We start from the raw sequence: 72,089 nt of genomic DNA, 5'->3' as shown, positions 1-72,089 counted from the left end.
CTTTTATGTATTTTTTTTATGTAAACCCACCCACGAAACCACGAAAAGTTCTAAACTCACAGTACTTTCTCTCTCTCTCTCTCTCTCTCTCTCTCTGATATGAAAAAGAATAGTTTTTATCAACTTCAACTACGAAAGTAGTTAAATCAAAAACAACCTGACATTGTCTGTGTCAGGTTGTTTCTGATGAGTCCACCACAGGCAATTGCAATATAATGCCAGTTTGCAGTTTGCTTGGATCTGCTAGCAGTTTAGAAGAATGTATATTCGAATTTCATTCCTAATTCTAACTAATGTCTCCGGAGTTTTCCATCTTAACAGAGCCTAAATATCGGCTCGTTATGTATGGTATGGTATGTAAAGAGCATAACGAGCCGATATTTAGGGATTTTTGATTCATCTTCATTCATGTTATTCTCATCATAGAATTGTTAAGAGGGGGTTTTGAGATGCGAATAAAGTTTGCCAGGTTAAACTTTGCAAAACGTAACTTACCAAACATTTTCAGAAATTGTTGCTCTCGTTAAGAAAAAAATCTTATTGGGAAAATGAGTTTTGGAATTAGATAATTCCTTTAATGAAATTTATAAGTTAGACTGGTGAATAATATGAATGACGGGTTGCTGTCTGGAAAATTCTTTTCGGAATTTCTGAAATGTAGACTGTAAAAGCAGCAATATTTTTAACTTTGTATGCTATATGGCTAGTAAATGCATTTAGAGATTTCTATCCTCTTTGCACCTTGGAAGAAAAGCTATCCCTGCAACATCTTTCGGAGAGTCAGTATAACAAGAATCATGAAGTTAGAAAAGCAGTTTTTGAGCACCGAAACTTTTAAAGTTTCGGTGCTAAAAGTTTACATAAACTTTAAACTCATATGTATTGAAAATTTCGGAAGTTTCATTACATACGAGTAGCATTCAAACAGGCACTGCTATGTAGTAGTCTTGGATTCCTTCCTTCCTATTATCTAATGAAAACCAACAGTATGAGAGCTGTCTGTTATTCCTAAGCACTCACTAACAGAAGGCAAATATATATTTTCTTTTATTATATTATGGAGAAGACTAATACATCGAGTCACAAGTCTTCAACCATGGGGAGGTTTACTATGAAGAAGAATTAAATACCACCTGAGTTATTATTTAAATAACTCAGGTGGGCAGCTTTATTTAAATACAAAGCTGCCCACCTGATTGCCATAAAAATTTGAGAATTTTACTTTACAGACATTGTTTATCTACTTAGTTTAAAATAATAATGGGCATTTATTATCCTTTGGTTAGTAATTACATATATATTTTTTTACTTTCACATGTACTCTTAAGCTGAACTATGACATTAAAATGGAATATAAATTTGATTCTAGATTTTAGGGAAAATAGTTATTATTTGTGTTATTTTACAGTATAATTATGCGTATTCTTTCTCATTATCCACGAATAAGTAATTTGTTAAAATATAATATCGATTGCATATAATATTAATTGATGGTTTACTACATCAGCCGACGTTAATGAGTTACTTTTTTTTGTATTTAAAAAAAAAACGGACTGTTCAGAAAAAATAGGGAAACAATTGCTAGTTGAGGAAACTATTTACTATTTGTTTATTAATTAATATCTTTTTACAGTACACTTATTCGTATTCTTGCTTATTATTCACTAATAAGTAAGGTTTTAAGGTATAATATTGATTTATGTTTCACTACGTCTTCTGACATTAATGAGATTAAAAATTACTTTTAATTAATTAATTAAAATACATTTTTTTATTTTTTTAAAAACGCACTTCACAGAAAACTTGGCGACACCTAACATATAGAATCTCATTCTTCGTCATGTAGAGATCCTGTTTGGAGCAATATCGTTTTTACATGATCGACTTCCGTCTGTCTTCGTTTATGTCCCCCTCCCCAAATATTTTCCTATTTTTTCTGATTATTCTTGTACGAGTTCGCAGACCTGTTTAATGTAATCACTGCTATATGTCATTTGAGAAAAATAGTTTCACAGATTTGTTCATGTGCACTCAGTAACCTAGACAAACTAATTAACCCAACCCTTGAGAGAAGATCAACTACTGTCCTGAATCCCTATCTGGTGTATAAATGAGATATACATGATTTCTAATAAAACATTAAAGGTAAAAAACTTATTATCTTGAAAAAATATGATTTTTTTGCTTTGAAGCATCCTTTCTCTCTCTCTCTCTCTCTCTCTCTCTCTCTTAGTATGTTATAGTTCAATTTTAAGATTGATATTACATTTCAGCGATATTTTTCTGTTTAAGAAAGCTGTCTTTATGTGAAGGGTATAAAAGTTTTTTATATTTAGGTCAAATTAAAATTTTTTTGGAAACACTATGTTTAAGCTGTCTTTCTACCGGTGAAAATAACTGAATCCTGAATCGTGTAATACATAACAGGATTCCAAACTCTTTGAATTTTGAAAGCTTCCAGCATTAGAGCTCCAAAGCAACTGGAGGAAAACTTTATAGTTCTCACAATCTCATCTTGATGTTTGCAGTTGTATGTACGAGTAGTAACTGTATAATGTTGCAGTTAGTTTGTGGTGAGTCACTGATAATTCTTGCTTTTGCGGCTAGTGTTTCCATTATCGGTGTCAAAACATGGCCAATAATATCAAAAACTAAACCATCACAATAACAGTTTTCATTAAAACAGCACAAATTCTCTCGATTATCAGATGTAACTATTGGTTCAATGATTTAATATCATTGAACCAATAGTTACATATAGTTACAAAAAATTGAAATAATAGTTACATAATTACAAAAAAATATTTTTTTTATTATGAACATAACAATCTTATATACGGGATTAACGGGATTTTGGTTCTCTGCAGTCAGGCAGAGAGGTTACATGCTCATACTCTTGTTTCATTAAAACAGTACAAATTCTCTCGATTACCAGATATAACTATATGTAACTATTGGTTCAATGATTTAATACCGGACGAGTAAACACTATTCTCTGTTCAGAAATTCAGTTTCTGTTTAGCAAACCAAATCATAGTGCATTTTATTAATATATTGTTTTATATATTGTTATATATATTTATCTATCTATATAGATAGATAGATATTTTTTATTGTAAACATAACAATCTTATGTACAGGATTAACCGGATTTTGGTTCTCTGCAGTCAGACAGACATGTTACATGCTCATACTCTTGTTGAGGTATGTTACATCGAAATATCAGTTATAAGGTGAATTACATTTTTTTTTTCAATTTAAGCCATTAACAATTATTTTGACATCATGCTGTATAAGAACATAAAATCTGACATGTATGTGGAAGAACATAACAGTTACTATAGGACAATATTATTTATTTACATGAGAGTGACAACTGATTAATATTCGCACTGTTAAGCACAAAAAAATCTTTCTCCCCACCTTTCTTTGGGGGGGGTTGATGTCACTTCTATGCTGGAAAGTGGACTATGAGGCTGAGCAGGATGACTGCATCATAGTCCACTTTCCAGTGGACTATGATGTGAATATAATATCCACTTTCCTGGTCCACTGGAAAGTGGATATAATCCACTTTCCAGTGGACCAGGTGACTGCATCATAGTGGAACTCAAGATGTTCATTAAAACACGCATTTTCATTGAAGATAATGTAACATTTGATTTGTTGCCCATTATATGTAATTAATGTCAGTTTTACCATAAAATCGTAAATGCCGTCGTGAAAATCTAAAGTATTCACTTCGCTGTTTCAACTGTCTGTGAAGCACATATGAGCTTATTAAAGTTGCCAATATTGAAAACATGCTGAATCGTTTCCAACAAATGTTTCTGACATTTGTTGGAAATGTCAGAAACATTTCCAACAAATGTTGTAGTTCTTAGGAGATACTTCATAAGCAAGAATGTTCCAGTGGATAGAGGTAGATGGAATAAAAGAGGAAAGGGGAGAATAAAGTTCTGTGTATTAGCAGTTGTACTCAAAAAAGATGTTCGGCAGCTGCTGCTCTTGTTTAAACAAACCCATTTGTTTAAATAATCAGAGTGTCTGATTCTTCACTCATCTGCAGTATGATCCATACTTTCGAGTTATGTAGTTTATGCAGTGACAAGTCTCCCCAAGTTTCTGCTTGCGTAGCGGAAGTCGCCTCACATGTTGCTACTATCCCTGAAATTTCTTGATATTCAAAAATCGGAAAAATCGCCAAATGAAAATATCATTTGATGACACTGGCGCAATGGACCATACAGAATTTTCCAGAGGCTCAATATTTGGAAATCACTTGTCACTTATAAACGACTTGCGGGACATAAATATTTGATAAATCACACAATTTAAATAAAATGCTGAGAGGAAGTACAAGAATTTAAAAGTTCCGAAAACTGTTTCAGAATTGAGTATATCAAATTGATATGTATATGAAAAAGGATCCTTCTTTACAGGAGAATAATCTCAAACGATGTAAAGTGTATTCTTTCGGATCCGAATAGTATCAGGAAGTTGAGCGTAATAACATTTTAATAGCAACATCTAAGTTTGGCTCACCTGCAGATCAACGAGAAACCGAGCACAGTACATCCTTTGAATAGCTTCGCTCACGATTACAGTATATGCTAGGGTTTCACTTTGGAAATAATTGTCCAATAAATCAAGTGATGGGTACCGTTGTTGAGGTGTTGCCTTGTATTAATATTTCTAGTTCCATAATGTTATTGTTATACGTTCTTCTAATTCCAACAAGAGGCACTTTTTCATATGCCTTTATTCCAGTGAATTCCCGAGTCAGTCGATTACTGGCGCAAGTGAAGATTTTTCCTAAAAAAATTCCTCAGTTCAGAAAAATCGACCACAAAGTGACACTCTTTCAGACTGGGTTTACTAATATATAGCGGCATTTATTTACCGTACTCCCTTTCCTCCCAAAGTCTTTAAAATCATTGCTTGATATCAGTGACAACTAGCAATGAGGACAAAGAATAAAAATCAGCAGCCTACAAATTTCCAAAATTTAGTTAAAGCTAAAAAGCTTTCCTCCTGTTTCCTTTTGGAAATAAAAGTGAGAGGATTTCTTCATTTATTTTATTTATCAAATGAACAGGTAAGAGCTGTATTCTCATCTCCATGAAAACAGCAATGCTGTCAGTTTTATTTCCGGAATCCTTTCGCAAAATGCATTAGAAGCTGTACGATTTGTACAACATTTCTAGTTCTGAAGTGAGTACAGGACACAAACTGGACTGATTTTATTGAAGTGTGGTATTTGAATCATCAAAAAAATGTATCAGGCCATGCCATTCCAGTATGTGTTTTAGTGTATACATTTGCAGGGACACAAAAAAAAAGCAAAGCATATGTCATATATGTATAATGTTGAAATTGTATATTATAATGGCTCTGTTCTGGTTGAATATCATTTTATATAATTTGAATTTACCATGTATGTAAGCAGATCTCTATGTGAGTCAATTTTGGTTTTAACAGGAGCATTTTATTAAAAAAAAAAAACAATTCGAACTGATATTAACAATTCCATGTCAACTGAATGAAATTTATTAAAATTTGGTGTTTATGACCTATGCTAAACATTTGCAGTACAGTTTTCAAATCAGTTTAAACCGGTAGTTTCAGTTAGACCGCTTATAGCATATCGAATAAAACTGTAGTCTAGCATAAAAAGTCAAGAACGAGCATAAGTTTAATAAAGCGTTTTCTAAATTTTGCCACTGATAACTGATAACCTACTATATAGTGCCATAATCCGGAAACTTCGATCTAGAGAGCATGCGTAGTTTTTCAAGTCACTTCATGCCTCCAATAAATATGGTGGTGGTGGTGATGGTAGTGGTCTCGTATCAAGCAGCATCTCGTATCAAGCAAAAATCGTTCTGCAACTGAAATCTTTCACAGATATCCATACCGTATTGGGATTCGAACCCAAGACTTATTTGTTGAAGAGTGGAACTGCAAAGACCGCGGCCATTTTCTTAATGACCAGATCAAGATGATGGATTTGAAAATCACGGGGCTAATTTATTAGTCTCTGAGGGCCTCCGATCTTACTTCACTAAAATTCTAGTGTAGGGGAAGGGATGTCAAAGAACGTTCTGCTTCACACAGTAACTAATAGAACTCGTTAAGCTATTATTGATGTGTGTGTGTGTGTGTGTGTGTGTGTGTTGCTTTTTTTTTTACTGAAAGTTGTGTAATCTTTTGCTGTATCTTTGGGATGTAAGCATTTATAATCAGCCAGATCTTTTTGAAACTTCTTGTAAATTAATTGCTATGGCTGCATACATTATATTAACTGAACTAGCTAACTCAACTGAACATTAGATAATCGGTCTCATATACTGATGTGGTAATATTTTCATCTGAGAAACTCGAATTTTTCATCTCCTAAAACAGACAAGTCGATCTGAGAATGTATATGTTTTGAAGCCATATCCGTTCATGTGGATAGGAATAATTGCCTTGTGAGAGAATTAATTAGGTTTATATGAAGCCAAGCGTTACTTAACACGTCTAAAGCAAAAGTGAAAGTGAAGGAAGGGGAAATTATTATTCCATTTAATAATATTAACATTATACTAAAACGTGTTTCTAATACCTGATATCGGAAACTTATAGAATAACGCTGAACCACTATTTGCGTATGCAGCTGAGATTGAACACAGAGGATGAAAATTAATTTTCTCTGAAGAGTTGGATGTCAAGGCATGTGTTAATTAAATTTATCTTTTAAGATTCTGAGGAATTCGAAATACAGATTCAGATGAAATATCGTTCTTGGAATGTTATCCACAGTAATAGTATATCCAGCAGTGGTATAAAGTAGAAACAGCTCCTGCGTGACAGGACGTGAAACCACACCTCTCGCTAATTCACTTATGAACTCTAGAGTTTGTAAGTGAATTAGCGAGAATTGGATTATTCATTGACCATCTGCTCATTTTGAACCGAATCGAGAATTAATTTCAAACAGGTTATACATGTTTATGAGTTATGAAGTTTATAAGCTAGTTTATGGCATATATGTATAAGATGGATAGCAGGAGATGAATTTGGCTGAACCAGATTCTACTAGAAAGCATAATAGCAAAAAAAAAAAAAAAAAAGAAGAAGAAGAAGAAGAAGAGAATCAGAACAAATATATTCGTTATTTACTGTTATTGTTGAAAACATGTCGAATGACCTTTATTAACAGGTATAAAAGCGGTGAATTTATTTCACTTTGGAATAAAAAAAATATATATATATATAGTTAGGACTCTAGTTAGGACCTAGTTAGGACTCTAATCTTTCGTCCACGTGTTTCACTTAGTTTTGTGTTGCTTTCGCGTCTCATATTGTACTCCCTGACGATGTCTCAGTGACTGATACGAATTATTGGAAGAATTAAATAATATTTTAATCCTTTTTCATGCTGCTTCACTCCATTTAGCTTCTAACATGAATATGGGAAAAATGTATGGAAAAAATGAATATAAAAATAAAAAATTAATAAAAGGGGTGAGAGAATGTTTGCATTTCTCACTCTTTTATTTTATTTTAAAAGAGAAAGAAGATGATCCGAAGGTAGCTAGCTAATTTTGTTGCACGCGTACTTGGTTTAGACTATAGTGTCAGTAAAGTTGACCTGTAGTTTTTTTGTTTTTCAATTTTAAGTTAGTCTTTCTTACAGTACAGCTTTTGGGTTTCCTTTTGGTCTCCTTCGGTTGCCCTAGTTTTCCTCTCACAAGCATAAAACCTATCTTGAACACATTTGGTTCAAGATAGGTTTCAACGTGTGCATCCTAATATTTAAGTAATTCGTAGAGTTCATGCCGTTGTCACCTTAGATGACCTTTCCTATCTTTCCTATTGGAAGGGTAATAATAATAATTTAAAATCATTGCTCCATACTTAAAAAAAGAAAAAAAAACTACTAAGTAAGGCAGTTATGGCATTTTGGCACAATAAATAAATGTTTAAGAGAGAGAGAATTTTATTTTCTTCTATATATGTATTTGTGTATGATACCTGTATAGGCTAATTGCTATTCAAAGAATTGCGCTGCATCCGACGAACAAAGTGCACGAACCCTCTGTCACGGATTTGTAAAACTTTTGGGATAAGTTAAAAAAAACTATGGGGGGGGGGGGGAGACAAAGAAATTCCAGTAAGCATGCTGGAGGAATGTGAAGCAGAATAAATCTCTGTTTGGTCGCGCATCAAGATTCTTCCGTTTATTCAATCTTCTGCTAAGCCAGGGTATTAGTATACTATACGTAGTGCGATTACTTTCAATATCTGAGCAACCCATGAAAAGCATTCCATAAGATTTTTAAAACGTTGAGAACAAATATTCTGAAGGTTTCGTTCAACCTTCATTGTGTATACCTCAACTTTTTTTTCCCAACATCAGATTTTCAGGATTCGCAGTATAATGTAACTACGAAAATTAATTAATAAATAAATAAAATAAAACACGCAGTTTCATAAAGAACCTCAGTTATGGAAATAAAATGTACGTGGAGGTTAAGAAATCTTGTCTCCTGAAGAGATAACAACTGAATTCCTTTTATAAGTAGGAAATCGCTCATGCGAGGCACAAGAAGTGTGGTTCACTGAATTCATCGATGGTAAAATGCTTCTAATATTCCAACAGAAAGTGCCCAGAGATGGCAGCACTTTCGTTATATGCAATAATGTTTACTACCGATGCTCTGACGCTTAGCGAACAGAATGAAATAAATTTATTTATTTTATTTTATAATTTTTATATGACTCACGTATATAAAATATATACGTTTAAAATTTTTATATATATATACCCACGAGAGGTTGAAACCTCAAGCGCATTAATACTGTAGGCGGGCTAAAGATTTGTAATATATATATATATATATGACTACGAGTTTATAAGGTAGAACAGCGGAATGAGATGATAATATTTATTTTAATTAACAACACGATGTTTAACCCTGATTTCACAGGATTTCTTTTGGTGTAAACATACAAACTAGTAGAAAAAAACAATATAAAGTAGACAAAACAATCAAATAGTTTTTATTGTTTTATCTACTAGTTTGTATGTTTATACCTGAACAAAAAAAAAAAAAAAAAACGTGCAATTAGGATGAAACATCGTGTTGTTAATTAAAATAAATGTTATCATCTTAGTTATATATATATAATCCAGAAACCCTGCTCTAGAAACCAAACATCGAACTTTTTTCACTTATCTTTATTTATTTTGTATTATTTTCATTATATGTTAATTATCTTAACATTATCTTTGAAAATAAATTCTGTTGCTTCTTAGACTGTATTCATTTATTTTGTTTGGCATTATACTGAGATAATTTTTTTAATATTATGTATATGGATTACTTTGTGACCAGTCGGTATCTCCAAAATATACATTTTGAACATTTTGGATATACCAAATCCGCATGACACTACTTTCTTTAAATCAAGCCCATATTCTAATGATTAATGGATTGGTTCAAAATATTGCGCTGCTTGTGTTTCACGGTTCTGATCTAATACTTCGTGCAGAATTAATTAGATCCAATACGAGTATATCCTGTAATAGTCTCGACACTAAAAATATACATTGCTTGGAAATAAAGTCAAAACACCATAGTGGAAGGAGCCATTGCTCTAACTTTAATAAAATGTAGGACCTCCCTTTCGCTGCAATGACTGCAGCCCTCGGTAGAGGGCGATGAATGGGAGTATTGGACTATTCTTCCTGTAGGCACGTAATGAGATCCTGGATTGTTGTAGGGCAGACGTCCCTTGACCTCGACGCTCCAGTTCATTGTAGAGATCAGGACTCTGTGGAGGGCAGTTGCACTGACTTCAGAGCATCATATTCCTCCAATTTCCTCCAATTTATACCGGCTACTAAAACGTGACTCGTTACATGTCACCATGCACCTTGCCTATGGGGCTGTGGTGTCCATTGACTTCTTTCCAAGCAGTGAATATTCTGCTTCCCAGTATCAGATTAAAAATGCCACGCTAATACAAACATGAAATAAAATTAAAGCACGCAAATATCCCTTTCTCTGTAGTTTCGGAGCAGGGAGAGGAGAGAAAACTTGAAAATATCGTGGCGATATAGCTATAGTTAAAATATTTATGTAGGAGAGTCGTAACTTTATTTATATAAGATGCCAATAGTTTTATTAAAAATACTCAAAATGCAGATTATTAAAAATATAATATTAAAAATATTATATTTTATATAATATTTATATAATGTAATATATAATATTTTTATATTAAAGATATATTAAAAATACCCTTTGCGGATCATCTTATGAATAATTTTTTTAGAAAATCTGTCACGAAATACTGCACTTAAAATAATATTTCTAAAGCATTTTGCAATAAATGCTAATAAGTTATTTTGCAATAAATGCTCAGAAATAACTAAGTATTTCTCAAGCATAACAGTTCAGAAACATTTGTTGGAAACGATTCAGCATGTTTTCAATATTGGCAACTTTAATAAGCTCATATGTGCTTCACAGACAGTTGAAACAGTGAAGTGAATACTTTAGATTTTCACGACGGCATTTACGATTTTATGGTAAAACTGACATTAATTACATATAGTGGGCAACAAATCAAATGTTACATTATCTTCAATGAAAATGCGTGTTTTAATGAACATCTTGAGTTCAAAAATGAGAATAAAAATTATTACCTATCTCTTTTCACGGAGCCTGAAAGTAATGTTCTAATATTGTACTCGTATTTATTAAATTATTTGATTGAAACACATGTTAACAATTTAAAAAATATTGATTGATGGAACATTTCGATTTCGTTAATATTTTGTATCATGTTTGCACACCCATGTCCAGAACGTCCCTGATTGGAGCCAGCAACAAATCTAGCGATAGCTTGATCCTACCCGATATCGGTTTTTTTTCCTACTTCATAAATTCAGTCGGAATCTTTCGCTGTACTCATCACTAATTGCATTCTGGTTTACTGTAATGAAGAAAAATAAGATTGACAGGGGAAAGGTATTTTAAGGTCACATTACAGTCTATTGTCTGGTAAGTTCCCAGAAAGTTTTCTATCAGTTCGTCAGAATATTAACAGTTTAATTTTTTTAAGAAATTTTAACATAATTATAAAAGCATTAAACGCTATTATCTCAATATACTCACAATGACCTTTTGAAATCATTATCTTTCATAAGTTTTCTGAGTCAGGAAGGATAAGAAAATTGTTTTGATTCTGGTACTGCTGAGCCTTGATATCTTATTTCTCAAATAAATCTTTTTCATCGATTTTTTAAAAATTTTATCTTAATGTGACATGCGATAAGAAAAAGTTTGGCTTCTAAACATTAATTTATAATCCTTTTGTAATTAATCAATCATATTTTGTCTTAATGGTTATTTTTAGCAATATAGCAACCGGTTTGGCTAGACGATCCGGTTCTTATTTCTTCTACAATTATACAAGCTCCTTTTACTTTAACCTACAATCTTTTGAACTTTAGTAGTTGATCTACAATAGAATACTTGAACTTAAATTCTCCATAGTTAAAAATACGCATCCTTCAATTCAACTCTTTCTAAAACTTCTCTTCTTGTATCCGGCTAATTGCTTTTGTTAAAATTCTACTTACTAAAGGTATACTGCATCTCATATTTTCTTAAAATTTTCTGTGAATGCCATACGATTAAGAATGTTGTATGGTAAAAATGGGTTACTTTGCAAATTACTTTTTTATTCTCTAAAATTAATAATAACGAAATCTTATTAATTACTTATTATTATTAGAAATGTTATTGACAGGTATGCAGCATTTCCGTCTGATACAAATGCAAATTTTAATGAAGCATCATCTCAGCATGTAAATGCAGACTGCGTGAAACAAATTAATGGCATAATCGTAAATACGCAAATTAGCATAGTATTTTTCAATAAGGTAACACTCAGCTTTATAAATATAAGACAAAAAAATATTTTTTTTGTGAATTAGTATCATTTTAATTTGACGCCTGGAATAAATTCTATGTGCCAGCTCTGGTTTTTTTTTTAATATAAAAAATACAATCAGTCTTTTCGGAGTATGGTTACAATCGGAGTAAGGTTTGCATTCGAATTCCTTAACTATGTTTATTATAATAATTTCAAAAACGGTATTCATTTTTTGGGGTCACGTAATAATTTTTTTAAACCATGTTTAAACAGAATGCTCTTTTTGACAAATTCTGTAATGTTTTCTCACTTTTTTTTACTTTCTTACTACCGCAGATATAACGAAATGTGTGCAGACTGCGTACACAAGCTCTTGATGACATAACAAGTAAAAAGAAGATGTACAAAAAGACAATGTGCGCAAAAACAAACAAAAAAATAACGCTCAGATCTTCACACGTTCAAGCGACGTTCATATAACATATCTCATGCACCACCTGTTGTTTTTATTTTATTTATTTATTTATTTTGCAAACTAGAGTGATCGCGGAAGCGCTAGACACTTTCATAATTATAATAATGAAATGTTAATAGGTGTTACTAATGAAGATAATGATAATAAGAATAATATGCTATTTTATTTAATATATAAAGCAATCTACAGAATGAGGAAAACATTCTTATGAATTGCTACACAATAACACCTATTAACATTTTCAGACCAAAGAAACCATTGTATAACAAGATATTTACGTGCATAGTCAAATATAATCGTGTTCAAAAATTCTATATGATAATCAAAATTATCATGTACTACTTTGATATTGAGGTTTTTCACAGGAACGTATTTAGATTTATCTTTCTACTCTGGATGGAGAAGGGGGGGAATTTCTCCAATTAACCAAAGATTCGCAAAACTGTAATCAAAAAGTAAAAAAAAAAAAAAAAACATATATTGCATTGTTTTTCATCTTTATAAAATTCCTGATATACTCTCAAGCGATGTACCGGACAGCATGACTTTCCGATTACGTTCACATTATTATTAATCTCCTATCAATATTTTTCTGCAGAAATTGGATGCTAGAAAAAATCACATATTAGATGGATTAGCAGAATTCAGGACGTCTTCTTAAAAAATGCTGTTTCCTTCTTTTTTTATGTTGCTTTTAAGGGAAGATGAGTCAGCTAGTCTAATGCAGAGGTGGTAGGGTTTCTTCCTCAAACCACACATACGAGCCTGAGAAAACAAGAATTTGTTAGGCCAGAATAATCCTGCCTTCCTTTTACCTTTCATTTGTTCGGAGTTATCATAAACAGCCCAAGAATATTAATTTTAAGATTATTAATTAAGCGAAAATTCTTAGTCAAGAGGACTATAGCATTCTACTCCTGATATCCATTCAAGTTTTTCTTTTCCTTTCTTTTTCTTTTTTCAAGTTTTTCTTTTCAGAACATTATATCGTTATATTTCAAAAAGTATAATAACTATCGCAAAAAAAAAAAAGCCTAAGTTGTGAAAAATTCTTATTCTTGGTACCGTCATATTTAAAAATAAATAAATAAAATAAAATAAATCATATACACTGCTGATTCAGCTCATTTAGAAAAAAAAATCGTGAAGACTGCTACAACTTCTAGTATTTCAATGTACATTCAAAAATCATGTATTTCGAAAACGAAAATTTTAGCCCCCCCCCCGCTCTCTCAATGAGAATAACTGTCCTAGTTTATAAGTTTAACCTTTCACCTAAGGACCTTGACCAAGGTCAAGGTCCCATACTTCTCCTCCACATTTCCTTGACCCCAGCTGCCCTCTATGGATTTTGTTTCCTTCGGCTAACCATTGGAGTGTTTATTCCTCACCCAGTTGGTATGCAGCAGTAACTTATGTTGCATTCCAAAATAAAACATAAAATATAATGAGGATAGTCATGAATTCATTTTTCGCCACAATCCTTTCTATACAGCTATCTAATTGTTGTATGTTTTTCTTTCTAAATACTTAGAAGTTCTTTCAGCAGCTCATTAACGACATACTAGTGGACCGTGTGTTGTTTTGTTTATTTATCACGATTATTTTATTAAAAAAACAACAACTATATTTTAATTTCTGAGTTTGTGTGTATGTCTGTGGAGAGAGAGAGAGAGAGAGAGTTGTCATGCGCTGATATTTTGCTTGGGTCGCTCACGATATACCCAACTTTGAAATTAAGGATAATATAATATGATTCTAATTTGATACAATTATATTTTTATAGAGTTACAATTTAGTTTTTATAATAGATGGCAAGGAGAAGCGCGTGGCGCCATCTTTCAATGTTGCTTTGAACTATTCATTTATCAGAGAATTTTTAATCTGAGTTAAACATGATAATAATAATAATCTCTAAAATCTACCTCTATTCGATCTACAGGTTCAGTTTGCAAAACATCGATTGATTTTATAGTTATCTTCAAATGCAGTTATTACATAACATGCAATTGTTTGTTCTGGCACAAGAAGATGCATTACGTAAGATACATTACGCCATGTTTACTTTAAAAATTATAAGGACCACCCGAATACTGCTTACTAGTGGTATAACGTCATGTATTGCAGACTAAATGACTGTTATATACAATACTAGAAATACAGAATAACTGAGTTCGAGTTAAATAGCAAACCGATTTCTAGTGACATGTTATTATAGCCCGCCATATTAGTAATCAATCAGTTCGTGAGATTGCAGCACAGTTAAGTATTTGCAGTCAACCAAACTTAACGTAATAAAAAACTGAAACATGATAGTGAAAGACAATCAAGAAACAGTCAGCATATAAGCTGATGCAAACGAATTTGAGAATGCTAAAAAGTAACGCTTGTGTTTCTCATCGTACAACTATGAATTCTTCAACAAAGAGTTTTCTTTTGTTTCTGGGAGGAGGGAGGAAGATAAACCAGATATTTGTTGCAAAATATTATAAACTCATTTTCATTACCCTGGTTTCCATAGAGGGATGTTACTCCATACAACACAAATATTACTCCTGTATTCTCGAGTTCGACTTGGATGATGCAGAGTTCTGATTAGATATTGGATATTAGTATCCTCTTTCTGTTTATCAATATTTAAGGGAAAGTTAACCCAGAGGGTGTTATCTCTAATCGCTGCCAAAAGTATATCAATGATGTATTATTTCGCTACCAGACTTGCCTCATTTTGGTTATGGACTAACTTAAGGGAAATCATATTACTTGAAAGTCTCCAAAGAAATTTCTTCCGACATTCTTTTTAGTCCTTTTTGGATGGAATCCCAGAGCTGTTACTAGAAACAGATAAATGAAAAAACCGGAGTTGACCACCTAGAATGTTCGGAGTATAGCAGACAAAGAAGAAGAGCTAGATGGAACTAAAAAAGTATATATTATGACCAAATAGTTGATTTGGCAATAACAAAGGAAAGAAAAAAAACAGAAATTAAAATGAACAAAATAATAAGAGCATTGTATACAAAGATATTGCAGGATTGGAAAAGAAGAGACAGCTAGCGAAGAATTAATAATATGAATAAAGAAAGACTAGAATGAAAATATCCAAAGTTTTAACTGTAAGAATAAAAGATTATGAGAATCAAAACTAAAAACGGAAAGAAGCCTTTTGACAATTATAAGAACATATTCCCCAGTAGAAGGCGAACAATTTTATAAGTTTCTATAAGATACATTAGATAAAATAAATCTAAACGATTTTATATTAATATCTGGTGATTTAAATGCAAGAATAGGAAATGAAACAGTACAGTCTCTGAGGGGAAATCTGTCTTAACGAAAATGGAAAAAAATATTAATGGACTTTACTTACAAGAGATAAAAAATAATGAGTTACTCATTTTCCCTAGGAAGTTAGAAATAAAAAAAATCAGTAATCCGACTACTTGATAGTTAATAATGAAATGTTCTAAGAGTTTTCAGAGGTTACACTATTGATTCATTTCATCAATTTGCAATAAAAAAAAATATTACAATATCACCAAATTGGATAAAGAAAAGAAATTCAAATGAAACGAACACTTACATAAAATAAATCAATTTTTACCAACAGAAAAAAATATTAACAAAACATTAATACGCATTCATACATTATTCATGAAATAATGAAATCAAGGATATAAACGAAGATAAAAAATAGTAGACATTATATGGCTTATCTCAGAAAAAAACTGGAAGACGAAATAGAATATAAGAGTTAAAGAGCAATTACGAAAGGAGAGACAAGTCACAGAAAAATTTGGGATAATTATATTAGTAAATTAGAAAAATAAATATATAGAAATAGATGTTCAAAATTACTCTACGGCCTATGAGGAAGTAGAAATAAGCATTAAAAAAGGCAAAGAACAAAACCAAAATATTTAAAGTAACAGGAGGACTTAATATATTCACTATCTTTATTTTGTAGTTGGAATACATATGAATGATTCAAAAACTGGATGATAAAAACAAAGAGGAATCCATATAGAAAATGCTTTTGTTTCAGATATTTTTGCAGATCACTAATTGATATTTGGAATAACTGATTATAAATCTGCAAAAAGATGTACACGAATTAATGGAGTAACTCAGAATGAGAAAGCTATATCTAAACTAAAATTAACAATAAACAATATAATATGTCAATTTTGCAAGAAAAAACTATGGCACTCAAAGAAAAAATGTCTGTCGGAATTCTATAGTTGTAGATAACAAAGTAATTTCACAAGCCGATATAAATAAATAAATCTCTGAAGTCAATGGGATAATAAATAATGAAAAAATAGAATAATAAAGAAAGAATTATTGTGGAAGAATTTGCTAAATGTAGATGGGATTGTTCTAATAATAATTGCTCACATCGATAAGATCTATCAACCTTTTTGTACGTAACAGCTCCAAAACCATGTACGTAACATGGTTTTGGAGCTGTTGCATAACCTCATAAGAATTTGGCAACAGGAACAGTTGGGATATCAGCACGTATGCTGAAGGAATGTTTAGCCGAACTACATAGGAACTTGACATGTTCCATTATTTGAGTTTCAGCTCATGAAAGATTCCATAGGAATTTGAAGAATCTATCAGAGTACCATTGTACAAGGATGGTGCAAAAAATGATGTGTCTAACTATCAACTTATCAGCATCTCTGGAGTAATGATGAAGATTTTAGAGAAGTTAGTAAGAACTTGCATACAGAAATTAGTTTACAAACAAGCTATACTTTACAAAGAATACTATGGGTTTATTAAATGGAGTCATGCCTGAGCAATTTGATACTATGATACTGTTGGAAATTGCTAAGGCAGTATAACCACATAAAACTCTGTTGAATCAATTAAGGATATGAAATTGGAATATAAACTGTTGCCTTGTATAAAGCAGATAATTGACGGACAGGTATCATAGTGGTATGTGAAGGAAAGAAATGAAACTACCAGATTTAATGTGATCAGTGGTGTTTATGGACTGATCACTGATCAGTCCATAAACTATTATTGAATCTATACATGAATGATATTTTGGGAAGAACCTGACAGGAGATGTTCAATTGTTCATGTTCATGATAATGGCTTGCAATTCAGTGTTAGTAAGTATCAAGTAATGAACTTTGGCATGGTGTCGTTTGCAACGGCATATTATATTCATTTGAAGAACTGATTAGGATAAGAATCTTGGAGTTAAGGTGAATAGGAATTTGAAGTTCAAAGGTCACGTTTCAAAAATTTCAAACACACTTCAGATGATAATTGCGGTGTTGAAATGAACATTAACGTATACAAATAAGGAATCATTTTGCCTTTTTTAAAAGACCTTGATACGACTACACCTGAACTACCGTGTGTCTCTGTTCTAAGGTGATAAAGAAACTGTTAAAATTGTTCAAAGAAGAGTTACAAAGCTGATATTGGGATTATGTAATGTGAATTATGAGGGAATGTGAATGTGGGATGTGGAATATTTGAATTATCACATACATTGAGAGTATGTGGACTGCAGAACTGGTAAGCATAACAAAGGGGAGGCGTAATATGACAGAGGCCTATAAACTTCTGAAAGGGCATAGGATATCTCAATAATGAATTTTTTCAGTATAATGAAGGTGGAAGAAAGGACAAGGAGGCATTCGTGGAAGTTAGGTTTGTGTGAACTTAAGAAAGGGGTGAGATCTAGATTTTTCTCTTACAGAGCAGTGAACGAATGGAACAGTTTGCCTATTGAATTGGTAAGTGTATCTAGTGCGATTGAATTTAAGAGAATGTGTGACATTTGTTGTGGGTGATGTATGGCCTTTCTTGATGAGTCATTGATTAATGGAAGGTCTCTGATAATAATCATAATAATAAACAAAACATCAGACTAGCAATAATATTTTATCAAACCAACGTTATTATATGGAACTGATGCATTGATAATAAAAGAACGTGATAAAAAAATCATTGCAACAGAAACGAAATATATTAGAAGAAAACGGCAAGCTATACAAGACTAGATAAAAATCGGAATGAAGACAAATTTGAAAGAACAGACGCTAAGACTAATAATGGAGTCAATAGCAAAATATAAAACTAAGTGGAAAGAACATCTGGAATGCATATAAAATAGCACCTAAGAATATGATGAATGATAAAACCAATGGACGAAGAAACAGAGACAGACCGATGAAACTGTTCACCGACACGAAAACAAGGCACTTGACCTAGATTCTGAAGGGATGCATGAAGAAGAATGTACAAAGTAATGTGATTAAATGCTAAATAATGTGCAGTAAAGTCTAACGCATTTTTATAAGCGGCGAAAATGGGAATGCCAGATGATGCAGTTATAAAGAAAACGAAGCTCCTCTCTCTCTCTCTCTCTCTCTCTAAAATCAACAACAGGCTGATTCGCACTTCGTCATTCTCTCGAGGGATCAAGCAAGGATGTCCTCTCTCTGGACAATTATACACACTGGCCATAGAACCCTTCTTAAAAAGAGTACACGACATCATCATCTCCAAACGAACCAGCATAACAGATCCACATCAAAAAATAACCCTATTAGCATATGCCGATGACGTCACTGTAATAATCCTAAATGAAGATGAAATGACAGTAATCGAGGAAGCACACAGACTATATGCACAAGCCTCAGGGGCCAAATTAAATTCTTCAAAATCTACTGGCTTGTGGTCAGGCAGATGGAAGGGTAGAAATGATTCTCCGATCGAATGTACCTGGTCAAGTGAAGGACAAAGATACTTAGGTGAGTACCTTGGCAACAGTAGAATATATAACACACTGAACTGGACACAGCTGCACAACTGTTTTAAACAGGTGCTAGGTAAATGGAACATCATTCATTCCATATCTTCACTTAGAGGAAGAGTGCCAATAGTTAACCAGATGGCTGCGAGTGTGTTATGGCATACCCTCAAAGTACTCACATCCCCTGAAGAATTTATCCATCACATTCAAAAGGCAATCAAACGTTTCTTCTGGAACAATACTAACTGGACAACATACTCTTGTTTTCAACATCTGAAAACAAGATTACATCCTTAAGGATAATCCTTCTCCTAAAGACACTTCAGTCCAGTCATGCTTACGTTTGAGGGACCTCCCTCAAAAGGGAGGTCATAGGGACCTCCTGACTCAGACCCTAAAGTGGAAAACACAAGCCTACCAATGAAGAACCCAAAAAATGAAAAGCAGAACCTCATCAGACACTGACAGGATCAACAGAGTCAGCTGTACTATCAGACCCACTGTTTTCGAACAGAAACATAGCAAGTCTCACAACTGGCCAGCCCTTTCTTTTCCCTACATGGAACTGGCAGGAATAAGAATCATAGGGACCTCCCGACTCAGACCCTAAAGTGGAAAACACAAGCCTACCAATGAAGAACCCAAAAAATGAAAAGCAATACCAACAGATGCAAGCTGCTATTTACAAAAGCCTATCCAGATATCGCTTTACCTCATGGAATCATTTCTTCTAGAAACTGCGGGGGAGGCTACCTTTCATTCTTGCATCATCTGAAACCTCACTTCCAATTATTCCCTCCAACTACAAGAAAATATACCACTTCCTCATATCAGTGCCTCCAACTTCGCCCTTCTTATATTCATCCTTAACCCTCTCATTTACTAAGCTGCACATGCCACCCAGTTTTCAGTGGGATCTTCCATATAAATTGAGGTGTGCCAAACCAGATTCCGACATACAGTTGAGGCTATGGCATAACATCTTGCCAACTCCTACTAAGCTCCACAAATTTCAGCTAAGACAATAGGATCAGTGTCTATTCTGCGAAGTTTCAGGCACCTTGGAACACACATATCTAACCTGTCCTGCAAAGAAAGCGATGATCATCTACGCCCTGAATACAGCCTCTAGCACCTGTAACTATGCACACAGCCAAGAAGACTACTGGAATTTAGTTCATATAAAAGAAAACAAACACCAAATATGCAATTTCCTCTTCATCTGCACCAAGGCCGTCATTTACAGTTTCTACCTTAAGCACACAAGAAATAACCAGCACCCATCCATCACTGAATTGGAACAAACCCTCATGTAGCCTATGGCGGAAACTATAAAGCAGGCTTTCACTGGAATTTGATTACTACAAAGAAACAGGAACTGTTACAAAATTCATAGAGGAATGGAATCCAACTGGTACCCTGTTCTGGATTGCCGACAACAATACACTTCAGCTGAATAATAACTAAAAGTGATGCTGAACTGTAATATTGACTATTACTGAAAAGACACATTCTGCCTACCAGTAACGTGCCTTTTCCCCCTTCATTTCTATTGTATATCTGAAATGAAAATTCCTTTTTTTCCTGTAATATACATTATAATATGTAAATAGTCCGTTTTAGTTATCTATCCTTCAATGTATATTTTATCAAGTTCAATAAAAAAAAATCTATCTCATATATATATGCTTGGTTATTTTAGCTCCTAATCCCAAGTATGAAAACAATTAAGTTTGCGCCTGAAACAAAGTTCAAGTCTAAAGATGGTACAACACCTGTGCAACTCATTGTAAAGGTGGGTAAAGCTCTGATCACTATTCTTAGTATTTTCCCATAATGTAAAGCACATCTCACTAGAAGATGTATACTGCAATGCATTATGGGTGGGGTCACTACCCAGACCGGTTTCAACCTTTTTTGAGGTCTCCTCAGTGAGTAGCTAGACCCTAAATACCAATACCAAGGTTTTAGTAATACAGAGCGTTATCAACTTTACCTATATAAGTTGCAATAAGGTGTATTAAGCTTTAATAAAAATCTCTGGAGGAGATATTGATGGGAATAAATTTTTAACTTGGGTATATTGTATATTAGGATAACCAAGCAATTTTATATGCTTGGTTATTTTAGCTCCTAATCCGAAGTATGCAAACAATTAAGTTTGCGCCTGAAACAAAGTTCAACTCTAAAGATGGTACAACACCTGTGCAACTCATTGTAAAGGTGGGTAAAGCTCTGATCACTATTCTTAGTATTTTCCCATAATGTAAAGCACATCTCACTAGAAGATGTATACTGCAATGCATTATGAGGAGACCTCAAAAAAGGTTGAAACCGGTCTGGGCAGTGACCCCACCCATAATGCATTGCAGTATACATCTTCTAGTGAGATGTGCTTTACATTATGGGAAAATACTAAGAATAGTGATCAGAGCTTTACCCACCTTTACAATGAGTTGCACAGGTGTTGTACCATCTTTAGACTTGAACTTTGTTTCAGGCGCAAACTTAATTTGTTTGCATACTTGGGATTAGGAGCTAAAATAACCAAGCATATAAAATTGCTTGGTTATCCTATATATGTGTGTGTGTGTGTGTGTGTGTGTGTGTGTGTGTGTGTTGAAGCTACCTCATCCTACAAATAAGTGTATTTTAGTTTTTAGAACAAAATAGGCGCGCTAAAACTCTTATACCTCACTGGAAACGTAAAAATTTTAAAACTAGGTTCTGCAGATAGATATTTAAATAAAATCTTCTTTAATAGCTTATATATTATAAATATCTTATGATCATAATATAAATTAACTTTTCCGATAACCATTTTTATGATCACATCTGATGCAGGTCTTTGGATATGAACAATAGAACATGGTGTCTGTGTTTTCCTTGCAATCCAGTCATGTGTTGATGGCATTCAACTTTTCCTATATGCATAAGCTGTATACAATATTAATTCTACAGTGACAGCAAGCTGCTTCACTAGGAAATTCTTCAGCATCGCAGTAAAATTATTTTAGTGCTATCCATCTTAGCGAAGTATCGCAGTAAAATTATTTTAGTGCTATCCATCTTAGCGAAGTATCGCAGTAAAATTATTTTAGTGCTATCCATCTTAGCGAAGTATCGCCATGTAAACTGACATACAGTGGAGAATATAACACTGTGTCCTTTCCTCTCCGCACATATCCTCAAACGAGCAGTGACACACTGGTCTCAGCCTTATTTGCTTCGGACGAAATTCCAACCAACTGAACCATTCCCATCACGTTACATAATTTATACGAGAGTTATCGGATAAATGGTTGTTGGTTGTTCTGTGATCAACAACTTTTTGGCATATCTGCACGAAATACCCGCTTATAAGTAAGTGATCCAGATTTCTATAGAAATATATGTGTAAATTATATAGTGTAATATATGTGTAAATTATATAGTGTAATATATGTGTAACTTATATAGTGTAATATATGTGTAAATTATATAGTGTAATATATGTGTAACTTATATAGTGTAATATATGTGTAACTTATATGTGTAACTTATATAGGGCTCGGGCGCTACTTCGTTTGTCCGAGCTGGGCCAGAGGAGATCACGGGTATCAAGTGTATTGTCGATCACTGCAGATGCTCAGTCATTACTCGTATGCAATGCGTAGTGTGTATTCTCAAATCGTCTACTCAACTCTCCCCCCCCCCAAAATTAAATCTTGAGTGCTCCCCCCCAAGAATAAATCTTGAGTGCTCGGCCCCCTCCAAGATTAAATCTTGAGTGCGCCACTGTCCACAACCCTGTACATCTAAACAACAACCTAAGCTACAACCTTTCAGATTGTCATTCTGCTGTGATTAAATACTGGCGTTCACGAGATGCTATACGCACGAACACATCTAACAATGTAGCCAATGACGGAACAGCTTTGAATACGTTGACTTCAACGTTTTAAATATATACATTTACTTTCCGTAATGTTTACAGTTTTTTTCCTCCTTGTTTAATGGTTATTTCTTTTATAATTGCACCTGACGAAGGCTGTTAAAAAGCTGAAACTAGTTGTGTTTTATTAGTACTACACAACTAGTTTCAGCTTTTTTTCCATTTCTCTCGGTTTAAGTCATTCAATTCTTTTTAAAATATGTATAACAACCGATAAAATCAATCTTCATATATATATATATATATATTCCAATTCATTTTCCAATACTCTCTCTCTCTCTTGTTCCTGATACTTCCAGAATTAATATATATATATATATATACTCTATACTATAAAATGATAAGCTGAAATTGGAAACGGATGGAGGCTGTAACGTTTTTTTGTAACTTTTTTGTAACGTTTTTGTCAAGTTATTTGAAACGTTTTGAAACTCAGAGGCTACCCTGGGTATCGAGTCTTCAAAATTCGAGTCATTGGAATTCAAGGAGAACCAGCCTACCAGTTTTCGGAACACGGGCGGTTGGGAGCCGCCGGAGCCCCCTAATATATATATATATATAAACTATAGCATCCCCTAAATCCCCAACCACCTTTATATCCTCAATTGACTACCCCATTAGACACGGTTGCGTGAGAAACTAGATTCTGCATTTGGCGGGGGGGGGAGAATCATTCTTGCACACAATTGCCTCGTGAGTGATTCATACACTCACCTCCATACATCCGTCATATATAAACTGTAAGTTACATGTTCACAGGATTTAGATTAGGAGAAGGGGAGATAGGTGTTAATGAAATAGCGTATGGATTCATGGAAAACTTTATTCGATAGCGCTGATCTATCATATCAAATGATCTAGCAAATCTAGCCAATTGTTTAACATTCAGGTTTGGAATTGTGGGACTGGATGATTTTTCACTCGACTACATTTCCTTTTTTTCAGCTGAATACAAGTTTCAACAGTTAATTGATTTTGGATAGTTATGTTTTAAACGTACCTTCTTAAAGGTATTAATTAACTGCTTGATTATCATAATAATAATATAATATATTTTATGTTGTTGTTTTTTATTTTGAATAATATTCTTAATACCTTAGTATAGTATTAATTTTCTTCTCCTACTAGTATGTTACAACAATAGTTTGAGTTTAAATTGAGTTAAAAATGGCCTGAACTGACCGTTCAGGCCATTTAAACTAAAACCGGAATCTCAACTGTCCTGTTATCGAAACCGACATAGAAATAGCTTAATAATAAAGAATCCAGAATCCAAATATCAAACTTGATGAAGTCGCGTTTACGACTATGACTATGAAAAACATAGTCAAACTATTCCTGACAAGTTAGTAATGCTCTGCTGCATTTAAATACATGTAATTACAAGCCTTAAAATCACAAAACCAAATTGTTCAGTTATTTTATGTCTTAAAAATCGCACATGGACATTTTCGAGAGCAAAGAAAGCATTGTCAGTTGAGTAAATTGCTATGATTAACTTTAATGAAGTCACTAATCAAATTAAGTAAAATCAAGTTGAACCCATAATTCAGTTATTCTCTATCACGAAAAAAAATTTACTGTCCTTAAATCATCAGCATGTCATTTTAAAACGTTCGACAAAACTATTTGTAATATGAAATCAAGTCAGAATGTATTCAAAATACGTGTTGAGATTTTTTTAGATTCCTTTCGCAAAATGCATAATAAACAATTAGGTCCATTTTGATTTTCCCTTCATTTATGTATGCAGATTATTCATGGACTTTAACTGAATGGATTTTATTGAAATTCGATAAAAGTTGTTATATTTGGAAATGTATTTTCAATCGGTACAAAAATGTCTTCATCCATATTCAGTTTTCATTTCGATCAGACCATTCACTAGGATGCAGAAAGGACAAAAGTGTCGAAATTAATTAATCGAAGTTTGATAAAATTTGATATTTAGAAGAATACAAAAATATATTTATGTAATTAGTTTTAGTTTCAATTGGATCATTTTCTTGATAAAAGTAAAACGATTTGAACTGACAATAATTCTGCTGGAATTATTATCATTTCGGATTAAATAAAATTTGGTATTTAGAATCTCTATTAAAATTTAACGAGTCATTTCAGTTTCGGCTCATTCGGGAATTACAAAACGCATTCTGCAATACAATTGTTTTTCAGTCTTATATTCAAGATTTTTTTTTATCTGTAGTAGGTTCAAGACTGATTGACAAACGAATATTTTTCTGCTATAACTGCATCTTTTTACGCAAAACGATTAGCAAAACGATTTGAAATATGAATAATAATCCTCTCTTGTTGGGTAGAAATTAATGAACTTATGTATTTAGAATTTCTGTTAAACTTTATCGACTAATTAATCGATATAGTTTGACTCAATACATTTTAAACCATTTCCTGTCGGTCTCGAAAGGAACGTAGTAATGGGAAAATTAAATAAAAATTCTGTCTTATATTTATTATTATTATTATTACTTCTTTACAAAAAATGCTATTACGAAAAGTACAATTTATAGGATTTTCTACGATTATTTCCTTACTTTTTTTTATTGCTCTGACTGTTGAATATGTATATAATCATAAAACCGAAAACTGATTGTTATTTAGTTCTGTTTTAATTTACTAATGAACTATATCTTTATGAATAATCAGAGAAAACACGTGCTTTCTATTAACTACATGTAATAAAAAAAATGAATAATTAAAAAAATCGATTTCTGTTGGCTGAAAAGTGGTGCAGAAAAGTATGATACAATTTTCGTGAATTTCTACATACCAGTGATTTGCTGAGCGAGGTACATACGATTTCATCGTATGTGCCTCGACTTTTCACATAATATGAAAAATCTCGAACAAGTCAGTGAAACGATTGGTCAGAGTTCCATCCATGCCAGTCATTCATGAAACTTTGAAAAAGCCGTAAATATATCCTGCACCAGAAGAATGATTATCTGTGAAGTAGCAAACCAACTGTAGATTAGCCACAACATTTATGCAAAATGCAATTCATGCCTGGGAATTCATATAAAATTCATTAGAAAATAGAACACTCGTTGGACATCTGGAACCTCTTTTTGAATCGATGTCGTGAAGAAAGTATTTTCATTGGTCACGAAAAATGAAAACACCACTAGTTTCAACAGGAAATGAAAAAAGTCACTACTTTCAAAAGGAGATCAATACAGAACTTGGAATGAAAATGCAAGGTCTGTCATGAATACTCGAAATTATATTCTTCATCAGGAAGAGTGATGCTAATGCTTACAGTTTTGGTGATTCACACCTACCGCTCCTTGAACATTTCGAGAAAGGGAATCAATGTGTACATTATTTGGTTTGGTTTGTTTAGGGTTCATTGGGGCAATGACAAAAGGTCATAGTTTGCCAATACAAGGTTTAGAGCAATAACAAGGTAATATTTCATAAGAATACGAATAATAAGGAGGAATAATAAAAGCGACTTCTTAATATTTAATGACAATTGAGCAAACCATGTATGCGCATGAAACTTGAAAAGTTTCGAAGATGGAGGAAAATTTCGAAGAAAGCTTATAAAATTATAAACTTTAAACTATGGATACTTCTTAAATATGTTTTTATAATGTCCATTGCAAAGTTTGAACTCTTTGAAGCTCCTTGCTTCATTAACTAGAAAAAACTAGATTGAGAAATTATGTCCATACTTTCTGCATTTTGTAAGTTAATTTTAAATTATATTGCAGATAATTTCGGACATTGGTATATGTTCATTCTTCTTCTTCTTCATGTAGCTCCTTCAATGCGAGGATGCATCACCATGTCCTTCCAGTACTCTCTAGTGGTAGCTTTTCTTTTTGTTTCAGCATAGTTACACGATCCTATCCATGATCTTATATCATCAAACCATGTCCTTCTTTGTTTACCTCTTGATTCTCTTTCCATAATCTTTCCTTCTGAAACTGTTAGTGTCCTCTGTCCTGTTGATCCCCTCAATACATGTCCTGCCACTCTCATCTTTCTCTGGATCATTTCCTGCAATATGTTCATTACAAAATAAAAATAAATAAACACGATAAACGGGTTGGATGCATTTGATTGTGTACAGAATTATTTTCTTCCGAACATTACGAATGTTCTGAAGAAGATTTTATTGTTATTATTGTTAAGTTTATCTTTCTTTTTTTTCATAGCTGTTTCAAGTTTATCATAGCTGCTTTAAAATTGACCAGATATTTACTGTAAAAGATGTAAAAACTGAAAAGAGGAAATCTATTTTATTAACCATGCTGAAATAGTTTATATCTCACCAAATGACACATGAAATCAGACATGTGGAATGACACTCATAGAATATATATAGCAAAGTACTGAGTATATATGAGAGGTTAAGGACAGCTTCGTGACTGAGAATATAATTAAGCCTATTTCAAATTCTGGGGATTCTTTCTCGTATCATCTGTAATTGATTCTCGCGTTACAGGTCGAGAACCACTTAGCTAGTGCATTTATCTGACAGGAACTTCAACTTTCTCTCTCTCTCTCTCTCTCTCTCTCTCTCTACTTTCGTCATTTGAACATGTAGTTTGTTACTTAGTCCTATACATACGATAGCAATGATTTTAATGGCTACCCTACTGGAAGAGGGGACCGTTATTCAGCTGCTCGAAACATCTAGTTTTACTTCGAAATAGAAAAAGAAACTGAAGTGCGAATATTCCCGAGGGATCTTAGGAAAATGTTTCCAGCTTGTGCATGCTTAATTTTCGTTTGGTGCTTTGTTTTCTTTTTTTTTTCACTTTTTTCTAACTAAATATGCGCTTGAATGAAATTACTTTAAACAAAGTGCTCGAAAAATGTTTATCTTGGCAACAACTGTACCTAAATATTTGGCTCATAAAGGATAAAAATACATATGTATAACTCAATTTTTATCTTTGATAATATTTATTATTTTTCAGGACGAAAAAACAAATGTATAAATAAATAATAAATTAATAACGAAGAAATAAAAATGAACCGCCAAGAAAGGTCAGCTGTTTAGGTCGTGCAAATAATCTGTAAAGTGTAACTAAAGTTTCTTGAACGTAATTATGAAAGGCGAAATACTGTTCCAAAGGGAATGTCATTCATATATAGCAACAAGGACAACATAAGACAAAAGTGGAACAGCTGCTGTGTGCTATCGCATACTTCGAACATGCTATCATATTCTCCTCTCACGGTTGGTGCAGCTCGATGAGGGATGCACAGACAACTCATTTGGTTATATGCGCTATTTAAATTCGTTTATGAACTGTTATATTAGGCAGAGTTTACATTCTTAAATATGTTAAAGACATTAATTCTTTAATACGACGTATTAATTCTTTCGGCACTGGTATGATTCTTACTGTAGTAAATTTCACTATTGAAATTTGTGAGCGAGCTTAATAGAGGTTTAAGAACACTTTTTTTTTACCTACTCTTATTAAAGAACTTACCATGTATAAATATCTCTAGATGACAATTTTGTTTTATTTTGAAAAGAAACAAATTCTCTATTTTCGTTCTGGATGTATTAGAGATTAACGTACCCACTGCCCAAACAACAGGCTGGGTTAGAATTCCGTCACGCACATAGATGTTTGTGATTGTTTTTAAGTGGAGATGTTTATTTATTAATCCTTTATACACTGACAAAATATTGTATTATACCCGTCCTCGTCTAATATGATGTTGAGCCACTTTTTGCATGTCAATCAATCCACTGAGAGTCTGTCGATTTACGTTTGTGATTTCTCACCAGGATATCTAACTAAATGAATCTTGGCGTCTGTGAATGGAGGAGAATGTAGCGTTTATGCATTTCTCAACGACTTCTGGAACGATTTCATTTTTTTCAACTTGAATTTTCAAAATCTAGTTGAATGTATGGATTTTTGCTTTTAACTTTTCTACGATGTCCCGTAAACGTTATATAGTGAGCGCTCCATACTATGCTTCATACATTTAACCCTCCATCCCTCAGACAATTAGATATGTACAGCGTCCTACATCTGCCATTATTCAAACTAAACTCCACTTCTTGTGGAATTTTGAGCAGATGAATCCTATTCATCTGCTCATAACTCGCATTTAGGAATTATCAATTAGAGTATCTTTATTCGTCATTAGAGATAGTTATTATGATATATCATGAGCTCATCCGTTCCAATACTTTTGTTGAAGTAAGTGAACATTTTATTATCCTCTATGGTGTTGACAAATTATCTATATAGTTCTGTTTTTATGGGGAGTAACAAAAAAGGAAAAAGAAAGTTGTTGAAATATTGGAGTTAAGATCCTTATCCAAAATATAATATACAAGTAATAAATAAATAAATAATATGAAACAAATATGATGGTTGGGCACAATAACTAGATGACAATTAAAGTTAATTTGACCCAGCGATTCAGGGGAAAAATAGCTGTATGCGACTTTTATTGTGCCACTGACAAGAGAGAACCGAAAAATATCATGTAACAGACTGTTCAACTAATGCATCTAAATTTTCTGTGCGAAACAAAAATTTAATACCATACCCAACTTAGAATCTGCTATAGGACAATACTTAACTCTAAATCCTCCTGCACATCTTCTCCGTTATCGCCGCCAGATATGTTGTACTGACGGATGAGGAACCTTCTGTTTACGGTGTGAACAGAAAGTCATCGTCATTCAGATGATTTGGGAAGCTGTCAACCAGCTTCACCTGACTGAACAGAAGGAATTAGACGATCCTGCTAGAGTCCGAATATATTTAAACAACAAACTGAACTGAAATCTTGTCTTCAACAATGGAGTTTATTACCTGCAGAAATGGAAATTTCTGATTTTAGAATGAAAAAAAAAAACATTCAAGCCTCCATATTTTTAAATAACGGCTGGAAATGGTTATACCTCCCGCTGCACCGACTTGTCCTGTTTAGAGAATGAAGTTGATGGATTGAAAGACTGGCTTTTGTTTATAGACTCTTCCAGTACACCTCAAAAGCAAGTTTGTTGCATGATAATAAATAGAAGCCTTCCATACCTCTCTCACATGCAATAAGTATGAAGGCCACTTTTGAAATGTATCCAAGTTGATGGAAGGAATAAGGTATATGGACTACCACTGGAATATATGTGGTGACTTCACAATATTTTCATGGCTTCTGGGTATGAAAAGAGGATTTACAGGACATTGAAGATTTTTATGCATATGGGACAGAGGCAGCGTCGAACATTATGTCAAACCTTACCGATGTTAAATCTCGAAAGATTTTAGATTTTACATCAGTAAGATAAATACATAGATCGATAGATAGATAGAGAGCATAAAGCACAAACCTCACGTTGACTGAACCTCATTTTTTTATCTCCTACTACTACATATTAAACTAGATCTCATAAAAGAGCATTGAACAAAAACGTACCTGCATTTTAGTAGCTGAAATGAAACATTTCTAAAAAACTTTCAGAAGACAACCTTAAGACAGGTATTTGTTATTTGTAAAACAACTAATTAGGTGAGTATTATAAAATGAAAATAAAGTATTCGAAAATACAAAACTAAAAAACAAAGATATTCGTCTATTGGCATATTTATTTATTTTTTGTCGATGAACTATGATTAGCTAAGAAATGCTTGGCGAGGAACCAGGATACAGTAGAAAAAAATAGTTCCATTTTTATTTTATTTTATTTTTAATTCTGTGTTATGAGATCATGAAATAACATATGTTACAGTTCTACTAGCCTATGAGACCAGATTAACGTATTTTTAGTTGAAAGTCTTTAGAAAATATTTCCTAGGATGTTAATTCCCCTCACTACTTCTCTTTTTCACTTATGTTTTCTTATAAAATTTCTTGTTATTTTTTATTTTTACAGAGAAACTTTTAACGACTTAACAAATGATAAGTTGATAATCTTACTCAGTTCTCTCTTTTGATACAAAAGTGTTTTACTTTTTGGTTTAAAAATAAACTTAAAATAAAATTAAAAATAAATAAGTGCATCCGCTGGAACTTCACTTACATGAACTCTAGCAACATAAAAATGAAAAAAAAAAGTCTTCGGAGATTATTTCCTAAATTGATTTTCCATTCATTTTAGGAAATGCATAAATAAAAAGATAAGCAATCATTGTTCAGAAAGTCAAATTAATTTATCAAAAAAAAAAGTGTCTATATTTAAATTATTTTAAAATAAAATATATAATTAAGTCGTTCAGTTCTTTCTTTTGATACAAAATTGTTTTACTTTTTGGTTTAAAAATAAACTTAAAATAAAATTAAAAATAAATAAGTGCATCCTCTGGACCTTCACTTACAAGAACTCTAGCAGCGTAAAAATGAAAAAAAAAAAAAGTCTTCGGAGATTATTTCCTAAATTGATTTTCCATTCATTTTAGGAAATGCATAAATAAAAAGATAAGCAATCACTGTTCAGAAATTCAAATTAATTTATCAAAAAAAAAGTGTCTATATTTAAATTATTTTAAAATAAAATATATAATTAAGTCACTCATCATTTTAATTATTAATAATTAAAGTCTAATGGTTATTGTTATTATTCAAATATATTCACCTAAAGTCGAGATATATTTCAGATCGTGACGTAGTTTACAATTTGCTTCGATTTTCGCAATATCATATGGGTAGTGCAAAAGAATAATCACTTAAAGCATTTATTTTACTTCAAGAATATTTTTTAAGAAAGAACGGATACTTTTGTGAAATACAGAGAATCAGAAGATATAATAAAAAGGTAAATAAATACTTCAGTTGTACTTAAATAAGTGTTTGTTTTGAAGTAACGTAATCAATGTTATCATATAATTTAGCACTAAACTTTCTACAAAATCCTTTCTTTCTGTGTTTCCGAAAACATTAAATTCCATTCCCGAATTTAAAAAATTCGTTATGACGAATTTTTTCCGGAGGCATCTCTAGCAGTAGTGATTAAGTATCAAACAAGTATGGGCTAAGTAGGTTTTGACAGATCACTACCAGGTCACGTCCTTGAACACAGCCTTCCCATCCTTGCCAGAGGTCATTGAAATACACAGAGGGCGAGGAAGTACCATCCCTCCTGCCTGTGTTTCACTTCTCGGTTGCATTCCTCATCGTTTCAAAACACACGCCCTTAGTTGGTTAATAGTGCAAAAACTCTTTCAGCTGGTGGTCATTTTCCTCGGCATTCCTACGGGGAAATGCCAATGGGCCACTCGTGAAGAATTTACTACAAAAACATGTGAGTAAGGGGAACAAGGAAGACAGAAATTGATTACTGTACGTGAGTCCGTAGAAACCTGAATTTTATCTGATTGTATTGACAGTGGTTGACTTTTCGCCCGGAGCACTTGAAGCTATTTTTATACCAGAAATACGTAAACAAATGCCTGCATTCCTTTATCCCTGAGCCGTGTTATGAAGCTTTTTTTTACATTAATTATTAGCATTTAACCCTGAAGTGGAGACATGTATCTTTAACTTTTCAAGAAGATAGAATTTCTAGGGAGGGAGCTCTTTCTTCCCTCCCTAGAAATTCATATTTAAACTATTGTAGGAAACATGAGAGCTCTATTCTTCCGCCTTTGTGCAACTTGATAAGTACCGATAACTAACGTGTGCCTCTCTCTTTTTGGTGACCTTGCTAAAGAAGGTCTTCATATATTTACACTATATAATACGCATAGAAAAAATATTTTTGTAATTTCGAAATTATGAGGATACTTATGAAATTATAAAGTTAAAATAATTCACGCTTAATAAAACCACATACGAATTCTCTCCGTCTCTAACCAGTTAGCAAATTTTCTTCTTAAATTCTTCTTTTGGATTTCCATAAATTCATAGGTACTATTATTCGCCATTAAATTAAACAGGTCGCTATAAAACATTGATTTTTTATTTTATTTTGGAAAATGCTTGTTTGTAATTTTGTTTTAGTATCGTTACTTAAGAATAACATGAACATATAATTCGAGAATGCATTTGCTATTACACAATTCCTGAAAATTTACTGTGCAAAAAAAAATCTTAAAACCTGGTAAAATTTAATGGAAATACTCAAATAATAGTGGATTTATATCTAAAATTTAGATAGTTCATCATGTAACTTAAATATCAAAACTTTCGTTTGGTTATATGACAATAAATTGTACTTATTAAACAATAAAATATTCATGGATTTAAAATATTACAATCTCGGCTTCCCAGAGGAATACAATACTGATGATATAAAAAATGCACCTTGATAATCAGATTGAAAGAAAGAATAGAAAAACTCTATTCAATATGTGTTCTTAAAAATGAGTGAATTATTGTTGACATAAACGCTAAAGCTGGTAAACATGAGTAAATAACAAGGTGTGTTGAAAATAAGCATCCTCTCACATTCCCAAAATTTGGTTTCACTATAAATAATGAATTGTTGGTTGCTTTAGCCTAGAACAAGATATGGGCCTCGTATCCAAAGCGTCTCATACGGAGGTAGAGGGTTTTTTCTCCCTGAAACTCGGGTTTTTCGTCCATCAGAACAGGCAAACCGGACATTAGAACATATGCCATTGACATACATAATAGACTGGCCTCATAGCCTGAGTTGCTTCGGCCGTAAATAAACCAAACCAAATCGTATCCAAAGTCATAAATAACCAAGGATTGGCATAACATAACGTTTTACAGAGACAACTCACACTCTTCATATAAATCAAAGCTATAATAAAAAAATACTCGCACTAATCGATCGATAACAAGGACAAACTTAATACTATAATGAATAGGGAAATATGGTCCTTGTTATGGATCGATGAGTGCGAGTATTTTTTATTATAGCTTCGCTTTATATGAATAGTGTGAGTTAAATAAAAAAAATAAATAAAAACACAAATATGTATATAAATTAATAAAATAAAAAGCATTAACTTATTTACGATACATTAGTACATTGCATGGTGTAAGTCACATAAAAATTAAAATTCGTAGTCATTGCACATCTAATAGAAAATGTCTTCATACATTGTATATAAAGTTTTGAACATTTATTCTATTAAGTTTAGTTGTTAAAATTTTCTGAGAATATTTCTTCTCAGAAAGTTTGTTTCTGTGGTTATTTATTTCGCCAGTATAACTTTACGAACTCAAACTATAGTGCAGTTCATTTTTATTCTCATTCATCAAAACTAATCTTGGTGAAGCTTCCTCAACCACTTCTTCACGATGTCGTCATTTTTAATGAAATTTCCGCCTACTAAATGTTATAAAGCTATAGCACATTGTTACTGTGAGTATTCAAGTACAGTACTCTAGAAATCTAGAAAACCATGATACTTTTTAAAAACTATTTCTTTCTCTTCATACCTGTAATAAGGAGGGTAGTCTGACTGAAAATCTTTTCGCCTACTTTCATACGACAATGAAGTTCAATCCCACAGACTTTATATATCAAAAAGTGAAGATGTTATCCACTTCTCTGCAATAAAGACAGAATATAATTTCCCCTACTGTTCCCTCGATAGCCAGGGAACAGTAGGGGAAATCTCCTATGTTTATCTTTTTTCAATCAAAATTTACTAGCATTAAATATCATTCATACTCTAACTGATTATTGTAATTATTTAGTGTAGAAAAAAATTCACGAACAGCCAACTTCCAAGCACCTTGAAGTTTTAACCTAATTAATGATTGGTAGTGGATTCCACCACAACAGTAGTTCAACGAGATCTTCCTTATGAAAAGTTCGGCGAAACTTATCATTGCCATCTAAAAAAAGACATTCGATGCAGTTTCACAGAAAGATATCCCGAACAAGCTCCCATCCTATGGACATCTTGCATTCAGCAAATGAGTGTCCGATATCCTCTCCAGACCCTTCAACTCTGTTCTTTCTCATAATCTGATTATTCTTCTTTATATCCAGGGTAACCTTTTTTCATTGACTGCATATTTCATTATGCAGTCAATGAAAAAGGTTGATGACAGCTCTATGCTCCATGCTTTCTTTTTTAGAAACATGGCGATGTGGTTACGAATCACCGACTATTACACGTTACCGTCTCTCCTCCCCACACATAAGCGAAATACCCCTCTGCACCATACTATTGTGTAAAAGTGTTACACATTTCCGAAAGCATGCTATCAGTTGAGATTTTACTCTCATCAACTATATTTTGCTGTGCCCGACACTTACTGGAATTATCTTCTAAGATACTTTAAAAAATGAGGGTAGTGTAGAAGTGAAACAAAGCTGCATAACTAAAGGACATACATTGCGCTAGAATCTAAGTTAATCACTACCGAGAAAATTAAAAATCTTCATTCATTTATCAACAGATATCTTTCTCTTGAACAACTATCTGGAATGTCCGTAGAAGCTCAATAAGAATGGAGCTCAATGAGCTCAATAAAATTTAAAGGGGTTTTTCATCTGATGAGTTAGCTGGTTTCATACGGAGGTCTAAAGTTTTTTTTGCCTCCCGGAAACTCCGATTTTCATCCCACAAAACAAACAAATCATGTAATCTGGCTTCATAGCCTAACTTCTTCGGCAATAATATCAAACAACATACGGATCAGATTGGCAACCATCGCCTATGGTGATCCAACGGTTACTGTATTTTGTAACAAGGCACGCGTCAGGTGCAGAAGCGCGCAACTGGCTTGATTAATTTTGAAACAGGGAAGATAGTATTTTGGAGGTAGACGTAATTATCAATGCACATGAATGGTAAATCAATATTACATTATTTCCATGAGTGGAAAGAATGTATGGTAATCCTATTGCACAAAGATGACCTAAAAGACTGGCCGACTTTCGATCTATTGGTAACTCTGGAATGGTGGTGATTTTGGAAAAGTTAGGCTCACATGCAGAAATGGGCTGACAACAAAGAATCTCTACTTTGTAATGAACAGCATGAGTTTACTAAGGAAAGGTCATATTTGAGCAACTTGCTCACATTCTGTAATAATGTTATCATTGAGTTAGACAAGGGGGGAATGGATACACTATTATACTTTTAGATTTTGCTTAGGTTTCTGACAGAATACAGCATGGAAGAGTGTTGCATAAATTGATGAATATGGGATTGGATTATAAAATATTGGCGTAAATAAGAGTTAATGAGGAATGCGACTAACATGAATTATGTGTTGCATGATTTAAATAGGTCATAAATATGGTCATGTGAAAATGGATTTCAGTTCCCTGTCAGTAAATGTGAAGTTATGTACTTTGGTGTAATGAGATACCCAATGACGCTTAATATGTTGGCGGATTATGCTAGAAGAAACTGGCCGGGATAGAGATCTTGGAGTTTTATGCAGACTACAGAAGTATTTGAAATAACCCATATATGTCAGCAAACATTGACATATAAGGGTAAGGAAGTAATTTTTGTCTCTTTACCAAGTGATATGATCTCATCTGAACTATTGTGCGCAGATCTGCTGTTCTGGTTTATGAGGTGATGCTGATACTCTGTAGTGAGTGCAAAGGAGACTGTTAAAGATGATATCTGAACTGTGGTTTGCAGATTATGAGAACAGTTTGTGAATTTTTGAACTTCAGACACTAGTAAACAGGATAAAGCGTGATGATATACATGACAGAAACCTACAGCCTTCTGAAAGAGTCATACAGGATACCAGGAAATAGATACTGTGGAAGTTGAGAATGAATGCAGTGAAGAAGGAGTGAGAATTAGATTTTTTCTCTCATAGAGCGGTGTGTGATTGGAATGAATTACCTTTCTGGGTTATGAGTGTAATGTGAATGAATTCAAGAATAAGTCTCATCTAGTATGGATGATATCTAACCTCCCTCAATGAGTCCTTTACTCTCTGGAGGTTTCTAATAATAATAATAATAATAATAATAATAATAATAATAATAATAATAATAATAATAAACTATAATTTATAAATTATGAATAAATTAAAATAATAATAAATCTTACGACTGTTGTAATCAGGCAAATAGTAAACTGCGTATTATCAAACACGTCTTATGCGACTTCACCATGTAATGAAAAAAAAAAAAAAAAAAAACTCCTGGCTCCAAGTTTTTTATTTTTTCAATTAGAAAAACTAGAAATGCAATCGTTTCTAGTAAATATCATTTGATTTTGGAAATGTATATGGTAACATTTATGAGAATGAATATTACTCTTTGTTAATTTATCAATATAGACCAAGCTTTGTTTGTTTGTCCACCATCGCAGTATTTTTAAATTAATGAATAAGCTAATTTTAATTATGTTAAATAGCAGTATATTTTAACATAGGATTTATTAATGATCAGTGAATAATCACCATCAGCTTCCTCTGCTTAATTATCGAAAAAAGTACAGAACATTAATTACCTTTTCTTATAATTAAATTAAAAAATTCCTTTAATCTTATCTACGAATCCACATACACATTGTGATGGATTCATTGAGAGAGAGAGAGAGAGAATTTTCAATCAAAAAGAATCTTTCTAACCACTGGTGTATATGGGTGATTAGTAAGATAGTAATAAATTCGTATCTTACCTCATATAATCGAACATTTAATTGACATTTCCAGATCATCTAACCATTTAATACTATTGTCATTTGAACTTCTCTGTTGATCTATTATTCATATTTCGCAGAAATTTAGGTTCGTTCTAAACTCTTAACCTTCCACGTTCCAATTCCCAATAGCTTTCGTAGAAATTGATTTCTATTTAAAGCCAGCTCGATATTGAGAATGTAGTGATTTGTTTTGCAAAAGGTTATTTCTTTATCTGAGGTTGTTGACCTCATCCACAACCAGATGATAATGTAACATTCAGTATTAATAAATTATCTGCATCATCAAATAGCTACCTTTCTAACGAAGATAGTCAACGTTTTTTACTCCATTGACGAGAAGAAAAACAAAGTATTTCAGTGAATTTTAAAATACATAAATGAGAATGAAATATTCATTTATTATTCCATTTATTTAATTATTATCTCTTTTGGAAAATAATTGCTACTTAAAAGGGATTACTTCAATGAAATATCACTGTAGAAGAAAATGTGAAGTCAGTTACTCTATCTTCTTTTTATAAGAATATGTAAAGTTTGATGCTATACAACAAAGTAGTTTTGGAGGTTTGTGTCTGCTTTGTTTGAGGACCACAGGGAATGCAAAGTAATAGTCTAAATACGTTTTTTTTTCAAGTGTGACAATATTTGCCTGTTATTCAAAGTTGTACTCTTTGAATAGCTAATTCAGCATTTTCGTCATTCTTGAAAATATTTGCAGAAATCTTACTTTGATGTCGCCCCAATTTTTTCTTTTATTTTTCACCAAAGAGTAAAAAAGTTAAGTGCTATATCTAGTGAGCCACCTCATTTTGAATTATGACTTCGGCCGTAATTCAGAATTATTGAACGAGACCCCAGCTACAGAACAACAGTAGCATGTATTGTTAAGAATTTCGTTCTGAATTCATTTTAGTTTGGAATTACATAAATACATTTCGAAATAATTATGTAGCCGATACGAAGAAAACTGAAAACAAGTGAAATACTTCTACATAATAACTTTATAATAGAATTATAAATAAGAAATGCGGAAAAGCAGCTGCTGTAGTAGATAATTAAGTTGTTATTGTAGTTATCATCATCCTATTACCTCTTATCTCATCGTAAAGGTCTCTTTTAGTTTATCTATGCATTTTTCTTGTAGACTATCCTCATCCAATCGTTTCCCAATGTTCCTATGATGATCTAGTTCCTTCATCCTCCTCTCTCTCTCTCTCTCTGGAAATTCCATCAATAGTAATCCATCTATCATCTCTCATCCTGCTTATGGACTAGTCCAGTTCCATTTGAATTGTTTGTTTGTTTGTTTGTTTGTGCGTGTATCATCAACATTTGTGATCTGTCTTCATTTTTATCTTCATGCTCTTTAATTCCAAAATACTTCTTTTTGTTGTTTTCGTTTCTCTTTGGAATTTTTATACCAGTCCCACACACACACACACACACACACGAGAGATCCCAAGAACTACAATAGTTTACTGTGTGAACAAGAGGACAGAAAGTAGGAAGACATTTGTTCGTGTGTTTCTTGAAGAATTTTGAATTGCTATCATTGGGAGAGGGGGGGGACAGTATGCAATATAGGAAATGAAGGCAGAGAATAAGAGGTTAGTTCGGTTAGTTCTATAAGTTGGAGCGGAGCTGTATATGATTGTTGACCAGTAGCTGCTCGTGTTCGTACATGATTCGAGTGAAGGGGATGGTAGTGGCCAGTTCATTGGAGGGGTAGCATCTATGGAAATAATTATAGAAAATGAACATGTAGCAATAGGGCGTCTGTGTGAAAGAGACTGGATGAGTCACTGACCGAGGAATAATTAGTTGAGTGAATTGTTCTCTTCTGAATACAATTAAGCATTCTGAGGGAAGCATTAGGTGCACTACCCCAAATGTGGAACCAGTATTCTAAGGTTGGGCGGATTTGAGTTTTTTAAACTGTCATGAGTTGAGCAGGAGAGAAGTACTGTTTGCAATAAAAAAGAGTACCAGGCATTTTGGAGGCCAAAAAAAAAAAAAAAACACCGAACTTGGTGGGCTTGTGCTGGGATAGGGAGAAATGAAAAAAAAAATAATTCAGGAAGAGAAAAGTTATTCTGGTTGGTAAGCAGAGTGTTGTCAAACGTTAGGGAAAGAGATAGATGGGGCTTTCCTCCCTTTAAATGAGAGAGGATTGCATTTTGGTGTCATTAGAAATCAGAAGGGTTGTACTCACCCCGCCTTGAGAAGTTCAGTGTTTAAGGCATTGATTAAAGAAGATGAATGAATTATCTGAGCACTACAAGGGTTTTGAAAATAAAATAAAAAAACAGGAGTGGAGAATAATGCCATCCGCACTATACAACAGGTCACTTGTATACGATAAATTAAATTATTGAACAATGTAATGAAAATATAAGCAATGTCTCTGGTTATAGTTTTCACTACGTATAACAAAATACTTGACAACATAACCCATGCTGTTCTTTTAGATACTCTACAAGAAAAATATGCAAAGTTCACATATATCAAAAGAATCCAAGCTATTTACAACCAAATTCAAGCCACCGTTGGAACCGAAAAGAAGGAAGGAAGGAAGCGAGATTATCAAAGCAGTTATTTATTTATTTAGTGTATGATGATATAACGGCCATTGGTCCCCTTTTTTATAGGGATGTACGACACCATCTCAACCCCTCATTTTATCCCGGCTCGAGGCCGCATATAACTGACGAATCAGGCCTATGGCTGGGTCTTAAGTATTCCTCCCTGTACCCCGTATGTGTTCTGGGGCAAGTTTGCCTATTCTGGGGGGACGAAAAAACCCGAGTTCCCGGATGAAAAAACCTACCTCCGTATGAGACCGGCTAAGCCACCTTTCGTCGAAAGAGACCAGATAAAGGTTCCTTCCTCATGACGGGAATCGAGCCCAGGTCTTTCCCACCAAAGGGCTCGTTTACACCGACTGAGCTACGGAGGCTCATCAAAGCAGTTAAACAGTGTGATCCAGTATCCCTAGACTTTTTACAGTTAAACATGAAAATTTCAGAAAATTTTATTAGTAAACCGTCTTCGATTTGCTGATGATAACCTCATATCATCAGCGGACGCCATTGAACTGATGGTGATCATAAATGAATGGAACAACACAAGTAAACGGGTGGTACTGGAAAGGAATTTTTACAAAAACAAAAAATAATGAGATAATAGCTGAAAAATTCCTGTTGTGCTGGATTTTATAATAGTACCACCACCTACCTTCGTACTGTTGAACAAAAGAGGACACAAAATTTTCTGCAGAATGAGTAGGCTATGGATGTGTTTATGCCAGGATGAGCAATACATGAAAGTAAATCAGCGAAAAGAAAATTGATCTTGATTGGAAATTGGAATATTATCAAAATAAAGTACGTGGTGCATAAACATTTCCCTTATGAGCAATGGACAGGAATATGTTTTAATTCCATTGAAATTCACTGCGATATCTTCATTCCACTTGATAATGGTGAAGAGATCTCTGTTTAAGTCATTGGTTATGAAAGATCTGAAAGCTTAAATCATTTGAGCGTTACAAGGTTTTTGAAATGAAGAAGATGGCAGAAATGCATTATCGGCAGCAAAACTGGATAAGATTTGAGGTAAAAGAGATTTGAAAGAAAGTCATTAATGTAGAGGATAAGATTGTGAATAAAATCACAAATTTCCTCTCATTACATTTCTTTGTCATTGTTGGGTTATTTCAACAATGACAGAGAAAGTGATGAGAGGAAATTTCTGACCACGACCGATAAGGAATTAGAAAACAAAGGGGGGGAAGTTGGTGACCCAGTCACAAAGGTGGAGATGTTAAGAGCGATCATATGAGTTTTTCATTTTCTATGGCTTCTGTCCAGTGTTGAGTAAGATTAGTTATGAGATCTGCTTTGGCGGAACAAACAGTGATAGAATCCATATTGGTAATCACTAATTGATTGGGGACTTCCAAGTAGTAAAAAAAGTTAACTATTAGATCTCATTATTTTTTCGAGTATCGAAGGAATGGAAATAGGAGTTTGGTGGTTGAATTTCATCTTTCTTTTAAGAGACAGACATTATACGCCTTAGCGCTAGATGCCAACTGAATAAGACAACTGCGGGAAATACAGAAGGGAATTAATTCTAGTTCGCAAGTTTTTAGCGCAATTGGAGTGAAACCTCTCGATTGATTAAGATTTTTTAGTGCATAATTATTGAGAACTTTTCTTATGTATTTCTAGGATAAATAATATCTAGGACAAATAATATGTATTTCTACGACAAATAATCGCCAATATTATCCTCTTGGCATGAATGAATAGCCTTGTCCATGTCTCCTTTTCTACAGATCTTCTACCATTCATGAGCAGCCCCGTATTCAGTGTGTGCGTGCGTGCGTGCGTGCTGGATGAGCACGCACGCACGCATTTTTATTCCCTGCTTTACTCTAAACCAGGGATTCTCAACCTATGGTACGTGTGCCACTGGTGGTACGTGAGCCACTGCCTTACTGCTACATCTAATATCTTGAATTAAATATAGTGGTAAGCTACTGGAAAAAGTTGAGAACCCATGCCCTAAACCATTTTATTCCCTACTCCACTCTAAGCCCTTTTATTTCCTACTCCACTCTAAACCCTTGAACCTTATCCAAACCCTGGTTCTTCAGCGATTCTGCCAAAGTGGTCTAGCATATACCCACTGGCTCAAGTCAACAACTCTAGCTTCTCACCCAGCGCACACTACATCTCGTAAACAACAAATGCAGAAAAATCATCAACAAGTCCAAATTAGACTTTGTAAGGCTGAAACACACTAAGCTTGTTTCCTGTTCAAATGCAGTCAACCTTTCCGGTCCCACGCTAAGGGTGCAAGACAACGTCTGTGCTTTCATGTTTTCACTTCTCTCACATTCTGTTGGTACAATGGTAACATCTCCTATAAATAAACCTCTTAGCATTAACTTTTCCTCCAGCACTTGTATAGACGACCAAAGCAGTTCTGCCACTATTCCACAATATATCCAATGGAAAACATTCAGTAGCCTTGACAAATAAATCTTCTGGCTTTGATGTATTCCTCTAGTTGTGCTAAAAACCTATACTCCAGAACTCACACTAATCTTGTATCATCGCCTTAAGCTATCATACTTATCTGGAATTTGTATTAAATTGTTAATTATGGAAGCAAGCTTTTATCCGTCCTATTCTCACAAGAAATGGAAATAAAAGTCAGCCATCAAACTATCGCCCTATCTCTTCTACCTCAATACTCTCGAAAATAATGGAAAAGATCATCAACTGCCAACTGTTTCACTGACCAATTACTCAGTTAAACTCTATTTCAGAGAAACTCATGTGGTCGCTCTTGATATTTTCAAGGCATTTGATGAAATCTGGGCATCATGGCCTTCTGACCAAGGTACCATTTTATGGTTCCTCTTTCCCTTTATGAATGGAACCGGCTTTTTCTCCAGTAGCTTCTATAAGTCGTGGTGGATGTTTCTTTTCATCAGATTTTTCAATCAATGCTGGTGTGTATCCCAGGACACTGTGCTTTCGCCTACACTCTTCCTCCGATACATTAGTTATCTTCTCTCTTTCTCTCTGAAATCCAGTTACTCTCTGGCAAGCCATTCCACGCATTCATCGTCCTCCAAGCAAAAAAGTCTACTCCTAACACCCTTGCTTACCACACTCTTATACAATTTCAGTGGATAACCCTCCACGTTCACTCTCTTCCTACAAGGTACAGAAAAAAAGTCTTCGTGTCAATCCTATAAAACCCCTGTAATAACTTATATACTTATATCATGTTTCTTTTCTGAGAGCGTTGGATCAAAAAATAAAATAAAATTGTTGATCAAAGAATATAGACAACAGATATGAGAGTTCTGAGAAAAATTACTGGAGGGATGGCCTAAATGGCTGTAAAGAATACGTGAACATAATTATCTCAGGTTGTATGGCGTCATCTGTTTTATTCACTGCAGGATGGTAGTCCAGACCTGGGGGAAAAAGATCTTGGTTGGCAGAAGCAATTAGTAATACTTTAAAAGACCGAAAAGATTTTAAAGCACCAAAAACATGACGAATAACAGAATAATTTAGAACATTATTGCCGATAAGAATTACCAGTCTACTCTTATCTAAGATAAGAGTAGACTGGTAATAAAGATAATGTATAATTAGTTTTGTAATTTTAAAAGGTTTAAAGGATTTAAAGGTGTAAAGTTTAAAGGATTATTGTATCCTTTAAATACCCTTAAGGGTACATAGCAGGAAATTACGATGAATAAATACATTCTCTCTTTATGTCTAATACTGTATATTAAAATACTATATATCTAAATACTAAATATTTATATTGAATAAAAAAACAATATGAAGATTGTTGTTTTTCGTTAATTTTCGCATTTAACTCATTAAAATATGACATATGAATTAAATATCTTTTCCCTTTCAAAAATGAGTCAAGCAACTAAGCAAATGTGTGCGTTGTCAGCTTCTTTTCTGGTGGTAGAATGATAACATTTTGTTTGACTTTTGCCAGAACCTAATCTTCATCTGTAACGATGATGTCGTTTGGTTGAAAGACATGGATTAGAATCCCATCTAGTACTCGAGCCTTTATAAGAGCATTTCAACTGAAGGTCAGTTAGTAGGCCTCATACGGAGATGGAAGAATTTTTCATCCCGGAAACTTGAAGGGCGTGGATTATCTTGCAAAACAGGCAGCCGACGAAAAGAACTCACGCAGTTAACAGGCATGATAAACCAGTCTCATAGTTCTAGTTGCGTCAGCCATAATTAAAAGCAACCATAACTTACCTTTTCCAGAAAGTATGCATTGTCGCAGGACATGACTCAAAGGACCACATTCTAAAAAAAGCTACGCGCTTTTGTTCGGTTTAGCATTATCATGAATTATAAATGTCCTATGATAGATTTCAAATATTCTTTTATTTGGGGTTTTTTGGGAAACATCGATTACAGGGCAAAAATTTTTTAAAGATCAGTCACTATGAAAACACCCCTTATCACGTGACCAGATTGAAATACGTGTGTGTGATAACATTTCTAAAGAATGAGTCAACGAAATGTTTGAAATTATTTTATTGTGAAATTTATTTCTTTAAGCTTGTGATGATAAAATTGAAAGTGATGACACCTTTCCGTGCCAATAAAATGAAAGAAATGCCATTAAAATATTGTGGCAATCGTACAAATGAGATCTCTGTACACAACGATTTCACTATCACAATAAAAGCGTGTATACTAAACAATAAAGAGCAATCACGTATCAAATTGTATCACAGATCATTATGATCGTCGTCAAGCGTTTCTTACTTGGCAACTTCTTGTAAAGGCACACTTGAGATCATTTGGTATCAGTCATAGGAAATTTACGATATGAATCACAGACTGGTTAGCAGTCCACCCACTTACGCTTAACTCAAGTTGGTCATTGTTCAAAATGATTGTTCAAACTGAAGTAAACAGCTATTTTCCCATGGAATGCAGTCACTACAACCACTTTGATTCCACCGACTTTCAGTCTCAATGAACACAGAAAGCAGCAGATATAAAACAACAACGGACAGACCTCTGGTTATGTCAAACATCTTCTTGAAGTTCTCTTGACTTTTTTTTTGTTATTGATGATGTAACTCACAAAGAAAAATTGAGATTTTTAGAAGGATAATTCACTTAATAAACTAGCATTTTAATATGCGGTACCAAAACGCTTAATCAAATCATGGCGTGTGCGTTTAACATTTAAATGGTAGTTATTTATATTATTAAATGCAGTTACTTTGTGTACAAATAAACATTTATGAAGTGTAAATAATTAGCAAGCCTGTGATGTTTAATTGAAAGTTAAACGGTAATGATCGGAAGATGTATTTCTTTTGAAATCCGTTTTCCATTTCACGTTCTCAAATCGCTGATGGATTTAAATGATTTTAAGTAATTCAAGGCCTGAAATCTTCGTGCTGTACCTGAGGAAACAATGCTAGTCAATGAATCACCTATGAACAGCCGCAGCGGTCAACTACCATTCCTGGAAGCATCCCATATATGATATTATAGTCTTCGTCAAAATATAGCATAGATATAGAAGACATTTTCCTTGGAGCACAACACGGCCCCGCTGAACCTTGAGGATTGGCTTGCTGAACCAGATGTGTGTGCGGATATTTTTGCAAGAATACATAAGGACATTCTCCGCTGCAGTAGTTTGCCTCATAACGTTTGGGCGCAATTATCCAGTCCCATCCAAATTCTTCAAAATCTACGGTTAAGGGATACCGACAGCAACGAACTTCATTGGAATTTTCTTCGCAGTTTAAGCCTATCATTCTTCTACTTCTGTGGTGTCGCTTTTTTTGAACCCTGACGTCAATGAATGGTGTCTGCAACCGAAAAGTAAAATTTCATATAAGACAGAAACAACTCACATATAAATAAATGCATACAGTATATACAGGGTGTTCGGGATAAATTTGACAGTTTCGTAAGGAAAAAGAAAATCTTCTTTGTATCTATTAAATTTAATGAATTGACAAAAAAACATTACAGGCAGAGTTAATTACAATACTATCAACAAGATTTACTCAAAATAACCACCATTAGCATCGATCACAGCTTCAATTCTGCTTCGGAACCTCGAATAAGCTGATGCTACAGTCTCCCTGGGAAGGGCCGCAAAAACTGTTTTAATTTTATCCATTAACTGGGCTTTTGTATTACTGGAAGTGCGATTGGTGTCTTTTTCAACTGCGCCCCATACAAAATAATCCATGGGGTTAAGGTCTGGGGAGTTTGGAGGCCAAACATTTGGACTGGTGAAGTCGTAGAAATTTTCAGACAACCATTTTTGACTTTTCCCAGAGGTGTGGCAAGGGGCCGAATCCTGCTGCCATACATACGGCCTACCATTGCCTACCCTTGTTATCCAGGGCTTGACTACAGTTAGCAACTCCACGAACAAAGCCCGAATTCCAATGCCAGGGTTCTTCAACACCTGTTCCTGCAGATTTGCGAGGAATTCTGCTGTACGAACGCAATCAGATCGTCTGCTAGATCTGATTGCGTTCTTCTTGCTACATCCTCGTAGTCACCATTGCAAGTCTCTAGTTCATGCCTGATTGTTTTTACTGTATTCAGGGAGCATTGGGCAGCAGTCGTAATATCCTTATTTTGATGGCGGGCACGAATCATCATGATACAAGTTATTCTCTTCCATGATTCAGGTGGGTTCCAGCTATCCATCCTTTCTGACATCTTGTATATGAATGAAGAAGGGTCCAAACTTTTAAATGAAGAGAAGTGTGTGTTAATACATGTAACTTACGGAAAAATATAATTAATTATAAATATGTCAAATTTATCCCGAACACCCTGTACTAGACAGTTTTAAAAACTCTAATATCATTATTTGAATCCTGTTCATTATTTTAATCTTGCTCAATGTGCAACGGAACTTTTTAAATTCTTAAATAGCTGCTTAGGAGTCGCGAACCATTTGCGTAAAATACAGTATATCGAATATTGGATATACAGAACCTCGCTTATTGGAGACCAACATGAAAAAGTTCCATCTTTGGTCTCTAGAGCAGGATTGCCATGGCACTCACCTAAATAAGCCATGGCACTCATCTTAATAAGATGCATGACTTCCATTCGCTGCGATGACTGCAGCAATCCTACGGGGCATAGTTTCCGAAAAGCGTACGATAGTAATCAATGGGAATTTTGGAATTTTGTAGGTATGTAATGAGGTTCTGGACTGTTGTGGGACGGACGTCCCTTGACCTCATCGACGGTCCAGTTCATTCCACAGATGTTCAGTGGGGGTTGAGATCAGGACTATATGGAGACCAGTCAAGTGTGGTGATGTTCATGTCACAAATCACGCTGTACATTGTCTTGCTGAAAGAGACAGTGTTCAATTCTGTAGAAGCGTCACGAAGCAGAATGTTCATTATCCAGAATGTTCAGATACCTCTCAGAATTCAGTGTTCATTGCACCACAAACAGAGGTCCGAGACCAAAGTAGGAAAAACGGGACCATAGCGTCACACAGGCACCTCTGAATTTCATAGTTGGGATTACGAACTCTGGTAAGAGACGTTCAACTGGCATCCACCACATCCATCTGCTAGGTAGAGAGAGAGTGTTGCGTAATTGGCGTGATTCGCTCCATAACCAGCTTTCCAAGCTTTCACATCTCATACATGCTGTTTGCACCACTGAAGACGACACTGCATGTTGGTTCGGGTACTGTGAGGATTGCATATTGTGGTCCTACCATGGAAACCAATGTTTTGAACCTCGGTTCCGAATGTTTTTGTGCAGATTCGTGTTCCTGTCTATGTCCGGAACTCCGCATTCAACATGTCGGACGACGAATGGCGGTTTTTAATCTTACTCTTTATTGCTTAAATTTAGACGTAATTTCATGCATCAATCAAATAGTATAAATGGGCAAACACTAATTCTATTTTTAGATTATGACACTGGCAATAAAGGGAGTCCCAAAACTCCGCTATATGATCCTCCATTTTATAGCTGTCCTTTGCTGCCTTTACCGGTTTTACAATTTAGACAACCATGCTGGCTGACTTATGTGATTATTTATCTCTGAAAGCTGATTTCATACAATCTGATTATTCACAGATCAAGCAGAAAGACAATGTTATTTGTTATCCCTAATAATCTAATACATTTTGTTAACCTGTTATTCAGAATATCAGATAATCCTCATTATTCTTCAAACATTCTGGATCTTTTCTTAATCTCTCGCACTCTCTTCTATAGTCTAATTACTCATGTAATTCTCCTGCCGGATCAAGTAAGTAAAATAATTGTTACTGGAAGGAAGGCCTTCATTCTTCACTCTATCTCTGAAAAGTCCTAACTTTTATCTAAATCTTACCTGTACCATTATTGTCCAAAGTAAAAATTCAGCATACATCCAATGATTCATGCCAAAAATCAAGCTTCTCATGCAACTTATACTACATCTCGAAAAAAAGTGTAATAAAATTATCAAGAAATTCAATGCAGACTTCGTAAGGGCCAACTTTAATAAGCTAACCTCCTGTTCAGATGGTCAAGCCCTCTGGTCCCCCTAACTAAGGCATTTGCCCTAACGTTTTCCTTTTTTTCCGTCTCTCTCTCTCTCTCTCTCTCTCTCTCTCTCTCTCTCTCTCTCTCTCTCTCTCTCTCTCATCCTGATGGTACCATGGTCACATCAATCAAAGGTAAGACTCTTAGTGTCATTTTTTTCCTCCAACTCTTATACAAGTGAACAAGGTAAATTACCCCCTACTATATCACGAGCAACACGCAAAATATAAGAAAAATCCATAGCAATCTTGATACAAATAAGTCTCCGAGTCCAGATATTATCCCTACATTTGTGCTAAACAATTTTAACAATTGTGATCCAGAATTAACACCTATCATATTTCTTATATAAGTTTCATATTCATATGACATCAACCGGACAGCATGGAGGCTTCTCTATCTAGCTTTTTCCCCCAAAATGTGAGATTAAATTCAGCCACAGACTTATCTTGTTCCATTGCTTCTGTCTCAGTATTATCGGAAGTTGTGAAGAAGCTCATCACCGACTAGCTTATTCACTACCTGGGGGCCAATCAGTTAATTATTTATCACCAAAGGATTCCTCCACTCTTGTTCTATAGCAGACATCCTTACTTATCTTAACTTTTGGACACAAGTCATGGAAAGATTTGAAGATATTCACGCAGTCGTTTGTGATATTTTCAACTCATGTGATTGTTTGATATCGAGTTTTTCTTACCAAGCCGTCATCTCATGTTCTCTCTCGCTTTCTTATTCTTTTTCACTGGATTTCCAATTTCATCTCTAATAGTTAATTTTGTGTCATAGTTTATGGCGTTCTCTAATCAGATTTCTTTATTAAGGGTGGTGTACCTCATTGTTCTGTACTCGTTCATGCTCTTCCCCTGTACGTTACTCTCTCTCTCTCTCTCTCTCTCTCTCTCTCTCTCTCTCTCTCTCTCTCTCTCTCTCTCTCTCCCTCTCTCTCTCTCTCTCTCTCTCTCACACACACACACACACCTCAAATTCTATCCATTTTTTTTTATGATGGCATGACGCTCTATTGTTCTTCTTCATTTCATTAACCTTATAACAATCAAAGAATTCAAGCTTCAAGATCTTCCATGATCATTGTCTTAAATACTGACCTCTTTATAATTTTCAAGTGGGGCGATGATAATTTAGTTAATTTTAATTTTTATCAAAACACAATCCTGTCTTATTACCGGAAGAAATACTCTAATTTATGGATTTACTTTTGATAATGTTCCGATCTCCAGTCAAGATCAGTTTCTGTTTTCGGAATAACTTTCACATCTCGCTAACTCTATAATAAGCATATCACATCTAACTTGTCGTAGTATAAACCTATCGCAACCATAGCCTCCTCAGCCTCTAAAAAACTTGATATTCTTTTTCGTTCGAAACACTATTCCTCTTCTTCTGAACTCCTAAATTTTATAAATCCGACTACTCTTAGATCATTGTTCTCATATTTAGGGTGATGCTTCTAAAATTTTCCTAAGAATTCTCATTTCCTGACTTAGAATTCTTCAGTAATTTAATTTATCGTAAGATAATTTCGGTTCATCAGCTATGTTTTTCTTTTTTTTAAAAAAAAAGAAAAACATACCTTTTTTTGGAAACGAACTGCAAGAGATAAACACTTTAATGATATTATAAATATCACCTAAATTTATTCGAATATACTGTACTTCATTTTCAGTTGTGCGTTAGATATTATTGTGTATCATATGCCTAAAGTATTAATGTGCTTATATTAAATCGCTTGTTTAATTGTAATTTCTACATTTTTACTGTGCATATCATTAAATGGTCGGAGATTATATATTGAAATAATATTTGAAATTCAATCTTTAAAAGTGTATCTACAAGCGTCGTAATCCGCCATTGGATACTATTTCATATATGAGAAAAAAAATATGTTTTCTATGGGTCTCTCTCTCTCTCTCTCTCTCTCTCTCTCTCTCACCCTCAAAAAATGTATAACCCGTAGTACATCAGTACCCTCGGCAGTAAAGATTTTTTCTTCATTTTAGACCACTTCAGACCTCCAACAAGCATGGTGATGATCTCATAGCTGGAAATGAAATTCATTTCCCACCTGAAGACAATTATAAAGTCATACTCCCGAAGATATTCAAACCAACAGCCTGTTAGTTGAAAAGTGGATATGCTAACCACTTGGCCAAGAAACAATTATGATTAAAGCTAAGAATTATACTTTAAGAAATTAAGACAAGAGTTCATGAGAATGTACAGTAGCAAACAAATTAATCCTAACAAGATGAATTTTCCTCAAGTTTTTGTTTTCAATTTGCAATAGTTTTGGTTTTAGTTTTTTCAATTCACAATAGTTTGGATTTTAGTTTTTTCAATTCACAATAATTTTGATTTTGGTTTCGGTTTGCTTTGGTTTTAGTTCACTATTTTGGTTAAGTTTTGTGTGTTTTAATTATCTCTACGATGTTTATTAATAGTGCTGTGCGTTTTTAATAGTGTAAATAAGTTCGTCGTGTTTTATACAGAATGTGTAACTATAAAATGGACAGAGTTCAAAATATGTACTCTTTCTCAGCTCACATCTATGACTCAAATACAAATTGTTATTGAGTGTGGTGTTGTTGGTTTGGGTATCGCTAATGTGATTTTAAAGAGGTTTAGGGAGGCAAGTACCTTTTATTTATCCTGAGAGAAAAGGAAAATGTGGACGAAAAAGAAAAACTACACTTACTCAAGATCGTTTACTAGTTAGGAAAAAGCAAAATGAATCCAAGATTGACTGCTGTAAACTAGACTTAAACAGAGACTTCGCAGCTAGTGGGATTAATGTTTCTGACATGACAGTCCATCGAAGATTGTTGGAAGCAGGGAGGACTACCCACAGACCATAAAAGAAACAAGTTTTGACGAAGGATATGCAGAAAAGAGACTTCGTTGGGCAAAAGTGTACAAAGATTGAATCGTTGAGAAGTGGAAGGAGGTCATATGCTCGGATGAGAGATATTTCATTGTCCAAGGAAAGCGAGTACCCTATCTTCGTAAATCAGCAGCTAAGACTTTTCCCATCCCTTCAACAAGCTCCTAAACATCCAGCTAAAATGCTCTGAGGTTGTTATACACATGACGGTCCAGGATCACTTGTGCCTGTTGACGGTATGTGAAAAGTGACCAATACATAGAAGTATTGGACAAACAAGTGATCCACAAATCTTAAAAGACAAAAAAAACTCATATTCCAACAGGATCTCGCTCCATAGCACACTTTCTAAAAAGTGAAAGAGTTCCTCAAAAATCACAACATTCAATTGCTTCAGTCGCCAGGTAGCTCTAGTGGACCATAGTGAAAAATAGGCTTGGAAAATTAAATTTTGATACAAAAGATAAAATACAATCCATTATAAACGTATGATTTCGAGATGCAGAAGTAAGAAAAATGTGTTTTGCGTTGGTTAGGAACAGAGGGGCACATGTAAATTATTAGGTAAAGTTGGAGTTTAATTTTTATACTAAAAATTAAACTCCAACTTTTGTTTTCTTGCGAAATTAAAATTTTCTTTAAAATGTGATTTCAGATTAATTTGTTTGCTACTGTAGATATGAAAATGCAGTTTTTTTGTTGTTTATATAATTTAAACAGTGCATATAGAAGACATGCGTAATGATTGAAATTTTTTTTAAAAAATTATGTATGAAGTGAATTTTATTCGTTTCATAATAACTAACAATTCCACCAAGTTGGTGTTATTTTCTGTTTTACGTTAAACGTCAGAATCAAAGTTTGATCATTAGGATATATATTCCTAAGACGTATTATTGTTATCAAACTCCTTTCACTGTTAAGTCTTAAACATGCAACCATAATGAGATACATGTACAATGTCATACCGATTGTATTATCTACTCAAAAGAGACATTACAGAAATATCGTTTTATCTTTCACAGATAATCATATATCTCAGTCTGTAAAGAAGAATATGAATTGTCTGTATATCAATATCTGGCGCAGTCTTTCCTGCAGCCATTCCTAGCCTTTAATATTATCCTTATCTATCTCGAGAAGGCCTAAATGAAATAGTGAGTAGACATCATGTGAACATCTCTTTATCTACTCACTATGAGAAATGCGACTGTCTCTGATCTATGATAATTGTTATGTATTGAATATTATCTTGTTTATATATTTTATTATTCAAATTCTTTAAAAGTTGATCTGATTCTGGGTTTAAGACAGACTTTTTCTCATGGAATTAGCTAATATATATTTATTCATTTTAGTATATGTTCAAGAGCCTCGGCAGCTCAATCGATATTAGCGATGCTCTTCGGTTGGAAAGACCTGGATTTGAATCGCGTTTAGGACGCAAAGAACCTTTATTGATGCTTTTCAAGTGAGAGTTAGCGGGTTTAATACGGCAAGGTTAATTCCGTGAAATGAACAAACCGGCCAGAATAATTCACGTTAATGCTGACGGGATTAACAGTTTTGTCACAAGAAGATTTGTAAGAGACAACTTACTTGACTGTGACGTGCCACTGGGCCTAATGAAGGGACAATGGAGTACATATTTATTAAATCTGTGCTAAAGATAGGAAAGATCTTTGATTTTGGTAGAGCACATTACTAAACAATGCTGAAATAAATTAAATAAAAGATTCCCTTTCCACACAGAGTTTGCAGGGCAATCACAAACGGGATTCGAACCCGCTGCGTCTTGACTGGAGAGCGGACATGCTGACCACTTGGCCAACCAGGTGACCAGGTGCTGCTAACAGTACTATATATTACCTTTGCTTTATTTAGCTTTGAGTGCCTTATAACCTTCGGGCGACGTTCCGCCAGAAGAATAAAACCTTATAGGTTCTGTTCTTGTCTCCGACTAAATGATTTTTTTTTTCTTAAGCCGGTTCTCGAATTTGTCATTCTTTGTTAGGCAAGTGGGAGTTACCCCCCCCTTCCTCTGAAATCCGGGGTTTTTAAACCTTGCGACTAAAAAATAAATATAAAAAATCAAATCAAATCCACTGTCTAACTCGCATTGTTTTTGACAATAGTATACCAATTATGGTTTCTAAATGCTAGAGTACGGCAGCTGTGTGCCATATTCTCTCGCTCCGAAGTCTTGAAATCGTTGTAGTCATGAATTCAATTCTAGACTAACAGGCTAGTATTTACTGCCCTATTACCTGGCTGTCTTCCTATTTCCAAAAGTTAGTAATGGCTTAAGGAATTCCGCTCACTTCCGTGGGAATAAACGTCTTTAGACTTTTTTTTATTTGGCTCAATGTTGGTATTAGTATGATATCTATTACATTGTTCGCATTCATATTCGTAGAAGTCATGGATTATGAATTATCAGTTATTTCGAAAACGAATTCTATTTTCCTATTCTACTCTTGCCAAAATAATAACCTTTCCTTTCTTCAGCTGTCTTCTGAAACTATTGATCCCGACAAGATGAAAACAAGAAGTTTATTACCTGTAAACTTGCAACTCTCGATTGCTGTAATAAGAAATCAACAGATAAATATATCTAACAGAAGATTATTTGGTCGCATATATGACTGTATAAATGCAAATAATATTTTAGGCGTTGCTTTTATAGCGAGAAGGCTCTAGGAACACATTAATGTCGACACGCTTATTTTTAGCTTTTCAGCGGCTATTTAGCATTAAATTAAATTTGGTATAGAAATCCTAAACCAAATTTAATTTTCAAACGGAAATCAAGTTTAAATGAAATTAAATTAGGTTAATGAGAATATACACATACCAGCCACTGAATTAAAAACTTTTATTTAATACCGTGTGGACCTTAGGCATGAGACTGCCAATACCGATCCTCTTCAATTTTCGGCACATAATTCTAGGAGATTTGAGTCGGGAACAGCTTTCATTAAATGCTTCAGCCAATGGCTGCACACAAGAAGTTCTGTTTATCCGTACAAGGCTTTCTCAGACGACTGCAATCTCCTTCCTGATAGACTCTTAGGACCACAGTTACGCCTCTTTTACAAACAATGTGGGTTATATTTCCACTGATTAAACACTCGGGATATCTCGCATTTTGAGAAACCAAATTTCTAATAAAGGGCATATTGTGGATGCCCGTCTGGCTGGAGCCACGATTTTTAAAACAGCTCTACTATTTTGAAAATCGTGGCTCCAGCAGGCACGCACAATAAGTCCTTTATCGAACTCCGAAATATCCTTTGTTTTCTCCATTGTGATCAACACTATTAACGATTACTTCTGGCAGCGTCTTAAATAGTTGCCTAGAATACACAGTTATGCAATTGACCAAGTATTTTGCATATATACGCTGATCGTGAGTGACGTTTATGTATATCTGCATAAAGGTTTCTAATTCAATGGCCGATATATATATAATACTCACACAAAAATTAGAATAATATTGGACTAACTTACCGCAGAATTATTCTCTTCGTTACCATGCCGTGTAATTAATACACCTTCACCTTTCACATCATAAACATCAGTTACAATTCCTAAATTCTCATCCGGATGAAGAAACCACTGGACGACTAATTTTTGAATGTCGAATAAAATCCAGTTTCCTCTCTGAGGCTTCATTAACTTCGTTGAGACCTAGCAAAGCAAAATGATATTTTTGTTTTCGAATACTTTTGAGAAAAATTAATTTAGCACTTATTTACAAAATATCGATATTGTACATTATTTCTTGTGTACTTTAATGTCAGCTAATAATTTATGTTGCAATTCATGATAAATAACCATACAGATGAGTAAATGTTACATGTTATTTACATACATGTGGAAAATTACAGGTGTTCTTTACAATGAAACTGTGCTCGCTACAACTGAAAAAAATATCTCTCTATATATAGGGTCATCATGATGGGTGAAAAACGTTGGGTTACTTCTTGGTGTTCTGGATCTCTCTCTCTCTCACTCTCTCGATGACCAGTATGACGCCGGCTACTTAGCCATATTTTTCATTAACATTGATGACCATGATAATACAGTTGAAACATTTCTTTTCTAAAAGTTCTTTCATTTTGTGGTTCTGGTCGAAGTTTACTCCAGAGTTTGCTCTTGACAACCCTCCTATATTAACCATTATTACATCAACCATGCATGAATGCAGTTCTCGTTACACTGGTTTTACTGAATATCGAATAAAATTTAGTAGTGTGCCCTACCACGATCAGTCCAAAGACTTTTTAGAAGTGTTCATTAATGATAATAATTTTTAAATAATAATAATAATAATAATAACTGAATAAAATTTCCTTCTTAAGATTTTAGACCACATACGAGTTTAATCAGAGTATGAGCAAGTTGCTTAAAACTTACGGCAGTTAGCCTAACCGATGCAAGCTAACTTAATTTAATTACTATCTAAAATATAACTTCAATTTTCGACGAAGCACTTTAGTTGGAAAAATCCTGGGTTCGAATACCATCTACGGACACAAGAAACTTTTATCATGACTTTTCAAATGAAGGTGACCCAAGCCAGTCTCATACGAAGGTGACAGGATTTTTCCTCCCGGAGATTCGAATGTTTCATCCCGCAACTAGCCAAATCGGCCGGATAACGCACATTTACACACAAAATATGTCCACCTTATCATAAAATTATTATTATTATTTAATATAACTTTACATACCCTATGCAAATAGACCTTAGTTATACATAAACTATCTTAGATCTATCAGAGTGAATACAACACATAACTGCCCTCTATTAGTTTTTTCGATAAAATTTTGCATTTCCGAACTATATTACGAAATATAAAAGCACATTATTGTATTTCAGAACATGAGAAATCCAAAAATATATGAATTTTCTTTTCCTTTTAACAATAAACTTTTAGCAGTATCAGCGAAAAGTAATAATGTACTTTAAAATGGTTAACAAAAATATAAAAAAAAGCTGGAAATAAGATTGACAACCATGTCTCTGATGTGATAAATATAAGCCGGTTTTTCTTACCTGGACTAGTTCCGGTGGATTATCTTTGCCTTTGAGATGTGCTATTTGATAGATAGTAACATAAAATGATTCTTCTTTTATCGTCTTGTTTCGTCGTACATTAAGCCAAATGTGAGCAGCAGCAACGTGTAAATTCAATATATTTGAAGAAAATTTGAAATAATGCGTTCTAAAAGTCTCGGGTATCTTTAAATGCACTGGAGCTGAAAAAAAAATTAAATAATTCATTTAAGTTATTTTAATAATTTACTAATCTGTACGATGCTTATTTATATAAAGTATTTGCTACAATAGGGAAAGCTTCTAAAACTGTTTAATCATAGTATATTTCTTGTTGTTTTTGTATAAATGAAGAAACAGAAATGAAAAGATTTTCTGATGAGAGTAATCCTAATAAGTAATGATATATTCAATTCTGAAATCATTGATTTTATCATTTTCATCTTTTATATTCATTCTGTTTTGTTTCTTCTGACTTTTTTAATTGTGTTTTAAAGAATTTCATATTCACGTCATTATTTTTTATTTTATATTCATAGAAACCTTTTTTGTGTTCTTATGCAGACTTGAAACTTTGTACATTGAATTTAGATATTTTTTATTTATTTTTTATATCATAATCCTTTGCAACTTTATAATTTCCATATATTAGAACATATTCTACAATCATCAGTTAAGCAGTTTTTTTTGTTATTTTTAGAAATAGCAAACTACATTATGAATAAGCAGGTTTCGAATCTTGATTGATTATAGCATAACATATTCACACACAAATTAAGAGTCATTAAATTGTATATATGCATAGTTAATAAAAAAACGTAAATTAAAAGTTCAAAACGTTTACTACACAAACTGAGTTTGGTTTATTTTCTTAGCAGTGAAGTGTGTTATCTTCAGAATAATCTAAAATTTCGAGCTGTGCATTTTAATAATAAATCCTTTTTGCACTAACGAGGATATCAATAAATTTGCTATATTTTTGGATCGAAACATCACTTAGTTGCTTTAAAACAGCTTGAAATAATTTGAAACGAATAGCTTAAGCATGATTCGGTGACTTACTGAATCTTACGAGTCATATTTATCGAATATCTCTTTCCCACCCTAGAAAAAAAAAACCTGTTCTTACTCTAATATTAGGAAATTAATTATGATTAATCATGAAGTTTTCCAACTACTTGCTATAGGAAAATTTTAATTTTTCTAAACTATATATACAATACTGTAATCTAAGTATAATTTAATGTATTTTGACAAAAACAAATCTATTTGATTGAGTAAATAAATGAGTTAAATAAGCTACTGGATTGTGTCCGAATAAGCGAATATATAACTGATATTCAGCGTATTTTGCTTTTATTGAGTCTTTTACAAAAACTCCGTCTTAAATAAACTCATACCAACTTACTTTCTGAATTATGGGATAAATAAATCCATAATATGATTTTTATTAACCCAAGTTATCATAATACAGTTTAGCGTCATTTTTAACCATGCGATTAAGCACGTTCAGATAACCGAGTAGGTTACAGAATGAATGGTATACAAACATAATTATGTTAATAATGAGCAATGTATAATTGGTGCTCTATTCCTAGTTTCAAGTGTTAACTGTTGATCTTTAGCTATTGAGTCTTCTAATTATTCTATTCGAAACCCACTTTCAACATGTAAATATTTTTAATGTCAATATGTATATCTCGACAAATATCTCTATCTTTGTAACTTAGGAAAAAACATAAGGCTCACAATTTGTGACACTTAATTTAATAAAAAGCTTCTTTCCTTAAATACATTCCTGTATTCTTAAATTTCATTTGTATATTGCTTTTTTAAAACAAAAATATTAAACAGTTAAAATAATTAAAAAGTATAGTTTCATAATCATTTTCCTTTGTGTGATAAAGTAATGTAATTCAGTTAGCCGTGCTTAAAATTATGATATAATATCTGTATGCTTTAATATTACGATTTAATCTTTAATCTTATATGATTGCAAAAAAAAAATCCATGTCCTCATTTCTCTCTCTACCACTGAGGAACCTCTGAAAATTGCATAATCGCAATAAATGCTAAGCTTTATAATCTGAAGTCAAACAAATTATTTATATGATAGATCATGGAAACTACTAATCCTGGTAGAACATTGTTGTTGGAAGTGAATTCTTCAATAGGCAGTAATAATCCGTCATAGCTGGTTAGCTCCTGCTCTCTTAGAAAGAGCAACTGTTTCTAAATGAATGCTGTACTTGAATATGAAGAATGGGTCCTCTTTTTTAATTGCAAGTAATGGTTTCAACTTTCTTTTCGTTGAAGAGATCCTTTATTTTGCAGAAATAATGACAATATGGGACGACGTATTGTATTTTGAAAATACTTGTAGAATTACTGCATTACAAGGGGAATGTCATGTTTCATGATATTCAGTATAAAAATAAGTTGAAATGTGCATATAGCATTCATGTCTTCCTGTGTTTACTAAGAAGCGTCTGTTGCTCAGTCGGCTTCGATGATATCCTTTGTTTGGAAAACCCGGTTCGAATCCTCTCTAGGATGTGGAAGAACCTTTATTGAGACTTTTCAGTTGAAGTTCAATTATCCGGTTACCTTTCCATCGCATATGGAGATAGAAGAGCTCCCCTCCCCTGAAAACTCGGTTTAGGTTTAGGTTTCAAAAAATAAAAGTTAATTGCCGCGACAGGACATTGAACCTAATATGCAAGGGAATTACAGAGAAAGAGAAACGTGTCTCTCTCTCTCTCTCTCTCTCTCTGTGTGTGTGTGTGTGTGTGTGTGTGTGTGTGTGTGTGTGTGTGTGTGTGTGTGTGTGTGTGTGTGTGTGTGTGTGTGTGTGTGTGTGTGTGTGTGTGTGTGTGTGTGTGTGTGTGTGTGTGTGTGTGTCATCTTGAGCACAAACGTGGACAGATCAGATTCTAGATGTAGGTTGATATGTGGTGGCAGTGAAAAATGTCATATAAATATAATCTGAAGAAAAGTTCGAATATTGCTGGTTTCCCCATACTGTTGATTATAGGTCGCTACCACTAACCGATATGTGTGGGTTAAATAAGCAAAGAATACAGTTTCATAACATGAGTTCCATGAATACATACATACGTTCCACGAATACGTACAGGGTGTTCGGGATAAATTTGACATATTTATAATTAATTATATTTTTCCGTAAGTTACATGTATTAACACACACTTCTCTTCATTTAAAAGTTTGGACCCTTCTTCATTCACATACAAGATGTCAGAAAGGATGGATAGCTGGAACCCACCTGAATCATAGAAGAGAATAACTTGTATCATGATGATTCGTGCCCGCCATCAAAATAAGGATATTACGACTGCTGCCCAATGCTCCCTGAATACAGTAAAAACAATCAGGCATGAACTAGAGACTTGCAATGGTGACTACGAGGATGTAGCAAGAAGAAAGATCCCTAGCAGACGATCTGATTGCGTTCGTACAGCAGAATTCCTCGCAAATCTGCAGGAACAGGTGTTGAAGAACCCTGGCATTGGAATTCGGGCTTTGTTCGTGGAGTTGCTAACTGTAGTCAAGCCCTGGATAACAAGGGTAGCCAATGGTAGGCCGTATGTATGGCAGCAGGATTCGGCCCCTTGCCACACCTCTGGGAAAAGTCAAAAATGGTTGTCTGAAAATTTCTACGACTTCACCAGTCCAAATGTTTGGCCTCCAAACTCCCCAGACCTTAACCCCATGGATTATTTTGTATGGGGCGCAGTTGAAAAAGACACCAATCGCACTTCCGGTAATACAAAAGCCCAGTTAATGGATAAAATTAAAACAGTTTTTGCGGCCCTTCCCAGGGAGACTGTAGCATCAGCTTGTTCGAGGTTCCGAAGCAGAATTGAAGCTGTGATCGATGCTAATGGTGGTTATTTTGAGTAAATCTTGTTGATAGTATTGTAATTAACTCTGCCTGTAATATTTTTTTGTCAATTCATTAAATTTAATAGATACAAAGAAGATTTTCTTTTTCCTTACGAAACTGTCAAATTTATCCCGAACACCCTGTATATATTCCATAAATAAATAAGTTCACAAGAAGAAATTACAATTATTTAATCAACAAGAAATTGATCAGAAAAGCTTGCTGAGAAAATTTTAACTATATTAGTTATAACTAAGAAATTATTACCTTCGTTTACATTCGTGCAAAAATAATAATATAAAGACATAAAAACTGCTATTAATATATTTCAAAGCGGTGTGAAAGTGGCTATTTTGAAAAACTATATACAGTATCTATGAACGAACTATAGTTTTTCTATGGTTGATATGCACTAACTGAATACGAAGTCATCGTTCCAAAGTTAACATTAATGGCTAATCATAGTAAATAAAAAATCAACACTTTAATGTATTTTGACTCAGTTAATAAGTTACTCATTATTATCAAACTGTTATTATGAAATTATTATTTTTCACAATGAAATAAAATTCGTTTTCAAGAACTTTCGAGGTAACAAAGCTGAGCTGTGAAGAAAAATGTTTACAAATGTGTTCAAACATAAGCTTAATCATACTGTTTATTTTTGATTAGAATTATTTTGCTCTTATGAATGAATATGTGTTCCGCTTGCTTGAATAGTAACTATGCATCATGCAAAAAAAATGTTGTAACTGCTTAAGATTTAAGATGAAGACCAATCTGATAATTAAGATTAGCAACTAAAAGCGTCAAGGCGTGCACATTCTAGGAAACATACATTGGGACAGGCAATTTGTAGAATTCATGATTTACCGATGAAAGAAAAATGGAAATAATTATTTGTGATTTTATATATGGGTGTCCTATATTAGGTTTTCCTATTTTAAAAGTGGATTCGAGAATTAGATTGTTGAAATAAATAGATAGGGAAGGTTCTATTTATATCTTCCCTATTCAACATTGTTGATGATGCACATAAATTACTATGATATAATTAATGCATTGAGTTTCTATTTCATTAATACTATAACAGATATAGTCGCCCATGAGGTTTTTCTAATTTTGTTAGGATAAAACGGATAATTCTACCTCCATAGTATTATGTGTGCCATTATTATGTGTGAGTTTTTCGTCTATTTGCCTGTTGGACGAAGGGGGGAAAACGCATGTTGCCGGAAGAGAGGGAACTTCACCTCCTTATCACACTGTGCTAACTCCTCTTCAGTTGAAAAATACTTATAAATGTTTCTTTTATCCAAGAGAATTCAAAACCATATCTTTCCATCTAAAGGAGGCTCGTGAAATATTGATTCGGTTGCTATAAATATAAATTGTTCACGCATTCTCAAATTTTAATGTAGGATGTGAATTAGGCATTTCTTCCTTTTGCGTGTCAATGTTTTTATGCAATGTAAACACATTTCTATATTTTACTGAAATATCAGCAAATTCTCTAAGTAGTAAGCTACTTTTAAAAAATTCTGATGATTTAGCAACAGTGTGTCTTATGGTTGTCTGTTAACATTATAGACTGCGCTATACTTTTCATTCTGATGATTACATGTCAACCTCAAAGAAGAATTTCTTTATAAACTATTAATATTATTATTTCAATTCGTGTATTCAATGTGTGCGTTTGCCGGCTGCGCTAAAATTATTCAATTTTCTCAGCATTGCTCTTTTCAGATAATTGGTAAAGGCTTTGTTTATTAATTACATAGAAAATCAGTTAAACACTAAGGAATATAATAAATGTCTAAATCAGCAATTTTATGCACACATTTATTAGTTTACATACCTCATCAACAAAGAAATGCTGTAACTCTAAATCATCTCTTACGATAGATTTTCTTTTTTCTTTCGTGAGATTATATGTTCCCTAATTTTTGATGTCTTTTCGTCTGGTTTCAGGAAATGATTTTTCATGTATAAATATGCATCCTCAAATGTCAATAACTCAAATGTCATCCTCAAATGTCATTGAGATTATATGTTCCCTAATTTTTGATGTCTTTTCGTCTGATTTCAGGAAATGGTTTAATGAAACGATAACAAAATTAGGGAACATACAATATAGCTTTTGCATGCTTTAAACGTATTTAAAATGTGTTATTGACATTTTAGGATGCATATTTACACATGAAATGCTGTAACACAAATTACTATGATATAGTTAATGCATTGAGTTTCTATTTCATTAACACTATAACAGATATAGTCGCCGATGAGGTTTTCTAATTTTGTTAGGATAAAACGGATAATTCTACCTCCATAGTATTATTATGTGTCATTTTTTGTGAGGTTTTCGTCTATTTGCCTGTTGGACGAAGGGGGAAAACGCATTTTGCCGGAAAAGAGGGAGCTTCACCTCCTTATCACACTGTGCTAACTCCTCTTCAGTTGAAAAATACTTATGTTTCTTTTATCCAAGAGAATTCAAAATCATATCTTTCCATCTAAAGGAGGCTCTTTAGATGGAAAGATATGTAACATATTTAAATATGCAACCAAGTCATGCCCTTTTCATTATCTCCCAAAATAATCATGTATTTTAATGCATCAGCAGGCTGATATTGCTCAGGAGAGTGCATTTGCTACTTTTGGTTTTCAGAGAAGCAAAGAATACGTTAATAAATAACTGTAACATGTGGATTATGCAACGAAAAAAATGGACTACTTTGTTCCAAACAAAGTTCTTTCTTAGTGTTCACACGCTAAGCTCAATAATAATCCTGTATAAAATCTATCATTCGAATGTCATAATTGTTGTTTCGTAATAGAGTAAGCTAAAGATATATATCATGACTCCTACAATAAAAGGTTAATGACTTCATAGTCGTTAACCTTTTTCACCCACGTGTTAGTCACAACACGTTGACGATGCTGTTTTATGAAAATAAATTAGCAAGTTACAGAAATCTTGGTAGTAACACCGCTTACTAAAAGAACTTGTTAATGGATACTTGTATCGCATTTTTTGGTCTTTTATGATTTCTAAGTAGTACAAAAATAAGTAAAATTATGTACTAACATTCACATTAATAGCATTTCAGTTTGACTAATTTAAAACAACCTATTATTATTTTTTTGCGTTTATCAGATTTTGTGAAACTATTTCCGCTTCGCATTTGTACTCGCACAAGCCAACGAGTAACTTTAACTAACACAAATTGATTTTGACAAAATGCTGACAGCGACCCCTAACTTTATATAAAAAAAGTCCACGTTTACACAGGCGGTGGAATACTTTGCGTTCCAAGGAATCTAATTGATATTTATGACGTCTCGGACTTGCCTCTTCAAACAGTAGGGTGGGCACCCTCGCTTTCCTCACTGTCAGTGGACCGTTCGCTTTTCATTTAGCGGTTCACAGCGTCTCTCTCTCTTGACAAATGTAAACAACTCGCATGCAGCCTCCCGTAGCGTTTTGTGCAGCTACTTTAATAATTTCAGTGTTTTAATAGCGAAAAAATTTACTCATATTTCATGAGTAATCGCTGAGGAGCTCTACTATGACTTTAAAAACAGAAAGAATGGTAGTAGCTTCGACTGAGTACATCGTAGGTATATGTTTTGAAAATAACGTGATCGGCAATTCTTATTAACTCGGCGTCCTCGTTCAGATAATTACTTTTTATAAGCACAAAACGATAGACCTTGGACACATAATCATGAAGGGAAGGGGGGAGAGGAGAGATAGATAGAGAGGAGACGCTAACTCGCACAAGTTACCGTCCCAGTGTCGAAACACGCCACTCAGTTTTCTGCCTTTGTGATGAATGCTTAATTTGATTCCCCATGAAACAAGATAAAAGATGCATGTGAATACTATTTTGTGACTCTAAAAGCTCACTCTTTTTTTTTTATGAAAGCATTAATAATTATAATTAAACGTCTCTTTATTTATTTTTTGTAAGCTAATATCTATACGATAACCCAAATTCTAATACTAAATTTCACTTACATTAATAATGCTTCCTTATTTTTTGAGAAATTATATGACCCTACAACAAATGAAAATGACAATGCTTATATGAACTAATTCGCCTTCATCTTTTTCTTGTAGAATTTCACAAATAATTGGAAGAAAATGCTCGTAGTAAATATCATTGCACCAGAGAAGAACTTCATAAAATTAGACATCTTCCTTGAATGTGGTAAGCTTAATATTTGATTTAAAGCACTATAGTTTGTGAACATTTTTATCATCTCATATAAAAATATCCTTTAGGGCACAGAAGGCATATATCTTTATCATAATATGTGGTTTGAATCTAAGAAAGCATATCAATGAATTAATCGCTTCTCCTATTTTTATCTAATTTATATATATTGAAATAGAAATTATATAATTCAGCTTAGTATACTAATGCCATGTTATGTTTTTGTGTTATATTGCAATAATTTTAGTCATGCTTTTCATAATCCTAATCAAAAACGTATGAAAAGAATAGTCATATTCATGAAAATTCATAGTCATGAAAATGTTGTTAATCATAAAGTATCAATTACAGTACTAAATATAATCATATTTCATACTCTTCGGATAAAGGTGGGAAACATCCCATCCGTTTAATCAATTGCATTTAATGAGATTTTCTTAGAAGCAAAATTGAAAACATCGTTTTACACTGAAGTCAGATTACAGTTATATACCGAATAGGAAATATTTCAGAGATATTAACACTATTGTACTCACGTTTCTGAGCGAAGGTAATTATTCTTTCCGTTGTCAAATGATAATCATCTTCCATGTCTTGTGTCTGAGGACTAGAATTACCTGGAGCATCTCCTTGCATGCCGTGACACTCGAGTAAATGATGAACAGGGGGAATTGACGGAATAGATTTTCTCGTGATATTAGGAGTTGCTTTCATATTAAGTTTACTAAGTATTTGTGCCTTGATGGCTTCTATCCTCTTTTCTTTCATATTCTTTTCCATCTGGCAACGTGGACAATTCCTGTGATGAAGGAGCAGATTATCCTTGATTACTTCATCTTCTTGATCTTCACTTTCTTTTTCATAATGAGCATCGGTGTGTGATATGTTGCTATAAATGTTCAGCCAGGTGTCCGGAATATGCTCTATAGCCTCGCTATCACGTCTGAGATGGGATCTTCCCCAGCTGAGCTGCATATGTATAGAGGCAGCTACTACCACTGACAGTATGATTAAAGGAACGCCGTTACCCATGGCAACTGTGGTAACACCGCTGAAACACGTTGACACTAGTAAGTGAAGAACTGTTCCCTGTTCTCCGTTTTTATAGCATTAATAGGACATTTTTAGCTAGACACGCCCCTTCTGGTTGACAGGAGGCCACGGCCTACCAGGGACTCAGGTGCCGTTGCCAGCGATGCAGCAGACCAATGAGGGTATGCCAGAGCCCACTATGAACCATTAAAGCTTTTCACTTTTTCTCTGTGCTTACAAAACACACACTAGATGCCGATTACAGCTAAAGCAATAGACCAATCCTCTGATTATTCCTTAAGTGCTTCGCATGATTCTCTTCTAATCTAAAGGAAAATCTAAAGAAAAAAAATATTATTTTCTAAAAACTCTTGAATTCATCGTTTGTATTATGATGACAAGTACTTTATAATGAAAGTTGTCGATAAGCTATGCTAATGAACTTTCCAAAATGTGGAATTTCTGTTAGAAACTCAAAAGACACTTTGCATCTATGGCGGTCCATTAATTTTTAATGCATTTCTGATAATTAAAATGTCTTGCTTGCAAAACATGTTTATATAATTCGCAAATATAGCAAAGTTTTTGGTATAAGTAGTATTGAATTAACATTTGAAAGCTACCTTCCATAATTTTCTTGACCGAATATGAGGAAAAACACTGCAGCTTAAGATAAAACATTGTACCTTAAGGATAAACTTGCAACGTGCAAGTTTCTTCCGTATTTTGTTTCTTTTTGTTTCGAACAGACACCGTCTAATTTGAATGTGTGAAAGACTAAAATATTAAATTTATTTTAATTATTAAAAGCTTAAATCTTTCATAATTTGGATGAATTATGCTTTTTTTCATCACAGTCTATTGCAGAATAATTATTTTAAAGAATGTAACAGTTTTTTGTGTGTGCGCGCACCCCCCTCCCACACACATACACACTTTTGAGGAACTGATTATTATCGAAATACAAAATGGCTTGGTGACACTATTCTTTTAAGCATAAATGTCTGTCATTATAAAGTTGCTGATAAATAGCTTGTTGACAGTAACTTTATCACTAGATGCGTTCCTGCTTCTCGTTATTCTTTTTCTTTATTGGTTAGTGGAACAGGATACCATTCTGTTATGATGTTTTTTTTCTGGATACTTGGTTGTTTTATGGGGGGAAAAACAGAACAAAGAACTATATAAATGCGGCTACTGCATTATCTAATAACCATCGTCTTCAAACTTGGATTACTTTATATTCAAACCATGCTGTTAATTTAACTGCAATGGTTTTAACTCCAATTGTTTTAACAATAATTTATACTTCACATGTATGAAATCATTTATTTATCTGTGTTTAACTGTGACATATGTCTCGAATATGATATATTACAATTTACGACTAAAACAAGCCAGAACTTCCTGTGTATAGTAGTTTTATCTCTGATTTTAAAATTACTTTGGTCACGACAGTTATCCGTAGGCAGACTGGTTACATGCTTTACCTGTAGAGAAGTTATTGTATAAGCAACTTTCAATGTCGATTTTACACACACACACACACACACACACACACACACACACACACACACACACACACACACACACACACACACACACACACACACACACACACACACACACACACACACACACACACACACACACACACACACACACACAGAGAGAGAGAGAGATACTTTTTTTTCAATATTTAAAATGCAAAACACTTTAAGTGGATGATAATTTTAAGATTACTACATCGCATTCATTTTTAAAAGAAAAAAGGAAAAAAGATAAAAGAAATTCCGATTTACAACTGTTATAATCTCCTTAAAACTGGTATGGTTTTAAGGAGATGATCAGTTTTCCAATGTGAATCTCCCCTACTTATTTTGAAATGACTTGAAATAAAAAACAGTATTTTAGTCACATTTGTTAAATATTCACTGTGAATCGAGACTGGCTATCGGGGATATCTCGGCTCGACTCCAAGTTCAATATTTCATTTAATATTTCAAATTAAAAAGATGCTTGTATTAAATTCCTCCGTTGGATGCTTGTATACAAGTATGCTGAACAAAACATGTCTATTTCTTTCACAAAGGAATGAAGATGAACAAAATATTATCTTTGAACACTGATTACAAATTTACCTTAGATGTTTTTTTCACTCTGACAGAGTGAAGTGCTTTTATATATTAACCTTCCAAACTTCTATCTCTGAGTATTTTACTTTCATTATATTTCGTAGTTCATAGATAGGGTCGGATCTACCCACCAATGTCGAAGGGGACAGTCAACAAAACAAAGCAGGTGAAAAATATCAGCTGTTATAGAAGTGAAAAGAGAGGTGACAAGAATTGTTGTTACTCCCTCACCTTAAATGCATGTTTTTTATATATTCTGTCTATTAATTGGGTGTATGCTTCTGGTTGGCTTACCTGTTTGGCAGGATGGGATGGAAAAAAAAAACAGAGATTTCTGTATGAAAATCTTTACCTCCTCCGGCTGACTGCTGACGTACGAAAAGTCCTTATACAAGTTCCTTGCACCCTAGACAGGATTTGAACCCTGTTCCTCTGATAGCAACTGTGTATATTTATCTGTATTGTGTGTGTTTAACTATAGAAATTCTAAATTATATTTATATTTTGAATTTTATGTTATTAATTCTTCAACAAAAAAATCAAATGATTTGTATTTTAGTACTTCAGCTTCGGCTGCTCTCTAGATTTGGTATTTATGATGGATACCACACGGCCCCAATGAAAAGTATTAGCCTGGATATATTTATTAAACACAGCAAACAATACTAGAAATATTCTGAATTAGAAATATTTCAGCACGCTCTCTTGTTGGTATAATAATGAATACCGCTAAGGGGATGAGAGCTAGATTTTTCTCTCATAGGGTGGTGCTTGATTGGAATGTATTGTCATTGGATGTTGTGAGTGCAAGCAGTGGGAATGAATTCAAGAATAATTTTGATAGCTGATGCATGTAGTATATGGCCTTCCTCGATGACTCCCTGACTCCCTGGAGATCTCTCTTAATAATAATAATAATAATAATAATAATAATAATAATAATAATAATAATCTTATGCTATCGTGTATATTCTATATCTTATCCTATGCTGTTGTAAAATCGTATATTTATATTGACATTACATTAGGGTTGAAATAAGTACTTGGACAGTAGATAAAAAAAGACGTAAACTGCACTTACTTCAATAGCTTGTAGGCCCTCCTTTGACTCTGGTCATCACAATTCCACCCTTCTGAGAATAACACTCTTCACCAGATTATTACAATAAGATATTTTGTACTCATCTTCCTTCAGCATTAACAGATATAATATATCATCACTTCAGTTGTGATGTTAACCAAACAAATCTAAAATACAAGTCATGTCAGTTATGTTCCCTATTTCCACAGATCAATATATTTTAAGCTAATTTTCCAGTATCATAAAACTGTTTTATGTATTCTTTATTAAACTTGTCAGCAAGTGCTTGGCTAATTATGTGGGCCTTAGTTTACGTCATTATAGTATTAATATTTATTGTCCTTATTCTGTTGACTTTTCCGCTATAAGGACATAAAAATTATATCATTTGAACTATTTTTTGCAGTATCGGGAAGGATTTGGCATTATAAATTTTTCTTGTGAATATACCCTTACTGCATTTCTTTCAAATTATATAGACACAAAATATGTTATTCTTACGAATACGGTATTTTATCTATTATTGTTTTCGAAAATTTGTACAATATTTTTCATCATCAAAACAAATAGTAATGATACTAATACATAATGACCCAACATCTAATTAGCACAGCGTACAAAATTAACCAGAAGACTATTTGAACCAAATTGGTAAATACAACAGCTGGGTCATATTTAGAAAGGTACCTAAGCTAATTAAATATCTAAATCAACGAATAACTGACAATTATTTTATGATTTAGGACTGTCAAGTCTTATACAATATTAAAATTCTATTGGAATGATGACCTTAAAACAGTTTGTTGAATTTGTCTTGCAAATATAAAGTCAATCAGTGTGCAAATATTTACTTTATTATCATGATCATAGTTTATTCACAATGTGATACAATGTGAAAATGGAAAAGAGATTTATATTAAAAATTAAATATTGCAAATTATGGTCTTCCGAGTCTCTCTATCTTGAGCTAACTAGTAGATGTCAGATGGAGTTTTACAGTTCAGCCTACTGATGGTTTCACATATTTATTGCCAAAATTGTTTGCATGGTCTTCCTCTACTGCGATTGCCATCTTCTGGTTTGTACAGGATGAGAGATTCCAAAAAGGGTGAGACTTCAGGATGTCTGAGTTGATGCCCAAGCCATTTGAGTTGTAGTTTTTTTACTATATTGACAAGTGGTTCTTGCTTAGCCAGATTTATCACAACAGAGTTAGTGACACGGTCCATCCAAGTGTATCCAAGGATCAGTCTGAGACATGTAGTTCCAAAGAAGTTAATTAGAGCTATAGTTTTTTTGTGCTTATTGTCCAGGTTTAAGAACCATACAAGAAAATGGATCTATGCCAGTCGCATGGCATAGTCTTAATTTTGTCTTTAATGATATTAATGATGATTTCCAGATGGGGCGGAGTTTGTTATGGAAGACTAGAGCCAGCTGTTTGCGTTTTCTAATATCATGTATTGCTGATGTACGATCCAAGGTATTGAAAGTCCTTTACTCTTTCTAAGGGTCTATTTTTGATATGAAGAATAGAGTTTTCACAGGCTGTTGAGAATACTTTGGACTTTTGAGTGGTGATCTGAAGACCAATAAGTTTAGCCTGTGCCTCTAGTAGATTGAGATGTTTTTTTTTTTTTTTTGCATTTGTTGGTTCTGTATCAATAAGTACAACATCGTCAGCAAAGCTAAGATTGGTTATTTTCATGGCGTGGGTGTTTGTTCTGATGTTAATAACAATATCTTCTGTGTTGATGGTCTGGAAGATGTAGTCCAGGCATAGTAAACACAAATAAGGTGCTAGTACATCACCTTGCAGGACTCCTGTTGTCACCGGAAAGGATTCGGATGTTTCTGTTTTAAAGAATACTTCAGCATTGTAATCTTTATATGGCGCTGAGATTGCCTGTATGAGTTTTGAGAGTAGACCATAGAAGCTGAGTATTTTAAACATTGCTTCTCTATTAATGGAGTCGAAGGCTTTTTTGAAGTCTATAAAGGTTAAAATGAGTGGTAAGTTTTTATCACTTGAACCTTCTATGATTCTTCTGATATTTACTTATATACAGATATAAAATAATTTGGTGTGTTGCAATATCTGACGTGAATGTTTACTAACATCGATATATTATGTATTTCTATTTTAAGGATTACTTTTTACTAAAAATATACTAATTTCTGATATCCAAAATTAGGTATTAATGTATTTAATGTCCAGAGGAAAAAAGAACAGTTTGAAAATATACTAATCAAAATCAAATAAAATTAGAATCAGCGATGCGATTACATGCAGACTAGATGCATGCATTAAATTACAAAATGCTGAAGTCTGCAGTGCGTTTAAAATAAAGTTAAGGGGAAATATGGATATTAATTTTGAAGGAGGAGAGGATATAAGGAATGATGATAAAGAGGCTAAATGTAAAAAGGTAAAAATAGTCCTTAATAATGCAGCAGAACATGTTTCAGGATATGCTAAAAGAAAAAAGAAGAATGGTTATCGATGGGAACTTGGAAGCTAGTGGATGAAAGGAAAAAAAAAAGATAGGCGGAGGAGGGGAGATATGATGGAGACATTCAAATTACTGAAGGGTTTCTATAAAATTAATTCAGAAGGTATTTTTGAGAACAGGGCTGGTTGTGGGAGGACTAGGGGACATCCATGGAAACTGGGCAAAAGTGTGGTTAGTAAAGGTGTTAGAGCTGGGTTCTTTACTTTTAGAGTAGTGAATGAGTGGAATGCGCTCCCTGAGTCTGTGGTGGATGCTGTGACAGTGAATGAGTTTAAGGCGAGGTATGATAGATACTGTATGAATGTCAAATAGTTGTGATGAATATGATTTGGGGCCTCCCTCGATGAGTCTAATGACTCCCTAATGACGCCCGTAATAATAGTAATAGTAATAATAAATTTAAGAGAAGTGCTAGAAAAGAT

The 72,089-nt window shown here is 33.6% G+C and overlaps 1 protein-coding gene across 1 annotated transcript; it reads right to left on the bottom strand.

The window, feature by feature from the left end:
* Positions 1–44,776: 44,776 nt before the first annotated feature.
* Positions 44,777–65,958, bottom strand: LOC150107610 (growth/differentiation factor 8-like). The gene is made up of 4 exons (XM_090391420.1): positions 65,443–65,958; positions 56,779–56,981; positions 55,227–55,406; positions 44,777–46,095 (listed from the first exon to the last, which is right to left on the bottom strand). The coding sequence occupies exons 1-4, from the start codon at positions 65,936–65,938 to the stop codon at positions 45,712–45,714; spliced, it is 1,263 nt and encodes a 420-aa protein (XP_090247546.1). The 5' UTR covers positions 65,939–65,958; the 3' UTR covers positions 44,777–45,711.
* Positions 65,959–72,089: the final 6,131 nt, after the last annotated feature.

The sequence above is a fragment of the Typopeltis vanoorti genome, chromosome 4, assembly GCF_054136105.1.
Source record: "Typopeltis vanoorti isolate ZY-2024b chromosome 4, IOZ_Tvanoo_1.0, whole genome shotgun sequence".
NCBI classification, from domain to species: domain Eukaryota; kingdom Metazoa; phylum Arthropoda; class Arachnida; order Uropygi; family Thelyphonidae; genus Typopeltis; species Typopeltis vanoorti.
The sequence above is the reverse complement of the archived record's forward strand: the minus strand, read 5'-3'. Positions and strand labels throughout refer to the sequence as shown.

Bases quoted from the DNA above. Each gene is read 5' to 3' on its own strand.
- LOC150107610 (XM_090391420.1), bottom strand. From the start codon at position 65,938: ATGGGTAACGGCGTTCCTTTAATCATACTGTCAGTGGTAGTAGCTGCC. The intron at 55,407-56,778 runs GTAAGAAAAACC...TTGCTTTGCTAG, and splicing joins ATCCACCGGAACTAGTCCAG to GTCTCAACGAAGTTAATGAA. The intron at 46,096-55,226 runs GTAAGTTAGTCC...TTTCGGTTGCAG, and splicing joins ACGAAGAGAATAATTCTGCG to ACACCATTCATTGACGTCAG.